Here is a 72,089-nt window from a genome sequence, read left to right on the forward strand (position 1 = left end):
ATATTGATTTATACACTTATTTTGACATTGTGTAATATGGTCCTTCTTACGGGCTTGTTGAGATTGAGAGTTACCGTGTCAACCGTATACATGGTTACCTTGTGAACGGATCCATCACAACTCAATCCATTGTTATCTGATACAGCGTTATGTTGTTGCTTTATCCGTGGTAACCTTGTCAACCGGCCCGTGGCTTCTTTGTCAACCGGACTCCGTTGTTGCTTGTCATCCTCCAATGATTAGCTTATCAACTAATCAGTGGTAACTTCATCAATCGAGCCCCAGAACCACATCGACCGATCCGTGGTTACCATGTCAACCGATCTGTGTTCACCGTTTTGTGTAGCCACACTCAAGAATGTCGCAAGAAGATGACGTCAGCTGATGATGACGTCACAACTGTCTTTCGTAATAAGGTCGCTGGTCTAGTCCTCCCACGTGTCACTTAAAATACTACGATAACAGCGGAAAGATCTGCTAGACGTCTATGTGAAATCGTTAATTCGATTCCGACGAGTGGGTATCTAACTACACACAGTATCTATATTAATGCTGCTGTTCTGCGTGATGCAATTCGATATCTTGTTGAACTAACTACAGTACACGACTGAGCTGGTAGGAATATGAAGTTCAAGGGCTGGCTAGAGTTATGCCCCCTGTTCAGGGCCCGTAACCCTGGTCGTATGTGTTGTAGGGTTGTTGTTGATATATCTGGGTGGGGATGTTGGGCGGCTCTTGCATCAGCAGGCTGTCCTGTCCCCCTTGTTGATAGCCCTATACAATACAATACAATACAATACAATACAATACAATACAATAAGGATTTGGAAATACACAAGGGCACGCATGGACTACTCAAGCAACTTATTTTATAGACTTAAATATGACCAGTATCATACGCAACAGACTATATATAATATGCTGCTAAACTTTGATAAGAATAATCTATTACATTAAAGTGGGGATTGAGTGAGTGAGTTAGTTGGGTTTAACGCCGCTTTTAACACTATTCCAGTTATATCACGGCGTGTCAGCTTAATGTGGGAGGAAAGCCCGAAGTGATGCAGGTTTACCATTTCGGTGAAACCCACGAGCACGGGTATGGTGCTGACTAACCTACAAACATAATCGGGGCGAACCAGGATTCGAACCCACAATCATACGTTTCTGGCGTACCCAAGGGACACAACTCTGCACAGCGAATTGCGGCGCCTTAGACGACTGGGCCACCCGTGCCCCAGTGGGTATTGAATGTAACCGTTGCTTGGAGACAATGTCATATGAATAATACTATACATTGCCGTGGAGCTGTCATATGTTTAGCTTCATTTTAAGTTAAGAATTGATATAAATACTATTACCAATAGTCCTTTGAGTTTTATAGCAGTATAACATATTTCGTTACCTTTAGATAGATAACTAATAGCGACGTGCATGAACGTGTGTGTGGCTGCTTGTACTAGTCCGGACTAATGCTGATTTTATAGTGCTTGCCCGCTGAGATACCATGTCGCGAATACCCAACTCAGACACAGTATACTGACTCCGAGCCAACCAGTCCTTGTCTTAACCAGCGTATGCAGAAAGGCAGGGTAACTGAGCGCAAGGCAGGGTAACAACCAGTGCCCTCTTGTGGCGTCTTTTGGTATGAAGCCGCCAGGGATCCCAACCCCCAACCATCCGCTCTCCGGGCGGACGCTCTACCACTAGACCACGGAGGTTCTCATGTATAAAATATTACCAGAGTGAAAATTGAAAGATCACGAATGGTATATAACAGATTACTTGTGTTATACAACGTATGTAAGATGGTCTGAAAATACCTGAGTAAAAGCTCCGTCGTCAAAGCCACGGTAGTTCCCATTTGCGAAACCTGAAATCAAACGGGAGAGTCTGTGAAATATCCTTTTCCGGAATATTTTACGTCCGCTTCATCAAGTCACAGCTACAATCAACACACTGACTACATGCATATAATCAGGCAAACTACAATAGAAAAAAATCAGCGATGGTTTCTTCTTTCGAAACATTCCATTTAGAAATGCACACGCATAAATGCATCAAATCAATCAAGTACCCGTGGGCTTCAGAAACCCAGGCTTGTCGTAAGAGGCAACGAACGGGAACAGGTGGTCAGGTTGCTTGATGCATGTCATTGCCTCCAAATTTCTAAGATCGAAGCTCATGATGTCATTCACTGGATTGTCTGGTTCCAGACTCGTTTATTTACTGGGGTGCGGCGTTAAACAACAAACAATCAAAAAAACAAAGTTAGTCAACAACCGTTGGTAATGGAGGCGTTGTCATCAACTAACCTCGGGGCACAGTACCTGGGCTCTTCACGGGCAACGTGTTCATGCCGTCGTACGTAGTCGCGCCGTATTCTACAGAAAACAGAACACAGAGCATGAATTGACATCGTACTAAGAAACGACACCTATGTACAGCAAATTACAGTATATATTCATCAATGTTTATCATCATAGTCCACCAGCTGTCGTTGTGATAATTGGGGCAAACGAGGATCTGAGTTGACCAAAGTGTACGTAAAATCTTCATAATAATTCGTTAGAAGCCACATTGCAGTGATGACATCGTGGGCTCATTCGTCACTACTCGACCATTTCCGTAACCTGCAAGGCTGCTCCCGGAATGAGGTGAGGTGAAATGGGGTTTAACGTCGCGTCCATCATTATTGCACTTATATAGCGACGTGCATGCACGTATGTGTGTGTGGCTGCTTGTACTAGTCCGGACTGATGCCGATTTATAGTGCTAGCTCACTGAGATACTATGCCGCAGTTTAACATGAATACCCCACTCAGACACAGTATACTGACTACGAGCCGACCAGTCCTTGTTTTAGCCCCTTAATGCCGAGCGCCAGACAGGGTAACAACAAGTACCATATTTTAACGTCTTTTGGTATGACGCGGCCGGGGATCGAACCCCGGACCTTCCGCTCTCCGGGCGGACGATCTACCACTAGACCACGGAGGCGGTCGCTCCCGGAATGACAGGGGTTGTCAGGAATGACGTGGGCTACCAATACAACGCACACAGTGTCACGTGTTAACAATAGGATGTTCAAGTCATAAATTCGAAACAACAGATCAGGATTAAATTTTAATACGATGATAAAAACGGGAATGAACAAAAGTGCAATTTTCAAATTTGATTTTCCTCGTCGTTATTGTAAAATATCTTTTCCCGGAACTTAATGAAATGAGTTATTTCGTTTACGGCACGTCCGTTTAAAGTGGGAGGAAAGCTAACGTTGCGGACTAGATTATTTACAGACTTATATAGCTGCAATATTGCTGAATGTGGCGTTAAACAGCAAAGACACTGGTCCGTATGGCAGCATATTTTAGACAAACTCGGCATCCCCATCGGGATACTGCTGGGGGAATCGCTGCAGTCCGGAGGATTGACTCCCGGAGAACGGAAGGTCTGGGGTTCGATGCCCGGCCGCATCATACCAAAAGAGTGTTAAACCATGGTATTTGTTACCTTGCCTGGCGCTCGGCATTAAGGGGCTAACACAAGAGCTGGTAGGTTCAGAGTCGCTATACTCTGTCTGATTGGGATATCGAAACTTCAGCATGGTATCTCAGTGGGCTAGCTCTATAAAACCAGCATTAATTCAGACTAGTACAAATAGACACACATACACAGACACACAGATTGTGAGAGAGTGAGAGTGAGTGAGTGAGTATGGTATTACGCCGCTTTTAGCAATATTCCAGCAATATCACGGCCATGGACACCAGATATGGAATTCACACATTGTACCCATGCAGGGAATCAACCCGGGTCTTTGGCGTGACGAGCTCACGCTTACTCACTAGGCTACCCGACCGCCCCAGAGAGAGAGAGAGAGAGAGAGAGAGACACACACACACACACACACACACACACACACACACACACACACACACACACACAGTTACGCCTTATTCACCTAAGGAATAACAAAATGTTGTACCTGTATTCAGGGATTCTTGATCGAGCTTACTGCTGGACAGGTCACGTGCTATACCGGAAGGCACTCCATGTGGTGCAAGATGGGTGTTCTCCTCCAGGATCTGGTGTGTCATCTTGCTGCTGCCCCCGTGGGAGAAGAAGCCCCGGTCCTCAAGGAAGTAGTTGACGCCGAGGTAGACCACCAGAATGACGATGCAGCACACGCCGTATGCCCGGAACGTTATTTCGCTGCCTGAAATTCACAGAGCACGGGTTACCAAACACTTTACACCTGTGCAGCTGATGCAAAATTGACAGCATGCCTGAATGTCTGTTTGTTTGTTTGTTTGTTTGTTTTTTATAACTGCGGGAGTAACGACAGGCGACCGCTTTGTAAAACGGGGCCTGAGTCAATCATTGGCACCATCTGACCCTTATTGAGGGCTCTTTCGGATTTTAATCGAGTCTGGACCAGACAATACAGTGACTGGCATAATAAGCATAGATTCACGCAATTGGGATCGATGACGTGCTTCAACCAAGTTAGCGAGCCTCACTACCCGATCCCGTTAGTCGCCTCTTACGACAAGCATAGTCACCTTTTACGGCAAGCATGGGTTGCTGGAGACCGATTCTACCCCGGATCTTCACGGGTCTGCTCTTTCGGGAAGCAAGAGGTATTTCCCCCTGAATCCGAGTATGGGTATTGCCAGACAAGGATGGTGAGGGGCTGGCTGGCACAAACACCAAGATGGCAAGAAGTGAAGGATCTCCCATTCTAATCATTTGCTAATCTGATTTACCGGTTGTCCGTATTTTTGTTGAGGCTTTTAAGTTCTAATGTCCAGTCCTGGTGGACTCGATCTAGTAGTCCCCAACAGGGCAACCTTTAATTTGATCCAGTTACACTGATTAGTCTGAGTTGAGATAAGTGAAAACGTCCACACCTGAGAATGGTGGGAGATTTTAATAAGCACATAATTCAGAACAACGGCCATAATGACCGACAATTTTGATTGAGGTAACACTACACTTTACTGATCGTTCCAGTATTGAAATGATGCCAGACTAAATCGTCGACATTAGGAATACATGATGTTTTAAAGAGCCAAAATAATGAAAAAATATATAAAGGAACAAGAAAAAATTAAAAGTTTAAGATTATTCAATTCTATGGAAATAACAGTTCAAGATCAAGATCAAGATGTTTTATTGTACAAAAGGTCTCCGGCCCTTATACAAAACAAAGATACAAAGAGATAATATCAGTGAGTACAACCAAGCTATAGAGATGTGCTGCACACAATACATCTGTGCAGCTAATGTAACAGCTGCGAAGTGGGTGAACACAATTTCTTTACGAAGTGACGTCACGATACCATAAAATTCTTGCGCCGATATAGTGCATGGTGAACAAATAGTGCTAACCTACGAAATTCAATTGGTTTTTTTTATTCTTGGAGTTCAACTGAGATTTACATGAATACAGATTTGGTAAAGGCAGGTATTTCTGTAGGGTATATGCTTCCCTTAAATCAGTGTAAACAGTACAAGCTAACAGTATATAAAATTCATCATCTATACACGTTTGACAGAAAGGACACAATCTCATTGGCTTCGGTATAGAACGTTCTCGTTAACCATTATTTCAGACAATCAGAGACGAATTCTTGAATCTGTGATGCGTAGAGATTTGCATGTTATAACATTTAAATACATTAATTTTCAGGTTTAACTGTTGTATTGCACTCTACACGAGTAAGGGTCGCTAGGGTAGCCTAGTGGTTAAAGCGTTGGCTGGTCACGCCGGAGAGACAGTTTGGATTCTCCAAATGGGTACACTGTGTCAAACACAATTCCGCCGTGATATACCTCGGATGTTTTTAGGAGCGGCGTAAAAGCATACATACTCACTCGCTCGACACGAGTGTAGCTTTGTTTGATTAACTCGATTATATACAGACCGCCGTCATATAGCTGGAATATTGCTGAGTGCGGCGTAAAACAACAAACCAAACAAAAACCGAAGAGCCCTCAATAAGGGTCAGATGGTGCCAATGATTGACTCGGGCCCCGTTTTACAAAGCGGTCGCCTGTCGTTACTCCCACTGTGAGTGAATATGTTTTAACGCCGCTTTTACCAACATGTCTGCAATATTCGACAGGGGACTCCTTATTATGATTTCCACATTGTACATGTATTGGAATCCAAGTGACGGGTCAGCGTTTTAACCACTAGGCTAGCTGCGTCAGTGCCCACTTTATATCAAAGTTTTAGCTAGGCGTAGCGCGGTACCCTCAGCTACGGTCGTGTTAAAGAAAGCGGGACTGGCTGATTGTGTGTCGTGTGAATTGGCGTGGGCCGTTGATCCATCGTCTCCCGCTGGTGTCTGAGACACATACTTCATTACCTAGTTGGACTATTGTAGACTGTTGCGTCACTGATGGAGTGGAGTTCTGACACCAGAACGGGGGCATGGGTGGCCCAGTCGTCTGAGGCGCCGCGATTCGCTGTGCAGAGTTGCGTCCCTTAGGCACGCCAGAAACCTATGGTTGTGGGTTCGAATCCCGGTTCGCACCGATTATGTTTCTAGGTTTGTCAGCACGGCCACCATACCCGTGCTCTTGGGTTTCACTGAAGTGGTAAACGTCCGAGACCTGCATCACTTCGGGCTTTCCTCCAACATTAAGCTGACACGCCGTGATGTAACTGGAATACTGTTAAACGCGGCGTTGAAACTAACTCACTCTGACACCAGTACACATGCTGGTTAAGTTACATATTACGTACATATTACTACTGGTAGGCTAATTTGCATCTATCCTTCAGTTGAACGGTATTACCGAAAATACTCCTGTTGTCACTTGATGAGATCAACGTGTTATTAGAGTGAGTGAATGAGTTGGGTTTATCGCCGCTGTGGCGTGTTACTATATAAGAATTGAACGTCAGTTTGGATGGGTTCATTGAAGTGTGAAGTGTGAACGATTCAAAAGAGCTGGTTAAACTGTGTGAACCTCCGAGCTTTTTCCGATACGATAGTGAATCGGGTTTTAGTTTGGGATTGATCAGGGGCCGTCGCTTTGATCTGTGCCGGCGGCCATATCTGAGCAGGGTAGATCTAGTCTACAACATTGTTTTCATTCGCAATTGTCTTGGTGCTAGATTCCTGTTATTTCCGAAAACAAGGCATGGAAGTCAATATCGCTCAATAAATCAATGTCGTTCACCTCAGTAATTTTACAGAAATCATTTTCTTCACTTGCGTTATTAGTATTGATAGATAGCCATTCCATATCCAAATCACCGTAAGGACAATCCATTTTGTTTCATCTAGCAGCTAGACGACATCAAACACCAGAACCAAAGCATTTATTTATAAGTCAGATGAAACGTTACCAGACCAGGCAAAAATACTAAATTAGTTATTTTGCTGATAAATGTAGGGATTGAAAAGAAAATAGGAAAACGAGTTGATCGTTAACACCGATCGAGAATTCGGGGAAACCCCGGAAAGTAGTTCCGGCAAAAGTTCACACAATCAATTTCACACAAAAAATTATTCACACCGTGTGAACTTTTCTGTCCGTTCACAGGTGTGTGAACTCCAAATATCAGATCACGTGACTACCCCTTCAGCCAATCAGCATGAAAGAAACAGTGTAAACATTAAAGTATGAAATTATATAACAATAGACAAACTTCACAAACCCAAGATTTCAAAGAGGTGTATTGTCACTTAATCATATTCTTTTACAGTTCCATTTACACAAATCTAAACTGATATATTTTCAACATTGGTATACATGATTTTGTCTTTAGTGAATCGATGATTGAAACAGAAAATTCGCGGAAGGTCGTTTAATCCCCTGACAGCGAAATACCAAAAGACGTAAAATGTGTCTGGGTGGGGGTATCGTGTTGATGTGCTGCATGGGCTAGGACTACAAAGTAGACACACACAAACGTCCATGCACGAGTGCAATGATCAGGAATGCTACGTTAAGCCTCATTTAGCATCCTCGCCTCACCTGATATACTTTAGGGTCTAAAATATTGTAAATATATTTTATTCAATTACATGTAACTTTGGTGAAAGTTCTTTATTGGCTTTGTACTATGTTTTAGTTGACAATACATAAAAACGTGAGCAGCATCGTTTCCGATGTGATGTACCGTATGTCCTCTATTAAACACCGTGACTCTAATACACACCGAAGAATTCTCCCCAATATTATCTTTACCCTGTATAGTCGAGGATGAGTTGCATTGGACAAAACATTTCAATTATTTTTTTTATAAATGTTTCATAACGCACGTTACTAATTATTGCAACGTCACGATTGTGTCAGCCAAGGCTGAATCAACCGTACCTATAAATATTCGTTCCTCGATGTCATCGCGCCGCGACATCTGCTGTAGTGGATTGTTTTTACACTGTATTCCGATGAATTTATTTTATCAAATGACCTTGCTTGGATTGCTTGTGTAATGTCCGACAACATAGCGCATTAATGGCTGTTACATGTCGCATCGATTTGTTTGTTCACATCAACCAGGTGAACTATTACAGTCACAGCATCTCGCCTCTAGCAACCACCACTATAGCCCCCACCACTACAGTCCCTGCATCTCTCCTTTAGCCCCCACCACTACAGTCCCAGCATCTCTAGCCCCCACCACTACAGTCACTGCATCTCTCCTATAGCCCCCACCACTACAGTCCCTGCATCTCTCCTATTGCCCCCACCACTACAGTCCCAGCATCTCTCCTATAGCCCCCACCACCACAGTCCCTGCATCTCTTCTATAGCCCCCAACACTACAGTCCCTGCATCTCTCCTATAGCCCCCAACACTACAGTCCCAGCATCTCTAGCCCCCACCACTACAGTCCCTGCATCTCTCCTATAGCCCCCACCACTCCGGCCCCAGCATCTCTCCTATAGCCCCCACCACTACAGTCCCTGCATCTCTCCTATAGCCCCCACCACCACAGTCCCTGCATCTCTCCTACAGCCCCCACCACCACAGTCCCTGCATCTCTCCTATAGCCCCCAACACTACAGTCCCAGCATCTCTAGCCCCCACCACTAGGGTCCCTGCATCTCTCTTATAGCCCCCACCACTCGGGCCCCAGCATCTCTCCTATAGCCCCCACCACTACAGTCCCTGCATCTCTAGCCCCCACCACTACAGTCCCTGCATCTCTCCTATAGCCCCCACCACTACAGTCCCTGCATCTCTCCTATAGCCCCCACCACTACAGTCCCAGCATCTCTCCTATAGCCCCCACCACCACAGTCCCTGCATCTCTCCTATAGCCCCCAACACTACAGTCCCTGCATCTCTAGCCCCCACCACAACAGTCCCTGCATCTCTAGCCCCCAACACTACAGTCCCTGCATCTCTCCTATAGCCCCCACCACCACAGTCCCTGCATCTCTCCTACAGCCCCCACCACAAAAGTCCCTGCATCTCTCCTATAACCCCCATCACTACAGTCCCTGCATCTCTCCTATAACCCCACCATTACAGTCCCTGCATCTCTCCTATAGCCCCCATCACTACAGTCCCTGCATCTCTCCTATAGCCCCCACAACAACAGTCCCTGCATCTCTCCTATAGCCCCCATCACTACAGTCCCTGCATCTCTCCTATAGCCCCCACAACAACAGTCCCTGCATCTCTCCTATAGCCCCCACCACTACAGTCCCTGCATCTCTCCTATAGCCCCCACAACAACAGTCCCTGCATCTCTCCTATAGCCCCCACCACTACAGTCCCTGCATCTCTCCTATAACCCCCACCACTACAGTCCCTGCATCTCTCCTATAGCCCCCACAACAACAGTCCCTGCATCTCTCCTATAGCCCCCACCACTACAGTCCCTGCATATCTTCTATAACCCCCACCACCACAGTCCCTGCATCTCTCCTATAGCCCCTACCACCACAGTCCCTGCATCTCTCCTATAGCCCCTACCACTACAGTCCCTGCATCTCTCCTATAGCCCCCACCACAACAGTCCCTGCATATCTCCTATAACCCCCACCACAACAGTCCCTGCATATCTCCTATAGCCCCCACCACTACAGTCCCTGCATATCTCCTATAACCCCCACCACAACAGTCCCTGCATATCTCCTATAGCCCCCACCACTACAGTCCCTGCATATCTCCTATAACCCCCACCACTACAGTCCCTGCATCTCTCCTATAGCCCCCACCACTACAGTCCCTGCATCTCACCTTTAGCCCCCAACACTACAGTCCCTGCATCTCTTCTATAACCCCACCATTACAGTCCCTGCATCTCTCCTATAACCCCCACCACTACAGTCCCTGCATCTCTCCTATAGCCCCAACCACTACAGTCCCTGCATCTCTCCTATAGCCCCAACCACTACAGTCCCTGCATCTCTCCTATAGCCCCCACCACAACAGTCCCTGCACCTCTCCTATAGCCCCCACCACTACAGTCCCTGCATCTCTAACCCCCACCACTACAGTCCCTGCATCTCTCCTATAGCCCCGCAACCCTGACAAGGTTACCGTCGACTTATCGTAGTGATACACGAGGATGTCCCGCAACCCTGAAATGGTTACCGTCGACTTATCGTAGTGATACACGAGGATGTCCCGCAACCCTGACAAGGTTACCGTCGACTTATCGTAGTGATACACGAGGATGTCCCGCAACCCTGACAAGGTTACCGTCGACTTATCGTAGTGATACACGAGGATGTCCCGCAACCCTGACAAGGTTACCGTCGACTTATCGTAGTGATACACGAGGATGTCCCGCAACCCTGACAAGGTTACCGTCGACTTATTGTAGTGATACACGAGAATGTCCCGCAACCCTGACATGGTTACCGTCGACTTATCGTAGTGATACACGAGGATGTCCCGCAACCCTGACAAGGTTACCGTCGACTTATCGTAGTGATACACAAGGATGTCCCGCAACCCTGACAAGGTTACTGTCGACTTATCGTAGTGATACACAAGGATGTCCCGCAACCCTGACAAGGTTACCGTCGACTTATCGTAGTGATACACAAGGATGTCCCGCAACCCTGACAAGGTTACCGTCGACTTACCGTAGTGATACACAAGGATGTCCCGCAACCCTGACAAGGTTACCGTCGACTTATCGTAGTGATACACAAGGATGTCCCGCAACCCTGACATGGTTACCGTCGACTTACCGTAGTGATACACAAGGATGTCCCGCAACCCTGACAAGGTTACCGTCGACTTACCGTAGTGATACACGAGAATGCCGCCGAACACTGCGCCGCATCCGCGCCCAAGTCCGTGGTGCAGGCCCTGTAGGATGCCCTGAGCCGATGCCCTGAGGGACTTGGGAATAGCCTGGGTGATGTAGGAACAGCATGCCGCCCACACCGCCGCGTGCGTCAGACCTGAATACGTACGTAAGATGACGTATGACTATAAGACTCTATAATGTATGGTCTTGTATGTTTAAGTTGATAATGTGGATTTTTGTTACTGACAGTACATTTTGTTTGCGTTTTGTATGGGGGTAAATCCTGGGACAGAGTATTTCTGGAAGAAATTACTTTTATGTTATAAAACCGAAAAGTGAGACTAAGTTACCGCGAAGTCCTTGGAACCATCGAAAATCCTGAACGATCATTATGGAGCTGGTGAGACTATTGTAAGCACCTTGAGGTTGGAAGTTTGCTAATTTAGTTGAGTGGCGTGAAATAAAATGTGAGTTAGAATGATTTTACGACACTTTAGTAATATTGCAGTAATATCAAGGTGGAGGTTAAAACAATTAGAGTGCATCCTTACTGTACGGCAGTGTTCTGTGTGTAAACACTGCAGTCACACCATGATGTCATTTGGTTTGTAGAACGCTTTTCCAAACTCATGTTGGACCTACCTTGGACGAACTCGAACGGAAGCACCCACCAAGGGTTTTTCAGCCATGATATGTACATAAACCTCAAGATGTTGCCAAGGAGACCGGCATACAGCACTCTCACGTGACCTGGAGAGGAAAAGAAAAAAACTTTCATTTCACTTACTGGTGTATTTCGTTCATGTATGTTCTTCAAAATCTATACCTAAACACCCCACATCCACCCTAAAAGTGACAAAACCGTGTCCCATGTGCATAAGAAATATCTGCCAAAGGCAGAGTCGATTGAACGAAAAGGTGACGGTGTCCTGCCCCACTGCTGCGCACGCCACAAACACATGCAAAGGCAAGTCAATTGTTACCTGAAAAAAACGGGAACATACATGTATGGTCACAATAAGGAACTGCATCGGACGTCATTCTTGTCTCTGATGCGTCATTTTGGAAATGCCTCCCACGTTTCCATCATAAAACTTTTTGAAAGCTTCACTGAGGCTTTGAATGTTGCAACCTTGACAACACAGCTTCTGAGTAAGAGTCGTATGACGCTCTTTGCAATGTTGGTAGCAAGAACATGCTCGATTTTACCTCAAACGTTGCTAAATGTAGACAACAAGGGCTGGAGCTGCCGGAATATTGCTTGACATGAATGGGAAGTTGACTATTGAAGTCATCTCTCATGTCATACAGCATTGTGTGTTTTGTCACTCTGAACCTGTATGCATGGAATTAAATATGAAACATGAGGGAGTCTCACTGGTCTCCTTCATTTCTAGTTTACGTGGGTAAATCATTGGAAGGAAATTGGCTATTTGATGGTTTTTGAACGATATCAGGTCATCAATATATTTGAAGCTTCTGAAGTTAACTTCTTGGCAAAATAACTTTTTTTGACTTTGCCCAATCGAGCAGAAATACCTATTCATATGCATAAAGAAACAGATCAGCAAGAAGAAGACCACAATTGGTGCACATGGGGATGCCTACTTCTTTCCTAAATGTCTTAACCCAAATTTCACACAGATGTTATCAATGAGGAAGTCCAGCAATTCACATACCGTATTGTTTTCTCGGAATACTTCAGACGTCATTTGCTTGTTTAAAACACTAACCACAGCCTTGCATAAAAGAAAATATATCACCTCTAAAACTTGCTTGTACATTAGGTTTCAGAGTAGCGGGTGCTACTGGTGGGGCATAATTTCCCTTTCCACAAACACCCGTCGTCTCTAGTGTCAGATTGATTCATATAATTGTCATCGCTATTTTGGACTTTACACCCACTTAGTTCATAGTGGATGTGTTCATTATGTACGGGTGTGCTGCTTTAAAACATCCATGCTGTATGTATTTACACTAATATCGCAGAAAAAACGACAATTAACAGCCAAAAAGTAATGTTAGCAAAAGGGCAGGAAAATGACAACCATGATTCGCTATAACTGTACACCCATGGTACGATCTGTTCATGAAAACAGTTTCATCCTACGTGTGTGAAGGTCAAGGTCAATAAACGGTTGACACGTCACAATGATGCGACGTCTTTCTTCCTGCTGGTATTTCTTGTGAGTACCACAGAATGTTCACAACTAATGTCTTCAGTGAAAGGGACTGAATGTTTCTCTTCTCCGTCCGGTCTACCACAATACATAATATTGTCCATGAATAGACAATGGTTTTAATATACTGTATGCTGTATATTTGCATTTAACGAACTTCGGTTATAACGAACTAAATGAGTGGTCCCATTGAGTTCGTTATAACCGTAGTTTAGTGTAGTCCAAATTGTGGTTTATTCAAGAATCGTTATGTCATCATACATGTATGCCTCTTCCATTCAAAGCTAATTTGGAAAACAGGTTACACAAAATAGATTGCTAGTAAAGTTTTCAATGCCATCAAACTTCCTCTTTCATCATTGAAAATTAATATGTGGCAACTTGAACCCTCCCCTCAACAAAGCAGCACTTCCAGTTTTCGATTATCTTTGCCGGTCATACTGCAGTGTGTGTCAATCAAATCACGCAATCAATCGACAGATCTCGCGAGTCTGACACAATGTTTCCGTTCGACCGGGCACAATGAAGCGCTATTTACCAAATCTTCGCACAAAGACATGAAATACATTTAGTAAGCATGAACCACCTGGCTGTGACAGGCTTCAGTCCCAGAAGCGTGTATCAGGACAGACATAGAGTCACAGTTGGGTCTTTATTGTTCATTTGATCACGTCCGACCAAATCTCTTCCATGCAATGAATAATTGTGCCTGATCAATACACACTGCAGACATGTTCCATTCAACATGGCAGTCAATAGAGCAGTATTACTCCGCTTACAAGGCCGTGATGAGGTCCCACCACGACCACGTGACACAGACATGATTGGTCCGTCTTGATGTAAGTACATATGACAAATTATGGGGTGCAAGATGTGAGGATTTTGTAGCGAAATTGGATTACAGGATACGGGTGATCCTACGGATTTCCTGAATTGATTTGACTGCAGGAGCAAAATTATCTCTCCGATTCAGAAGCCGGGGGATGCATGTCTTCAAGGGCTTGCAAGTGGCCTATTCTTAGCAAGATTAGAGGCGGCAGTTTTTGACAGGGAATAATCCCATGATGCATTTCGGTACCAGAGGGTGCGGATCAGGAGATGGAGAATGATGGGGGTTGGCACTTGGCGCACGTCTCAGTCCTCGTTTTCTGCAGCGTCGTCAGCAGCTACAGATACATCACTGTCGCTATGCCGCACAGCTACATTAAAAACTTTACGCCGCTGTCGACGGTACGGATATTGAATTTTGTTCCGTTTCTGTATAAATGGCACCATGTGGTAAGAGTTAATCAACCACAGCTCAGCGTGTAGGGAAAAACAATTTATATTTTTACTTTGAAACATCTCAACAGGGGCGGAAAGTAAGGGAAGGGAGATTCTAGTTGACAGTTTTCATTATTTACCGGTTCAATTAATATTGTAAGGATCACTCTCATGGAAAGAAAGGCACGATGTCTTTCAAAGTAAGACCAACACGTTGATGATTGATACATCAAAGCCTGATATAATTAACCATAGGAAACCTTCCACATAACACCCTGTAGCCAACATTCGCTGTTCATGTAGAAGTTGTGATAGAAACTGAATTCCTTTTTTTTTGCATAGACAAGGAGACAGTTTCCTTATATAGAAACACACTTATGTGTCGAATTTGTAAAGACAACTACAAATACGTGTTATTTTTAGTGCTTTCTGGAGCTAAAACGAAACAGCAAGAATACAACATACTTTTGAAACTTCTACTTCCCGTCAATCTGTATTTCATGTAAATACTTACTATATCTTCTCTCAACAAAGACGTGTAACACAATGTCAAATGTTGCAATAAAACAAAACCCCACCATCGACATCAGTGGTTTTCGATAAGCCGACAAACGCCATCCAGATCAGTGTCTTCAACACGCCAAAGAACACTAAATCGTCCATCTACATCGGAATTTTCAAACAAGCCAACAAACACCAACCATCGAAGTCAGTATCACCAGACACGCCTACAAGGGACAAGCCGCCATCGAGATGAGTGTCTTCAGACACGCCGACAAACATGCCCCCATGATCAAGGTAAGTATATCCAGACTTACCAGCAGTAGATATCTGGAACGCGTCTTGTCAAGTCATTATAGTGATGTATCCTAGAGTATTCCACCTACTCATGGTTGACGGCTATCCCCATGTGCCACTAGTCGCGGCAGGGTTGATTATTAGCCAATACTTACAACATCGCAACCCCATTGTTAAGTACAGAACCTGTCTAACCCTTACATACTCGTCTGGGCGCCATGCCATCATCAGCTACGAGGGCACGATCACAAATAGTGAGTGATTGAGTGAGTTGGGTTTAACGCCGTTTTTAACATTTTCCAGTTATATCACGGCGTGTCAGTTTAATGTGGGAGAAAAGCCCGAAGTGATGCAGGTCTAAGACGTTTACCACTTCGGTGAAACCCACGACCACGGGTATGGTGCTGACAAACCTAGAAACATAATTGGGGCGAACCGGGATTCGAACCCACAATCATAGGTTTCTGGCGTGCCCAAGGGACGCAACTCTGCACAGCAAATCGCGGCGCCTTAGACGACTGGGCCACCCGTACTCCCCGATCACAAATACTAGTATATACTACTCAAAAAAAGTTAAAGAACACCCGTTTCTGTCATATTACTATGGTTACTCTGTCATGCTTTGAGTGCGTATGTGCGTGTGTGCGTGTATGCGTGCATGCGTGCAGACGACACATTCGACCTCAGCATATGTAATGGTACAATTAATGGATAAGAGGATGTTCTGATCATCTACAATGTGAAAGAAAGTCAAAATTAAAATACATAAGCTCTTACAAAAGCAAATAATGTTTATGCATGCTTCGTTCAAATGGAGCTCTTTTTCACAAACTTATATTCACTAGATCATCCAAGTGATCTTATTTGTGAGTAACCATGGTAACTATGGTATAATAATGATATCCTCTCTGTCAAACGCTACACTGTAAATTTCCTATATGTCACATTAATATCCACTACAAATCTTATCACGTGTCATAATGGTTGTATATGCTAATGACAGTGTACACAGAGGCACTTATAGCATATCTGGCATATCGATAACGTTCCTGTAAACCCAAGGTCAAGGACATTTGAACAAATCAAAGACGCTGCGAAAGTTTACCCAATCAAAATTTCCCAACGACTACTACTATTGATGCTTGAAGCAGTACATACAAAACCTTACTTCCGTTCAGAATTGATCAATGCAGATGCTGTGCGCGTCATCTCAAGAAGTGATCAATTTGAGGCACTGTTGGCGTTTCTCCTTCAGACGGCTTGCAAAAGCTAACAAGACCCTTCCTGACACAAGCCCAAGAATAATTTCAAAAGAACCCCTGCAATCTGACAGAAGACAAATTGATAACCTCCAGCAGAGTTTTCATTTTTCTACTTGTTTTCGATCTGGAGCTGAATGGAAACCTCAGCAGAAAAAAATCCAGATTTAAGGGCATCATGTATGGCGTATATATCAGTGTTATTACATGGACGCTCATACGCGCACAGTTAATATCCCCTTGCTGATGCAGAGACGAGTGTCCGCTGAACATGGAGACACAATATATCACTCGGATTCAGCTGTGTGGAGGTCTGTTGTTCAAAGCGTTACAATAGCATGATGAAGTATCACAATTCTGAAGAGACTAATAAGTTTGGAACATCTACCAAATTCCACGTATCCCCGGGGTACACTGATCCTAGGAGTATATCTACATGAATATGGAACTAATTAAAATTACAACTGTTGGGGCATTAAGGTTATTTAGGCTATCACGAGAAAAAAAATGGAAATATCCTTTGGAAATGAAACGGTTTAAATAGGCCAGACATATTTTGTCAATAATTGAATCATACGTGTTAATAGCCAACCTTGTAAAGAGGATATTTTCCTATTTCAAGAGGGAATAAAGCTGTGTATGGATTTACTACAGGCAACCGACGTATACCTGGCCTCACCTCCTAACGCCACGTAATTGAGCTGATATGTCTAGTGTTGGCAGAGCGTGCAATATCACGGCACCAAGAGATCCCCCAATTACTAGCTGATACCGTTTTAGAGGCCTTTCCGGGAGTGCTTGTGTTACTCTACATCAATAAATCCAATATGGCGGCGGGGCCTTTGGTTGGGCAGACGTGAGGTGAATGAGATTTGACGGATTATGACATTTTAGGGCATTCAAACACGCCGGTAGTGGCCCTTCTCTTCCTTGTACCGATAACTGGGTACGCCATATTGCAAGTCTCCAGTCTTAATGACCAACTTTGAAGTAACAAGGAAAGCCGTTCCATTCACTTTTCTGTGAAAGATTTCTTTTCCAGAATGGAAAGTTTTTGTTGAAAACAGACAGCTAGCTGTATGTGAGTGCCGTTCTATCCAGTCTTGATGTGATATAAAACCAAGACATGCTGATTCAAGTTCTGGTATGACTAGCAAATCAACCAATGAGGCCAGAGTAAGGGTTGGAGATCCCTGTGCTGAGGCTCAATATACCTTGGTCGGTTGACACAAACAGAGTGTAACAAGATGTTATCACCGTGTGGATCATTTGGTTCAAGTTGTTAAACAAAACACAGGAGGGATACGTCTTGAATTCTTGATTTGATTCTTAAATAGTGATCTGACCTTAAGTTGTTTATGAAATATTCCAATTGGTAAACACTGCCCATAGATAGTTATATGGAATATTCTGTGATTGTGTATGGTACACTTAAAACTCGTTTGGCTGTGGGTCCTCGGGGAGGTAGTGGCAGACTTAGAAATTTCTGAAATGGTAACTGTATGGTAAATATGTATTGCAAATATGTGATATATATTGTTACTGGATATTGTTGAATTTAACTTGATGTGTCATCATCAACTATCCCCAAAGAGTCAATGTTGCGATTTGCAGTTGCTGTTTTCACATACCGCCAGTACGTGACGAATATTTAGCTATTCTGAACAGACTAATAGGTTTATACATCTAAATAGTTCCAAGTAGCACCTGCGGTCACTGCTATGGATTTTGAATAGTATACTTATACTACTCAATAACACTTAATCTTTCAGATTAACTATACAAATATGAAAGAATCAGATGGTCCTTAACCCTTTTTCAGACATATCTGTCATCATCAAGGACGACGACTCTGACTTGCAATCAAATTCTTTTTCAGAATATTAAGTTCGTGATTCATATCATATACATAAGCTCACACAAAGGGCAAATAATGTGAAATCAGGTGTTTGCACAGATTTGACAAATTATGTCCTCTTTGAAATATTATGGACGCGACGACCCCGGTGTAAAACGTCACAGTAAGTCTGATTTTACCTTTGATGGCAGTTTACATGATCTTGCTTTTAACAGTCCACTGTTCTGAATCTGAACAGAATTATAGGTAGTTCGGGATCAATGGTGGACAAAGGTACAGTACATCGGTACAAGGCGTAATGGCTTCAGACAGAAGATCAAATCAGCCTCAACAGCCACTGCACCGTACTGAACCCGCGACAGACACCGAGTTCGATTCACTGGGACTGCATTGTTTCTGATCTACACGATAAACTAATACCACAGAGACCCATCGGCGTTTTAGGGTCGACGGAAAAAATTTGAGCATGAAGACCACCAAGACGCATATGTTGGTATGACATATCATACACTGCCGGGTATGCACCCATGTTTGAAGTTGGCTAAGAACAAACAAGAAATGATTATGTCATGGTGATGTATTTGAAACCGTTGTAGTAGTTTTTTAGGCCCTAAGTTTGCAGGTCTTGGTGGCTGTTTTCTGTCAGGTCACGTATTGATAACATTTGTATTTTTTGTCAAATCCACTTTTCAAATGTATGCTTACTTTAAACCGGCAGTGTATTTCGAGTCTCGTATGTTTGTAGGAAATATCATAGTACCAGTATATATAGATTTCAAAAGTCTCCAATGATTTATCGATAATAACCTACTGACATGTCACACTAAACCACCCAAAAGATCTTTGTTATAACTCATGTCTTTTAGGTCATGCAATATCCAAATAACTACAACCTGTAACGTAAACGAGACATAGTGATAAGGTTTCGAATCAGAATAAACGACACAGCATTATATCCGCGTTTGCCATCCTCCACCATCTCCAGACACTAAACACTATATTTCCCTCCACTATCGATACTAGGTCCACAATACGAGGATTTGACGCTGAAGGGGTCAGGAAATCAGCGAGTCGATGCCCAGCAGAGTGACCTGGGCCGCAAGAGTACGGAACCAATTCACAGATTTGTTTGGACGAGCGCCAGATTTGGTGTGAAAGAAGAGACTGTCTGTGGTTTGAAATGGATGATTCCTATTTGTACAATAAATGATGTTGTGTTGCGGGGTATAGACCCTTCATGTGTACACAGTTCAACACGTGCTGATGCAAGGGCGCTATATGAGGTGTTACGTGGTAAACCAGCTCACAAGTAATGATCACACGTAATCTCTCCAGTAACACATGCTAATGCGCCTCATACGGCGGAACTCCATTTGTCCAGAAACTCGCATTTGGGCAGTTACTGTCTGGAACACAGAAATTTGGATACACTATATTCCAAAGGACATTGCACATATCCTTGATTCATTAATCCGGACATATATTAAACCGTACATTTGTTAATGCGTATAATTTATCTGGGATAGGTGCCATTCGGAAGAAAAGATTTCACTGCAGTCGTGTTTGCAAACTGACACCGATAACCACATGCCCATATTCGTACGTGTCCTACAAGAGCGCGTTAATAAATTGGCATTTTACAAGGCGTCTCAGGAAACAACGATTAAAGTGTTATTTTTGGGGTTACACAACCGATGGTGGCATGTTTGTATTGTGCTCCAAAACAAACATAATACTCTATTAATTCAGTCGTGTTCCTTCACTAACCGCAGTTATATTTTTATTACGTCAAGAACTTCCGGTACTTTCCATTACGTTTCTTTACAAAGGGTGATGTAAAGTTAAACGAATATTAACAACTAACAACTAGTTAATTACAGTTATGATTTTCATGAAACTTTCAGATGATATCTGAACACTATATTCGAATGGGTAGAATTAGAGATTTAAACATGAAAGATTGATAACACATGTTTTTGGTCTGTATGTACCAGTCCCAGGTAGCATGACCTTGATAGTTATCACTTCCGGGCATTATTGGAACGTCATTGTAAATAGAAGTAATGTAGTTTTAGTAGTGGGAATTTAACAATCGTTACATTTGAAGCGTAATTAATAAGCAGTATCCTTGAAATATTGTTGTTCGAAAGGAACTCTTTGGAACATTATGCGGTGCAATGCTGAAGGATAAATATTTTAATTCGATTAGAGAAACCGTTATTGGTCATTGCTACAATGTTAGGCCATGTTCCTGGCATTTGGAAATACTCAGTGGTGGCACTAATACCATACCGTCGATATTTCCAAGCATATGTCAAAACACAGCGTCTTGCGGGGCACGATCGTAGCGTGACTCGCGGTAGTTGGGTCACTGCGCATGTGCATGAAATCAATATTTGACTGAATAATGAAGGTAATCACCAGTCATTAGGTAGGCAGCATCGACAGAATAGCTTTTGATTAATGCCCATCTGTCATAGGATTCTACCGTGTTCAATGTGTAAAAGCAAACGATTAAAGTGCTATTTAATGCATTTTTATCGACCAATACTCTCTGTACATAGCGATGTATTATTGATGCTATATTCGTTACAACTGATTTCAAATCAATATATCTGCGTCAGTCCTCACCTGGCGTCCGGAATGAGGTTAGAATTAAATGAATCAGACAGCGTCTTTCTCGTCGGGAACAACCCCGGAGGAATACTGAGATAAGAACAAGTCTATACTAGTCGACCAGCTAATCTAAGATTCTTCATCACAGGACGACGTGATCAATTTCATTTCCCTTACGCCCTATAAATGGAGACGGAAGGAAACTACCCTAAAGTATATGTTTAAATCTAGTAGACCATAGTAGACATGGTATAATTAGCTTTGACATTCCCCGTTTTACAAACAAGATAATATAGTGCGTGGATTTCCCTTAGACTGGACTAGATGTGGACACATATTCGGGTGATGTTTGCTGGGCTTTCAAGAGGCATGGTTACCGAGTTTTTAATGAATGAAATGGAAGAACACTGTTTGTCAGAGAGGGTTCTCTTTCGGTGCCAGTTGATTCATGTAATGATAATAATTCTTTATACTTTTTTTTATTAAAACATGTTTCATTTCCAAGATCCAAGGATTCAAAGAAGATCAACCAAAGTTCAATATAGACCTTGTTTATTCAAAATATAATTTATTATATTAGACATAGTTTACCAATTACCAATTTAGACATCATCATACTGAAGATAATAATATTTGCCAATTGTGACCTCTTTCACTGAATGAGTAAATATTGCTTTAAAACATACCAGCAGTATTGCAGCTATTCGCGGCTCTCTTATCCTGAAGATCAACCTCATTACCAATTTAGACCACTTATTCTGTAGATACTCATATTAACCAATTTAGAAGTCTTATTCTGAATTAAGTAATATTAATCCATTTAGACGTCTTATACTGAAGATAATGATATTAACCAATTTAGACCTCTTTTATTGAGTGAGTAAATATTGCTTTAAACCATACCAGCAGTCTTGCAGCTATTCGCGGCTTTCTTACAATGAAAACCAACTTAATTACCAATTTAGACCTCTTATCCTGAAGACCAACTTAATTACCAATTTAGACCACTCATTCTGAAGATAGTAATAATAATCAATTTAGACCTCTTATTCTGAAGATAGTAATATTAACCAATTTAGATGTCTTCTTCTGAAGATAGTAATCTGAACCAATTTAGAACTCTTATTCTAAAGATAGTAATAATAATCAATTTAGACCTCTTATTCTGAAGATAGTAATATTAACCAATTTAGATGTCTTCTTCTGAAGATAGTAATCTGAACCAATTTAGAACTCTTATTCTGAAGATAGTAATATTAATGATTAAGACCGCTTATTCTGATGCTAGTAATATGAACCAATTGAGACCTCTTACACTAAAGATAAACATAATTACCATTTTAAACTTGGTTCACTTTAGATCGACTTAATTAGGAATTTAGACTTGATTTACCGAAGACCAATTTAATTACCATTTTAGACCTGGTTTCTGGACACTCGAATAATGACTTATTTTGACCTCGTCTATTGATGATCAATATACTCATTAATTTAGTCGTGCTCTGGTGCTTTTAAATGCCTTTGAATATCACTCTATCTCTCAACAAGAAATAGTTGATCACTCCAGTACCAAACGAAGTTGAACATTGACCTATATTCCGGATTTCTAATTTTCTAGTTTTATTGACTGAATATGACGTCATTCAAACGCAATGGCGTCTCACAAAGGCTTGAATCAATAGAGTAGGATTTATACAGCTGAATTTAAAAAAAACATACTATACATCTTAAGTAAGAATCCAACATGATCAATCGAAAACGCCGAGCGTTGAACAAGGTTATTGAACAAATACAAGCATGTTTTATTGCTTGAAGTGTTCTATTGGCTACATATAGAACTGTCTTCTATCCCTTCTGGGTGATTGTCATTATGTGTGAGCCTAGCCATTTGTTTGAGCATCTTCATGGTGGTCTAGCTTTTAATTAAAAGGAGACAAAGGGATCTTGAACAAAAGAAAACACCGAGAAAAAGACAAATACAAATTCGCCTTCTTCCTTTCTGGTAACCAGAACAACATAAACCGAGTGACAAGAAACAGAATACCCTCTTTGTTCTTTATGAAATTGAAACTGTGGATACATTTGATCATGTCTATTTAACCATCACTCATTCCTGCAACGGTTTGTAAAAAGTAATCTTTGGTTGGATAATTGTGTGTAAAAATAAACTGGTTCAATGAGGACCGGAGAAAAAAATGAATTTGCAATCACATGATTCCTACCATTTTTGTAAAGTTGTAAATTTGTGCCGAAAAAAGCAAAAGGGTTGACTTTCAAAGATAAGATGTCTGCATCAGCAGTTATGTATCATGAAATTGTTTTATTAAAAGTTTTAAATGAAACTATTAAAAAAATACAGCTATGTGGAAGTATTCGTCGAGTGCTGACTAAGCGCCAGTACACTTTAATTTTTGACCTAACACCGCTAACGTAAGATATTTTCAATCGAAAATCAGACATGTTTTAATATCAACTGAGAGATGAAGTTTCTTTCACCCATATATACTGAGTATATGGAGTAGTGGAGCATGGTTATTTAATTGTGAGGATGTTTCTTCTTCTTCTGGACATCAATGCATGATACATACATACATACATATATATATAACACCGCTAACTTAAGATATTTTCAATCGAAAATCAGACATGTTTTAATATCAACTGAGAGATATAGTTTCTTTTACCCATCAGTTTATGCATAATATAGTAATATATTTAGTCTTCCAATCCTTCCAATCTTTGAAGTATATTACCCTGCTTCCGTGGAACGTTAGAAGCAAGACAGTGCTTGCCAGAATAAATCATAACTCTTAACTGAATTGTACCATCACGATGAATAAATGTTTCTTTTCAAAAACGCCTCTGGAATATTGATTTTGTGGTAAAAGCCGCATAGCTGAGTTGTATGTCTTCAAACCCCTGACAATATCACTTCCTAACGCACGAAGTCCACACTCAGAGGGCAATAAAACGCATAACGTTGAATTCAGCCTTCCTCCTCTCCATTTTCAGACACATTATGTAGGTATAGCTATAGCTTTAGTATATCAATCACCGATGTGTCAGACATATACACCTATCCAGCGTGGATGGCATTGTCAGAAAATAATGATACAATAACGCACATCCGTGAAGCATCTATCACTTATTTCTTTGGAATGACATTCAGCGAGACAAATACATTGACAATCTCATGAGGCCAGCACCCTACCAAAGTGTGCATGTCAAGACCCACAGTAACGATTCAACATTGCCGACATCGTTCCCAGTAATGGCTAAACCTTGAATATGCAAATGCTTGTCAGATCTGCTGTAAGATCCAGCCATGAAAATGAGATCATTACAATGAGATTTCCGTCCAGCTAGAGCTAGACCTAAGCCCCCAATTCAACACTCGGACATACGGATATACGCCAAATTCCATTACGTTTTTCTCTCCGTCACAAGAAGAAGAAGAAGAAGAAGAAGAAGGTGAAGAAGAAGGAGAAGGAGACGAAGAAATTCAGGGAATTGACACCCTCACACGAGGCATCACGTCAGACAATAGATCCCACCACCCTCGCTCTTCCCTCAATCGCTTATATTTACCAGTCATTATGGGAGGACGGGGTTTGATTAACGTTGGGGCTTTTAATGATAGAATTTTTTGTGCGCTTTTGCACACATTTATTTGTTTGGTGATCCTCTTGTGAAGCATGTCAAGACTCATAATGAAAACAAGGCGTTCCACAGTTTTCTAAAACGAGCCAAGGATGTGGGGCATAATCCATAGTCGGTGGTGGGCGGTACAGAAATGAGTGTCAACCAAGCGAAGTGCCATATCAAATCGGCCGGGACTCAGTTTTTAAAGGAGAGGCTATCTGAACGACCACTACATCGAGTTTATGTGTGCAATCCTGCAGAGTCCTTCGCTTGGATGAAGTCGTCTGGCCTGAAAAGCCTGAGTGAAACAGAAGACTTTCTGTTTGCTCTTCAGGACCAGTCACTTCCCACTCGAAACTGTCCATGTGTGATTTTGCATCAAAATGTATATATGAAATGTAGATTATGTAATGAATGTAATGAAACTGTCAAACACATTGTCAGTGTATGCCCAGCTTTGGCACAAACGCAGTCTCTTAAGCGACATGATAGAGTGGCTCGATCCTTTTATTACTGTCTTCGCATTGCTTGTGATTTTGACACAGAGGTCCATCCATGGTACGACCCAGAATATGTAGAGGGCGTCATAAAAAATGATAAATACAAAAAAAATTCCGTATACAGCCTCAGACGTATTCAGGCAATAAACCTGATCTTGCCCTTTTTGATAAATCCAATGAAATCATTTATATTGTTGAATTTTCTGTCCCTTTAGGCACTAAAGTGATTGACAAGATCCAGGAAACACATGCGTAAAAATGCGGACCTCACTTTCGAAATGTCACGCTTGCATCCCAAGTACCAAGTTGTCCGACTCCCCATTGTTCTCGGTGCCTTAGGTTTTGTACCTCCCAATCCGTTGACTGATATTGGGAGAGTACCCGGGTTTGCTTCCAGGAATACAGCCCTTCTGACAATCTGGGTAATGCAGAAGTCTGCAGTGGGGGGAGTCTTCACATTCTCCGAAAAGTTCTCGGTGGGTTTGACTCGACAGCGCTCCCTGGAAAAAGTTCCTTGACCTGTATTATCATAACTATTATTAATACTATCTACGCATTTTCACTGAACATATCTATGTCTGTATATGTCTACATATGCATATATATCCTCTCGGTATCAGCTGTTGTGTTTTATAAGAAAAAACTTAACTTAACTTGACTTGGAATACAGTGTAACCCGGTGTCGTCACGGCCTAAGGGCATAATGGCTTGTGTGTGTAATATTCAAAATGATTTTTTCTTTTATATATTTAATCAATACATCGTTCATTGAACTCCCCCTTATACTGAATGAAGTTTCTTTAATCTTGTCGAAGAATATTCGCTGATCATCCAAGCCACTGTCCCAATACCGCGTTCTCCTCTCTGTTATTTTCGTAGGACTGGACCAGTAAGAACCGGCACCATTGAGATCAAAAAGCAAATAAGTCCCACAGCGCCCATGGCCAGAGCAAATTAATACATGTTTTCCTTGTACAGAGCTCTAGCACCGATACTCCAATTGTCCCCAATACAGAGCTTAACACCCCCTCAGATCCGCCAAGAGGCGTTTATTGACCAAAATCCAATTTCTTCTCCTTCAGTCGAGTTTATTGGTTGTATTAAGTTTCATTCTTGGGTCCGCTGTACTTGTGAGCACAAATCGACTCAGTTGTCATAACAACAGCAGTTCATACATTGATTGGTCAGGCATTGATCTGAGATCGATGTTGTATGATCCATCCTTTGTCTGGGTGTCCACGCTGCCAAAACAAGGACATGTTTGAATGCTTCCATGTTCACATTCCATTATTGATGTCACGTCAGAACGGATACTGAATCAAGAGACCAGATCGGAAAGGCTTTGAGTTTGGGAATTGCCATTGACCAAATTCAGCAGAAAGCAGAACTGGTTTCGCAGGCCAGCTTGACTGGCTCTCAAGTACCGTGACAACGAGACGCATCCCTTGTTGTAGAGATCCGACACATGTGGATTCGTTTCCCAGGTCCCAAACGATTTATTTTAGCATTAAACAGGTAGTCAATGGTTATATCGTGTTGCGCCACTTTGAGTTTATTACTTCTTCAACTGTCACTGTTACCCTGAAGAAGACACACTGCAATTCCCGTTTCTTGTATCAATAACAACAATTTCAATACCATTTTAACATGGATACCCCACTCAGACACAGTATATTGACTCCGAGCCGACCAGTCCTTCTTTTATTCACATTACACCATGGCGCCTCCAGGCAGAGTAACAACAAGTACCATCTTTAACGTGTTTTCGTATGACCCATCCGGGGATAGAACCACCGACCTTACTCTCTCCGGGCAGACGCTCTATCCACTAGACCACGGAGGCGATCGACAATATCAGAAACAACATGTATTAATATAATAGAGGTTATAATGTGAACATACAGTTCTTGAAAGACATGTATATAGATTGAAAACAATGTGTCTTGAAATTACAAAATCGATCCATGGTATCCGGCAGATTCGCTGACCAAGGGACATAAACTATTTATCTAACCTCACACGACTGGCCACATTGTATAGTTCAGTTCTGTATTCTCATTCTCATGTTTTCAGCATATTAAGTATGTTTGTGTCCTCGAGAGGGTATGAGAGGCATAATTTGCTTGTTAACCGATCCACTTTCCAATTTGTTGAAAATAAATATTTATAATGCAAAACACGTCTTACATATTGTTGGTGTTATGAGCAGTGGAATATAAAAGCATCCCTCCAATCACTCCATTTTCAATTACACGGTGGGTCCTAAACCTAGTTCTTGACAGAATCCAATGTACTGTTTTTCCAAACGCCCTTCCTGAAGTGCTGTTCTGCACAGCTCATGAACTTTTCAACCCGCGGCAATAGCACATCTGAGACACTGATGCCAGCATTAACCGCTTGTTAACAACTATTCAGACACATGCAGCCATTTTAGCTGGGATGCTGGTAAAGTAAGGAAAACTTACACGTAGTGACAAATATTTCTTTCATGCAGTTATGTTGATTAGCATGATTAGAAAACATTTTGAAAAGAATATCATCACGAAATATTGAAATTACATCTGGGATGTAGACACGTCCTACATGTCGAGCAAGACACACTTACCCTTTCGCGAACACCTGGAGTCATTTTTGATTTTGCAGTTATCCATTCCCATAATTTTCCTCACTATTTAGCCTTGTTCGCCCCATGGAACCCGTTCCGGCGGATATTCGAATTTGTATGTTCTCTGGCGTTGACGATTTGAGTTTATACATCTCAAAAGACATGGTTTCCTCTAGGCTTACTAAATGAGTAAGGGCACTTTGATTGAGTCCTACTATTAGATGGATATTGTGAACTGCACTATTACTTTGATTAGAATTATCATTAATCCGTATAATAACATTGTCTGTTACCTGATAAAAGGTAACCTGATACAATCAACACAATATACTTGCATGGTCTTATCACAAAGTACTACATCAAAAAGGCCTTGCTTGGGTATTGTGACTGAACATATGGCTAAAGTAATTCTATATACTTGCATGGTCTTATTACATAGTACTACATCAAAAAGGCCTTGCTTGGGTATTGTGACTGAACATATGGCTAAAGTTATTCTATATACTTGCATGGTCTTATTACATAGTCCTATATGAAACGGGCCTTGTTTGGGTATTGTGACTGAACATATGGCTAAAGTAATTCAATATACTTGCATGGTCTTATTACATAGTAATACATCAAAAAGGCCTTGTTTGGGTATTGTGACTGAATACATGGATACAGTAGTCCTATATACTTGCATGGTCTTATAACATAGTACTACATCAAACGGGCCTTGTTTGTGTATTGTGACTGAACTTATTGATAAAGTAATCATATATACTTGCATGGTCTTATTACAAAGTACACCATGAAACAGGCCTTGTTTTTGTATTGGGACTGCACACATGGTTAAAGTAATCCTATATACTTGCATGGTCTTATTACAAAGTACTACATCAAACGGGCCTTGTTTGTGTATTGTGACTGAACATATGGCTAAAGTAATCATATATACTTGCATGGTCTTATCATGAAGTACTGCATCAAACGGGCCTTGTTTGTATGTTGTGACTGAACACATAGATACAGAAATCCTAACCACAGTGAACAAATTGTTTCCACACAGCAAAGAGGAGAGTAGAAGGCGTCAAATCAGCTTAGTATCAGCACCAAACCCCCTTTTGCAAAAGCAATTAGAAGTGTCAAAACATATTTTGTTGGAGTAGGCGTCCGGCAATAGCAGTTAAGTGACGACGTAACCCCTCGGGTAGAGAAAGAAGATGTCGAAGGTGTACCTACCCCTCAGGTCTAGTCATTACCCCCCCACTTAGCATCTCGCGAGAGCTGCCCGTGGGGTACGACTTACAATTAGGGATGCACGAACTGCGATTTATAGTTGGAATGCTCCCTGAAGGAAGGCGGCATTTAAACTGTTACTGGTTCTTACAAGGAAAGCAGACGTGGCTGGTACCCTAGGCATACCTTTTATAGTTTAAACAAAAAGTAATCAATATTTTCTGGTACTGTGCACTTTCTCGTATGAAAACATTTCGATAATTTGACATTTTGTTGGTAATATCGACAATACTTGTGAACAAGGTCATGTATGGTGACTATTAAAACCACACGATTACATTGTATTTCCTACCACAATCAATGAAGGTTACAGTCACTGCGTATTTTCAACACTTTGACAATGCAGTGCACACACTATCGAATTCGGATTTCAATATTTATTCATATGTCAGAAATGATTCAGTTATGAAAGAGGAACATCCATCATAAACGGCAATCACTACTGAATAAAAGTCAAAGTTTCATATATTTATTCTTTGAAACGATTTAATGGCGCCTACATGTAATTCCTGGCCGTATCCTCCAGTGCTGTACTGTGACCAGGAAAACTGAATGGTACCCCAGTAAACAACCCTATTATCATAGCAGAGGAGATGTCTAGGATCTCGCCCATTCTCATCTCTCATTCTGGCCTCCAATCGATAACGTTGATTGGTTTACACTCGGATCAATACAGCCAGTGAACGCTCACTGTTACTCCATTCTGAGCCCCTACCAAACTGGCCCTCCCGAGGACCAAGGTCGTGTTGAACGAACCCTTTTCATCGCCCGCCTAGATCAAAACAAGATGCGCAGTAATACCAAGTACATTGTATCATTTTATCGTATACAATGAAAATATTACACGACATAACTTCAAATACAGCACCTATGATGAAAAGAGTGTTGCATTTAAACCAATTCCGGCTATGGTTTAAATATTTGAATATGGGGGTTGGGTTAAGATTGTGATGGTTGTCATGGTAACAGATGTGACACGTCCATTACAGGACGAAAAAGAGCATGCCACGCAGTAGACAATGTCAGCTAATGATAACGTGTTTCGCATTTCTTTTATACACGAAGGAAGTGGAATATACACCAGACAGCGATGGAGAACAACGTCGGTTCCATATTTATACAACACCATTACGCCGCTTTTAGCAATATTCCAGCAATATCACAGCGGGGATACCAGAAATAGGCTTCATACATTTTACCCATGTCGGGAATCGAACCCGGGTCTTCGGCGTGACGAGCGAACGCTTTAACCTCCAGGTTACCCGACCGCCCCTCGCCCACGTGGAACTGTGGTATGTACACACAGGATGGCACGAATGTCTTAGTTTTGGTGCGAGACCTAATTTAAAGGTCATGGTAAAAATCTTTGGCGTTCTGTTATCCTATTATTTGTGTGTTTGTTTTTTAACGTCGCACTCAGCAATAATCCAGCTATATAACGGCGGTCTGTAAATAGGTCTGCACAAGATAACCCTGTGATTGACATAAGCATCGATCTACGTTATTGGGATACGATGACATGCAGCAACCAAGTCAGCGAGCCTCAACAGCAAGCCGAAGAATTCCATTTTTCAGGACATCCAGTTTGGTCGACGAGCAATTAATTTGGGGGTATAATCTGAGGCACAATGATTTTTTCAAGGAATTTCTGGAATGAATTATTTCTTTTCAAATGATGGGACCCATATCGCTATCACAGTATATGGTATTCTGTGGTATATGGTACTCTGTGGTATATGGTACTCTCTTCTATATGGTACTCTCTGGTATATGGTATATGGAATGGCGTCATATGAGATTTATAACACCAGACCACGACCTTCGCATTGGTCCGGAACAATCTCTAAACACTAGACCACCACCTTCACATTGGCACGGAACAATCTCTAACACCAGACCACACCACCACCTTCACATTGGCACGGAACAATCTCTTAACACCAGACCATCACCTTCACATTGGCACGGAACACTCTCTTAACACCAGACCATCACCTTCACATTGGACGCAACAATCTCTAACACCAGACCACCACCTTCACATCGGCATGGAACAATCTCTAACACCAGACCACCACCTTCACATTGCGAGGGACAACCTCTAACACCAGACCATCACCTTCACATTGGCACGGAACAACCTCTAATACCAGACCATCACCTTCACATTGGCACCAAACAATCTCTAACACCAGACCACCACCTTCACAATGGCACCAAACAATCTCTAACACCAGACCATCACCTTCACATTGGCACCAAACAATCTCTAACACCAGACCGCCACCTTCACATTGGCACCAAACAATCTCTAACACCAGACCACCACCTTCACATTGGCACCAAACAATCTCTAACACCAGACCACCACCTTCACATTGGCACCAAACAATCTCTAACACCAGACCACCACCTTCACATTGGCACGAAACAATCTCTAACACAAGACCATCACCTTCACATTGGCACCAAACAATCTCTAACACCAGACCATCACCTTCACAATTGCACCAAACAACCTCTAACACCAGACCGCCACCTTCACATTGGCACCAAACAACCTCTAACACCAGACCGCCACCTTCACATTGGCACCAAACAATCTCTAACACCAGACCGCCACCTTCACATTGGCACCAAACAATCTCTAACACCAGACCACCACCTTCACATTGGCACCAAACAACCTCTAACACCAGACCGCCACCTTTACATTGGCACGGAACAATCTCTAACACGAGACCACCACCTTCACATTGGCACGAAACAATCTCTAACACCAGACCACCACCTTCACATTGGCACGGAACAATCTCTAACACCAGACCATCACCTTCACATTGGCACGAAACAATCCCTTATACTAGACCATCGCCTACATATTGCCTCGGGACAATGACATAACACGCAAACATCATTCCAGATCCCACTTGTACAATACAATGTTAGTGCTACGAGAACCGTAAGTTTATGATGGAGTATCTTAGTTAAGATCGTCGTAGCGCTAAGGTCGCTTTGTGCAAGTGTTTGCCGGTGTGTTGGCCCGGAACAGTGGTTTTACACAAGGATGTCACCTACTTACTGTCCCAGAACGTTTCTATGTAACATCAATTGTTGGACGACATCACACGCACACCTCCACCATAATGATGCCGTTACAGTCATCCCCAGAGACCATAATTCCGGCGTACAGCACAGCTGATCGCGGAAGACAAGTCACACTGCATTACTTATTCATCGCCATCTTTAAGCCCTTTGTCAGCTCGGTATTGTATAGGAGGACTATTAGTCTACGACGGATATTCTGAAAGGACTTGATGGCGTAATGCATATTCAAGATTATGAAGTCTCAAATGGTGTTTTTGCTTGACATTCTCATTTTGATCAATGACACGCACCTTAAAGAGCGTGACGTGACAGTCTTAGTTGATCACAATCTTGTATTTCTCGAGGGATCTTTGTTTGTTTGTTTGTTTGTTTGTTTGTACCTTGGGGGTACGATGACATGCAGTCAACCCAGTCACCGAACAGGTCCACCCGATCCATTTGGTCGCCTCTTTCGACCAGCATAGGTTGCACGGTTCCTATTACCACCCCGAAGAAGTAACAAACTGACTAACACGAGATTATCCCCAACGCACAGCTGTCTGGTCATGCTAACGTTATCGAGTTCTAACAATTATATTCACATATACACGCACTCATCGTAGCCACGTGGAGCTGCATTCAGTATAGTGTACCATCGAAAGATTCTTCTTGTTTGCTAAATAGAACGTATATTAATAATCCTAAGTGCCTTCCATGACATGGCTTCCGACATTCAGTAGATAACAAGTAGAGACCTTTCAAAAACTAGCAGTGGCTTGGTAGTCATTTCTAAAAGATACAGGGCTGCATATTTTCGTCATAATTACACGCGTGTTTTAGGACAGGCTTCGGACTATAGATCTGCAGTATGACACAAAAGCCCATCCTGGGTTTGAGAAAGCACATTTGGTCACGGAAACCTATATGCCGCTATGGCGTGGGGTACTGCACACTGACGCATCGATCTCCTGGCCTGTTTTTGCAGCGTTCTGGATTAGGCAATTAACTATTCAATCGATGGAATACAAACTGCGGAAACCATGGATAGAGAAACCCTTCCACATCTTCACCACTCACTTCACTCCGTTAAGTGGAAACACCAGTCCTTGATTTAATCATTATTCATGCTGATACAGACCGATTCAAGGTAAAGGTTATACAATTCATGTCTCTATTTGTAGGATAGGCTAGGGCATAAGAGTGCTGGTACATACGGCGTGCAGTTAAACGACCCAGTTCAGGACGATGGTTAAATCAAGGGAAGGACACGTTGTAACATTACTCGGTAGAGCAGAACTTGCTTACCCTTTTCGCGAAGACCTGGTGTCATCACTTCCTTTTTAGAGATCCATTCATCATTATTTTGTCTTTTACGTCATATTGAATCTATTTTGGCAGATATTAAAGATTGATTCTCTGGCGTTAACATTTTGAATTTACCAAATAATTACTGACACTACATTTGAGATGGTTAGGTGACATGAGTATCGCCGTACCTCGACGGTGAGGATCATTGCTTCTGATTACAACCACTGCTGTGTCTGGCCCAAACTCGATTATTTAGTCAGTCGTGATACGGATGGAATATTGCTTAATGCCGCGTTAATTCTCAAGTTAACTGAAGGATTCCTCACTGAACCCAGTGCCTATTGCTCTCAGGGCTTTAGAGAATGTTGACTGACAGGATTCATCACTGAACCCAGTGCCTATTACTCTCAGTGGTTTAGAGAACGTTAACTGGCAGGATTCCTCACTGAACCCAGTGCCTATTACTCTCAGTGGTTTAGAGAATGTTTAACTGGCAGGATTCCTCACTGAACCCAGTGCCTATTACTCTCAGTGGTTTAGAGAACGTTAACTGGCAGGATTCCTCACTGAACCCAATGCCTATTAATCTCAGGGCTTTAGAGAATGTTGACTGGCAGGATTCATCACTGAACCCAGTGCCTATTACTCTCGGGGCTTTAGAGAATGTTGACTGGCAGGATTCCTCACTGAACCCAGTGCCTATTACTCTCAGTGGTTTAGAGAATGTTGACTGACAGGATTCATCACTGAACCCAGTGCCTATTACTCTCAGTGGTTTAGAGAACGTTAACTGGCAGGATTCCTCACTGAACCCAGTGCCTATTACTCTCAGTGGTTTAGAGAATGTTTAACTGGCAGGATTCCTCACTGAACCCAGTGACTATTACTCTCAGTGGTTTAGAGAATGTTAACTGACAGGATTCCTCACTGAACCCAATGCCTATTAATCTCAGGGCTTTAGAGAATGTTGACTGGCAGGATTCATCACTGAACCCAGTGCCTATTGCTTTCGGTGCTTTAGAGAATGTTGACTGGCAGGATCCCCCACTGAACCCAGTGCCTATTACTTTCGGTGCTTTAGAGAATGTTGACTGACAGGATTCCTCACTGAACCCAGTGCCTATTACTTTCGGTGCTTTAGAGAATGTCGACTGGCAGGATTCCTCACTGAACCCAATGCCTATTACTCTCAGTGGTTTAGAGAATGTTGACTGGCAGGATTCCTCACTGAACCCAATGCCTATTACTCTCAGTGGTTTAGAGAATGTTGACTGGCAGGATTCCTCACTGAACCCAATGCCTATTACTCTCATTGGTATAGAGAATGTTGACTGACAGGATTCCTCACTGAACCCAGTGCCTATTACTTTCGGTGCCTTAGAGAATGTTGACTGGCAGGATTCCTCACTGAACCCAATGCCTATTAATCTCAGTGGTTTAGAGAATGTTGACTGACAGGATTCCTCACTGAACCCAGTGCCTATTACTTTCGGTGCCTTAGAGAATGTTGACTGGCAGGATTCCTCACTGAACCCAATGCCTATTACTCTCAGTGGTTTAGAGAACGTTAACTGACAGGATTCCTCACTGAACCCAATGCCTATTAATCTCAGGGCTTTAGAGAATGTTGACTGGCAGGATTCCTCACTGAACCCAGTGCCTATTACTCTCAGGGCTTTAGAGAATGTTCATTGGCAGGATTCCTCACTGAACCCAATGCCTATTACTCTCAGTACTTTAGAGAATTTTGACTGGCAGGATTTCTCACTGAACCTAGTGCCTATTACTCTCAGTAGTTTAGAGAATGTTGACTGACAGGATTCATCACTGCCTATTACTTTCGGTGCTTTAGAGAATGTTGACTGGCAGGATTCCTCACTGAACCCAATGCCTATTAATCTCAGTGGTTTAGAGAATGTTGACTGACAGGATTCCTCACTGAACCCAGTGCCTATTACTTTCGGTGCCTTAGAGAATGTTGACTGGCAGGATTCCTCACTGAACCCAATGCCTATTAATCTCAGGGCTTTAGAGAATGTTGACTGACAGGATTCATCACTGCCTATTACTTTCGGTGCTTTAGAGAATGTTGACTGGCAGGATTCATCACTGAACCCAGTGCCTATTGCTTTCGGTGCTTTAGAGAATGTTGACTGGCAGGATTTCTCACTGAACCCAGTGCCTATTACTTTCGGTGCTTTAGAGAATGTCGACTGGCAGGATTCCTCACTGAACCCAATGCCTATTACTCTCAGTGGTTTAGAGAATGTTGACTGGCAGGATTCCTCACTGAACCCAATGCCTATTACTCTCAGTGGTTTAGAGAATGTTGACTGACAGGATTCCTCACTGAACCCAGTGCCTATTACTTTCGGTGCTTTAGAGAATGTCGACTGGCAGGATTCCTCACTGAACCCAATGGCTATTACTCTCAGTGGTTTAGAGAATGTTGACTGGCAGGATTCCTCACTGAACCCAATGCCTATTACTCTCAGTGGTTTAGAGAATGTTGACTGGCAGGATTCCTCACTGAACCAGATGCCTATTAATCTCAGGGCTTTAGAGAATGTTGACTGGCAGGATTCCTCACTGAACCCAGTGCCTATTACTCTCAGTGGTTTAGATAATGTTGACTGGCAGGATTACTCACTGACCCCAATGCCTATTACTCTCAGTGGTTTAGAGAATGTTGACTGGCAGGATTCCTCACTGAACCCAGTGCCTATTAATTTCAGTGGTTTAGAGAATGTTGACTCGCAGGATTCCTCACTGAACCCAGTGCCTATTACTCTCAGGGCTTTAGAGAATGTTAACTGGCAGGATTCCTCACTGAACCCAATGCCTATTAATCTCAGGGCTTTAGAGAATGTTGACTGGCAGGATTCCTCACTGAACCCAGTGCCTATTAATCTCAGTGGTGTAGAGAACGTTGACTGGCAGGATTCCTCACTGAACCCAGTGCCTATTACTCTCAGTGGTTTAGAGAATGTTGGCTGGCAGGATTCCTCACTGAACCTAGTGCCTATTACTCTCAGTGGTTTAGAGAATGTTGACTGGCAGGATTCCTCACTGAACCAAGTGTCAGTTGTTCTGAGTGCTTTACCACTGCTTACTGGCAAGCCCCTGTATGAAGAGGGCAGTAGTTCTCCCGACTGTATTACGAGATGCTTACAGTCTGTGACATGCTAGGCCTTACTTTTGTTTGGCTTGGTTTACGGATCCTTAACAATAAATAAATTCAGACGAATAAATCAGATTGACAAAGAGTTTTTCATACCGCCGACGATAAGGATCGCTTTGGCAACAGAACAAGTCCAATAGATTTTACATAACTAAATCATATTTTTCCGACGATGCATCTAAAATAAACTTTAAGATGATAAAAACAAATCTTTGTCGACCTACCAACCAAAATGTTCACTTTGAAATCTATCAATCAAAAAAAAAAAATCTGGCCCTATTTAAGAACTGTGAGCTAGGTACTAGTGTTAACTGACAGCTCGCCAGAAAAGTCTGATCTGAGATGGTCAATTTCATGTCTTCCAACCACTACCACGTACACTGAACATACTAGTAGATTGTTGAGATTTATGTTTATTAACAAGCTGTGTGCTGTATTCACGTCACAACAAGGTATGGATTATTTCAAAAGACGAGATACTTTAAAAGATGCTGAATATATGGTGATAGCGCCGTCACGCACACGACAATAATTAGCCACCATTGATCGGCATCAAACTACTTGGTCAGGCTGTATCTGTTGGAAGCCTCCTTCACAGATGCATTAGGAACGTCAATAGTCCTCAAAAAGCTAGCTCTCGAGAAGAAATTACCAACAAGATAAAATAAAGTTAGAGCCTAATAAGAGTGTCCTTAATTTGCTAAAGTGATTGGTTTAGTTTGTAATTGCTCCTGTCTGTGAAGATTGTCTCAATGTTTAACCTTGTTCTTGATTTAGATTCAGTGCAGTCATCGTATTCATCAGTGCTTGAGGGTATGAATGATTTATATCATGATATGCTTTCAGGAAAGGGTTTGTCGCGTATTTTAACAGGGAGTGTTACAAAAAACATATCACAAATACCACTGCATTAAAACGGTCACAAAGTGTAGATGGCTAACTTCAAAGTGTACAGAATGGTCACTGAAATATGATCATATCTGAAGTGCACTGGCCTTCTTCGGGGCTTTTGGCAACCTAATGTCAGTCATCTCAAAGCTTACATTTGACAGTTCTCATTCTCACAATGAAGATCACAATAATGATATCACCCATTAGGCCATCCTTGAGATCACCCATGATGAGATCGCCGCCGCTTTCCGCCGTCCGATGACACACAATATTCAATGGCTGCTGTGAAGTACGGTGTAGGATCTCGCGAGATTAAAAATGGACCACATAGGTCAGTCTCCAAGTTAGTTACGAGTCGTTCATCCATTGAAATGCAGTTTATCTTATTTGGATTATGTATTGTCATTCGCAGTGCAGTATAGGTTCGTACTAATATAGCACTGTGGTGTAGCCTTTGTCTCTCAACATGGCAACCATGGATCAAAAACTCTTACCTTTTAGTTATAAAATAGTAAATGATAATATGTTTGAAGAAACATGCCATATCTCATATATTCAAATAGGGACGTAGCACATGGCACCTTGTTTTAATGCAGTATTACTTGACATTAACTGTAAACAAAGACAAATTGTGAAATTGCTTAAGAATAAAATACCGTTATACAATATGTCGTGACATCGACATTTACATAACAAGATTGAAATTGTTTTGTGTTGGACATGGCGCTAGCTGCAACTGCAAAAGGCGGTTTTGTATTGAAATATGAGGTTCTATTTAACTTCGTGAAGCGCTATCAAGTTCCAAAGTCACTTTTTTTATAGCGAGGTTAACACCAAATGCATTTCGTAAATGGCGTTACGTGAAACTCCACATCGCGATGTAACAGTTTCAGTTGAAGCTTTGAAAGATCACTGCAGGATACAGCTTAATCGGATTAGGGTCTGGATGCTGCTGGCAGATGTAAATCTGTTCATGTTGAATCATTACCGGTAGTATCCTCCGGGTCAAGGACGGTCTCGTCACAGTACACAAGTTGTAGTGTAACATGCCCTGTATTGTAATTAATCGTCAGATCATACAACTTGTACTATTGAACATCACTTGTATCGTCAGATTATACAACTTGTGCTATTAAACAACATCCCCTCTATCGTCAGATTATACAATTTGTACTATTGCAACAAGTCCCCTCTATCGTCAGATTATACAACTTGTACTATTAAACAACATCCCCTGTATCGTCAGATTATACAACTTGTATTATAGAACATCACTTGTATCGTCAGATTATACAACTTGTACTATTAAACAACATCCCCTCTATCGTCAGACTTTACAACTTGTACTATTGAACAACATTCTCTGTATCGTCAGATTGTAAAACTTGTACTCTTGAACAATGTCCCCTGTGTAGTCAGATTATACAACTTGTACTATTAAACAACATCCCCTCTATCGTCAGATTATAGAGCTGGTACTATTGAACACCACTTGTATCGTCAGATTGTAAAACTTGTACGCTTGAACAAAGTCCCCTGTATCGTCAGATTATACAACTTGTACTATTAAACAACATCCCCTCTATCGTCAGATTATACAACTAGTACTATTGAACAACATCCCATCTATCGTCAGATTATACAACTTGTACTATTAAACAACATCCCCATCTATCGTCAGATTATACAACTTGTACTATTGAACAACATCCCCTCTATCGTCAGATTATACAACTTGTACTATTAAACAACATCTCCATCTATCGTCAGATTATACAACTTGTACTATTAAACAACATCCCCTCTATCGTCAGATTATACAACTCGTACTATTGAACAACATCCCCTCTATCTTCAGATTATACAACTTGTACTATTGCAACAAGTCCCCTCTATCGTCAGATTATACAACTTGTACAATTAAACAACATCCCTTCTATCGTCAGATTATACAACTTGTACTATTGAACAACATCCCTTCTATCGTCAGATTATACAACTTGTACTATTGAACAATGTACCAGGTATTGCCTGCTTCTTGTGAAACAAATTACCGTGGAGATTCGTGGCAAAACACGTCTAATAGATGACGTCGCGGTACTCGTGTCAAAGATAATCTGTCACTATTGATTGTCTTTGTCAATACCTCGGTTGCAAGTTGAATAAGCCTATTTCACAAACCAGGTAATCGAAAATGCTAAAAATCCATAAAAGGATTATAGGAAACTGCTTGTTCATGTTCGTAAGCTAAGAGGGGTTCTATCAACGCGGGTGGGATTGTAATTAGTCGCCGGAAGTTCTCCATGCAGGTCACATCAACAGGTTGTGTGCGTTAATGGCACAAATCATACGAACCGTCTTTGTGCGATACGTTTACTATTCAATAACAGGCCTCAACATAAAGTGTTGCAATTAGACAGATATTCCTATTCAGATCTTCAAATACTGGGTTCGAGTGCATGGCGCATAATAGTCAATTGCTTTTGGGGTTTTTGTGCTTTTTTCTGCAATAATCGCTGTTAGGTTTCATACACAGGTCCACACAATTTTAGTTCGAGTATATCACAATTATTGTATGTGGGTAGGCAATATCAATTACTTGTTATCGTCATGTTAGCTGTGGTGGGTTTATTGATGTATTAACTTTTAATCTGGCTTCTTTCACAAAAACAATTGCTAAAGATGCACCCCAAATTAGGACAACACCGGTAATCGGACCCGGAACATGTTTTGGTTCAGATCAAAATCCTACTCACCGAATGAAGCGATGAACTTGGTACTCATGAAGTAGGCCAGTAGCTCTGATATGTGGTTGATGACAGACGCCAGACCAAACAGGGTGGGGCTGCCCCCCAGATCCTGCAAGTGCCAGAACAGGAAAGTGAAGATGATGCCGATCCCAAAACCCATAAACCAGGCGATGAAGAGAACAGAGATGTACTTGTATGTCCCTAGCATCTTGATGACCGTCATCCATTTACTCATGAAGGGGTCTCCGGAGTAGTCATAGTCCCCGGGTGCAACCGCTCCTGGGGCCTTCAGGGCATCAGTTACCATGTCATGGTCCTTCCCAAGACTTATATGAAGAGGCCTATCTGATCCAGGTTTCTGGTCGCCCTGATATTGTTGTTGCTGCTGTTGTTGCTGCTGCTGCTGCCATTCTTGCTGTTGTTTCTGTTCCTGCTCCTGAACTCTTTGCTTCTCAAGTTCAGCATTGGTATATGCATCATCGTCATCCTCTTCTATAAGTCTCTGTCTGTCAATTTTCTTAATGCCTGTTATTGTTTGTTTAACTTTGTCCTTCACCTTCATAGTAATCTGAGAGAGGACTATTTCACGACCTTGACCTTGGTGATCAAATCTGAGCTGCAAGGCCGTGATGAAGGCACAACTCATGAGCACAGTGAACACTGCAAAACAAACCACGTAGTTCTTCTCAGCATGATGTTGTGTCCCACAGGGATGTTGAGGGAACGTAGTGGAGTGGTCCAGGGCAAGACCCACGAAGAACATAGATAAACCCCATCCAAGCGATCCAAACATTCTTTGTCTTCCGTAGTTCTCCGTGTCATCACCCAAAACAGCTAGAGTAACGGAATCTGCGAATGTTATTGCAGGTGCGCTGAAGAACTCTCCAATTACAACAAGTAGCAGTAGAATAAAGAACACCTCCTGGACCTCGTCTTCTCGATAGACGATAGTGCTGAAGGGCGAGTGCAACAGACCTTTCACGTCAGATTCATTGGCATTGGCGTACTTTGTATGGTCAAGTCGGCGGGGGCTCTCACCTGTCCCCCGTCTGTGACGCATCACCAGAATATTCTCCTTCTCGTCGTGATGACGGGTGTACAGGTTCCTGGCCATGCCAAGTTGTTCCTCAATGTGGAAGGATGTCTCCCGTCTCTCCCGTCCTAGTGGTGTGATGAGGATGTCGTGAGTGCCGTTGTTGTTGATGCACCGTTCAGCAGGTGGAGTCACGAATGCTATGGCCAAGGTAAAGATGATCCAACAAAACAAGGAGAAAAGTAAAAGTTCCTTTGCGCGTTTGTATCTATCCGCAATACCACCCCAGAAAGGCGCGCTGAGAAACTCAATGAAAGGACGGAATCCTATGAGGACACCGCTCTGTGAGGGGTTCATACCAAGCTGCTTGAAATAAATGGCGAGGAGGGGAAACAAGGAGCCAAAGGCTCCGAAGAAGAAGAAATAGAATAGTTTGCATATGAGTAAATCCCGGTTGACCACAGTAAATAAAGTGTCGATGAGGTCCCGTGGCCGTGCAGGGTTCGGTGGGCCGGAGTTGAGACGTTTGGCGGTGTGTTGGTACTCACGGTCTTCCGTGGGCTGGGGGTAGCCCTCAGATGCCGGAGTTTCTTCAGCGTCGAAATCAGTCGCCATCTTGTTGAAGCGATTTGAGTAATGTCCTAAGGGGCTGATCTAGCGATCAACGCCGAATTAATGTAGACTGGTTTAACACGTAATACTAGTACTTTTCGGCATCCTCCTAATCTACCCGCCTTCTTCAAACAATGTCGACAACGGTGTGGCACTGGACAGACCTAATAAGCAGACGACAGCTTCAGTTACTACAGAGTGGTAGTGTGGAGCGTCACAGAGTCATCTTACAACAAGAGCACCTCTGCACCGATGTCTGCTGACTGAAGCTCTGCCTTGCCTAAACTGCAGCACAAGACACGGCCGGGGCGGTATTTACCAATAATCCACTGAGCTATTTCCAGTGATGGTGGTCCGCGACAGAAGCCTGGTACCGACAACCACTCCGCAATTACAGCAGATCGATACAGACTTTGGCGGGAAACTCACGCTCCGTTGGGCAGAAAGACCTCTCTATGTAGATATAGTACATGGTTTGCGCTGTATCGTGTGGATGACACGGGGATCACAGTGGCACACGTTGCAGACTGAGAGGGTGACGAGTTAAAAAAAGAAAAACACAACTTACCAGTGTAATAGATTAATAGGCTTCAACACAATTTGTAGCAACATTGATGGATGTCTTATGAATGTTTGCTGATTGGGGATTACTAACAAGAGGCACTGCCGTGTTATATCCACAAGGGAGATATTGCTGTAGGATGGCGTGTTATAAGGACATGCTGTAGAAGAGGGAGTTGTGATGACTTTAATGCCACTTAAATGGGAATATAGTACAGCAACGCTCATAAACATTTTTTTTTTATTTCAAAATATACGTTTATCATTTTCGTATCCGTCCTAACATGATCCTGGTCTATTTTTATGTCTCACTTTCAATGTAACAATCTTCCAGCTATCACTTTAACTTTAAATCCGATAAACATTGGTATCTCACCACCTTATGTTGTGAAGATTGCATCGTTATGTGTGTTCGTGTATCTCGATGGGAGGAAATACAGATGTTATCTATGGTAGAGTGAGTAGGCACATCGTGAAACTGATCGAGGGACTCAGTGGATCGTACATTGTCAGCATCAGCAACCGTTAGGGGAAGCAGCGATCAAAGACACCCCTGTACATCAAACCAGCAATACCACAGGAGTTGTTAGTGCGTTGACTCTATGAATAATGAACTACATTCAACCCACTTGATGTAAACCACCCTTAACAGTCACGTCAAGTGATATACCTATTTTTAATTAGGGCTGACCATTTGACCGCCTCTGATACCCACCAGCCTGTATGATCACCCTCAACCCACCAGCCTGTATAATCACCCTCAACCCGCCAGCCTGTATAATCACCCTCAACCCACCAGCCTGTATGATCACCCTCAACCCACCAGCCTGTATGATCACTCTAAAAAAAACAGCCTGTATGATCACCCTCAACCCACCAGCCTGTATAATCACCCTCAACCCACCAGCCTGTATGATCACCCTAAAAATAACAGCCTGTATGATCACCCTCAACACACAAGTCTGTAGGATCACCCTCAACCCACCAGCCTGTATGATCACCCTCAACACACCAGTCTGTATGATCACCCTCAACACACAAGCCTGTATGATCACCCTCAAAACACCAGCCTGTGTGATCCCCCTCAAAACACCAGCCTGTGTGATCACCCTCAACACACCAGCCTGTATGATCACCCTCAACACACAAGCCTGTATGATCACCCTCAACACACCAGCATGTATGATCACCCTCAACCCTCCAGCATGTATAATCACCCTCAACCCACCAGCATGTATAATCACCCTCAAAGCACCAGTCTGTATGATCACCCTCAACACACAAGCCTGTATGATCACCCTCAACACACAAGCCTGTATGATCACCCTCAAAACACCAGCCTGTATGATCACCTTCAACCCACCAGTCTGTATGATCACCCTCAACACACAAGCCTGTATGATCAGCCACAACCCACCAGCCTGTATGATCACCCACAACCCAACAGCCTGTATGATCACCCACAACCCAACAGCCTGTGTGATCACCCTCAACCCACCAGCCTGTATGATCACCCTCAACCCACCAGCCTGTATGATCACCCACAACCCACCAGCTTGTATGATCAGCCACAACCCTCCAGCTAATGTGATCACCCTCAACACACCAGCCTGTATGATCACCTACAACCCACCAGCCAGTATGATCACCTACAACCCACCAGCGTATATGGTCACCCTCAACCCACCAGCCTGTATGATCACCTTCAACCCACCAGCGTATATGGTCACCCTCAACCGTCCAGCCTGCATGATCACCCTCTTGAGACCAGTCTATCACAGACCTCCACTGCTAATACCAAGCGGTGTTAGCAACTGCAAGAAGTGAAGTTTTTTGCGCCTTGGGCCTATTGATTGTGTCTCGGCAAGCTTCATCAATAAAGGAGCAACCAGCAGCCCGACCTCACGAGACATGGCAATGACGAAAAGAGCAAATAAGTTCCCGCTCATTTTCACACCGTTGATTGTGTTTATTGCGAAAATGCTTATGTGATAAACGGCTCAACAACGTGGAATATAAAGCTGGAGGGTTTCCAGTGGATATGTTGATGCAGTAGTTGTTATGTCATGGCAACACTAGACATGATGTGAGGACTGACATTTAACCCAGGCGCGTATGTTTAATATTTCACACCGCGCTTTTTTTACGTAAACAGCACATGAATTAGCAAACCCCACTATATCATGTGTTTGAATAAACACGTCAATCAGATCCCAATTATCACAATTTGTTATTCTTGAGATTTCCAAATTGATTTGACGTTGTACCGTTTTTAGAAGATTTTGAATCCATCAATTTGTCCATTACCCTCGGGAATGGTTGGGAGTAATTCTATAAGCCTATTCAAAAATATTTGTACGTGCTGCCAATGTCTGATATGTGGCAGGCATTGGAACAGTTGTGCCCACAACAGACTTCACTAGCTTATGGGGGTGTACGGAGAGTGAGGAAGGGACCAGTCTTCGAAGGCGCCGCAATTTGCTGTGCAGAGCTGATCCGGATCCATGTGCGTGTCAGCAACTTTAATATCATTGGTTCGAATCCCGGTTCGCCCCGATTATTTTTCAGGTTTGTCAGCACCGGATACCTGCTCATGGGTTTCACTTAAGTGGCAAACGTCTAAGAACTTTATCACATGCGGAGCTTACGTGGTTTAACTGAAATACTGTTCAATATTCAGTAGTCAAGGGCGAATGGCGTTAGCGGAGACGTAGCCTAGTGCATTACTCAAGTTATTCATCTCCTTTGTTTCAGGGCCAAATGGTTTGTGGTGGTAAGCTGATGGATAGGAGAATAGATGGGAGATAGATAGGAGATGGATGGAGAATAATGATGGAAGAATAGTGGCTGACAAATAGAAGACAATGGGGGGAGAATAATGTATTATGTTTGACAAATAGTGGGCAATTGCAGAAGAATAATGTATAATGGTTGAATAATAGCGGTCAATGGTGGAAAAATAATGGATAATGGTTGACAAATAGTTGACAATGGTGGGAAAATAATGGATAATGGTTGACAAATAGTGGACAATGGTGGAAAAATAATGGATAATGGTTGACAAATAGTGGACAATGGTGGGAAAATAACGGATAATGGTTGACAAATAGTGGACAATGGTGGGAAAATAACGGATAATGGTTGACAAATAGTGGGCAATAGTGGAAGAATAGTGCTAGTGGTGGAACAATTGTAGAAAGTGATGGAAGAATAGTGGTTAAATGTGGAAGAATAGTGGATAGTGAAGGCAGAATAGTGGATAGGGGTAGAAGATTGTGGATAGTGGTGGAAGAATAGTGGTTTGTGATGGAAGGATAATGGATAGTGGGGGAATATTGTGGATAGTGATGGAGGAATAGTGGTTAGTGGTTGAAGAATAGTGGTCAAAGTGTTTGCTCATCTCGCCAATGTCAATTTAATCAATGCTTGCTCTGTGTGAAGGCCACCCGATGCCAGGAAACTCATGTTATAAGCACAGAGGCTTCTGATTCCCAAATACAGGTTACATATGAAACGTTTCACCTGTTACCATCATGAAATCGGATGCTACGGAAGATTTACCATCGTACAGCCGGGAAAGTTTATACCGAGTTCTCCCTTTGACAGATTGATGGGTCAGACGAATTGTTTCCGTTGATAAGCTGATGAATCAATAAGGCCGTTACACACACACATGCGCCTAATGCAGATAATATGGCTACTTGTACCTAATTAATACACCAAAGTACGTGTTATCTTGGCGGGGTAATTAAGGAAGACACAAAGCACAATGTATATGAAAACATACCTTTTAATATATACACTGCCTGTCGTGGTTTCTTAATGGGAGACGTGAATTAACCTTATCAGTATGCATGGATGTGTTTGCATAGTATTGTAGCTCAGAATTATGCATAAATGTCTACCCTCGCTCTAGTACAACAGATTGGCAGTCTTAGCCTGCTTTCTTCAAGTCCTCCACAACACTTCTTTAGCCGAATACTAGCAGTTGTATCGATGTACCAGTTAGCGATTCCACCTATTAAACAGTCAGCTTCACACAGGGCAATTATGATCTATATTATAAATAGTTTAAACATAAGCACTTACGGTTCTTATATCGGCAATTTAATATTGATCGTATCAAATGTGGATACCAGCGATCCTTTAAGTCAATATGTGGCGGTGTTAAACATACGTTGTAACGTTTTGTATATGTGACCCAAACGTAAATGTTTAACATATGACACATTAACAAATTAATTCTGTCCGTCTGTCGATCGATCTGACTAAAACAACATCTCGACCTAAAGCTTGTTTCCAGTCAAGGTTGAGACCTACCTCCGTTCAAGATGTCAACTTGTACAAATAACAACATGATAGTTTATTAAACAACTTTTTCTAGTAATGGGAATAAAAATAACAAACAGCAGATATTGTTTGGTAAGCGGTATCCATTGCCATGTACCGTATTGACATTTAATAGACCATTACCGATTTTGAGTTATTTTGCAATTCATCTATCTCATTTCGAGGTGAGGTGAGGTGAAATGGGGTTTAACGTCGCGTCCAAGATTATTTCACTTATATAGCGACGTGCATGTACGTGTGAGTGTTTGTGTGGCTGCTTGTACTAGTCCGGACTGATGCCGATTTATAGTGCTAGCTCACTGAGATACCATGCCGCAGTTTAACATGAATACCCCACTCAGACACAGTATACTGACTCCGAGCCGACCAGTCCATGTTTTAGCCCCTGAATGCCGAGCGCCAGACAGGGTTACAAGTACCATCTTTTAACGTCTTTTGGTATGACGCGGCCGGGGATCGAAACCCAGACCTTCCGCTCTCCGGGCGGACGCTCTACCACTAGACTACGGAGGCGGTCGATCTCATTTGGAACCAAACGGACTTTGAATTAGTGACTTGAGAAACTGAGACATCTAGGGTAGCCCCTGTACGTTCTTGTACAGAAGGTGAGACATTCATAAATTATCCTCTCTCTCGAAAATGTACATGACTCCTGTGGTCTCGAAGCCACTGACACAAAGCAATTATGTCCAACATTGAATACAGACATGTTCTTGCTTTAGTGTCGGGATCAGTGTGCTTGCTGCAGCCGAACGAGTCTAGTTTTCCCGCTAACTTGACGTGACAGACGACAGTGCCACGTAAGGCCGACACTGTGTCCTCCTAATTACATATTCTATTACGGAGATCGATAAGTCATCTAAACAAAGCAGCAGGCTCATCCAAACAGCCTTCTCCCTAATTAGTGGGTACACAATCAATGGCTCCGACAGGCTTCTTACATAAGACGAAATCTGCCAGCTCATTAGTAGAGCCCGCTATTTCAATCTCGGTCGTGGTTGGCGATGTCGTCTGTCACGCTGTTATGGTGGAGTTTTTGTAGTTGTGGGTGGATTGATATTAGATATTGGAAACCGCATCAACGGTAGTCATGGAATGGATCTAATAACACGTGCACAGAGCATGTGTGTCGCCGAATGAACAAATACTGAATGTAAATCGTGATTAAGACGTTGATGTAAAACCTTGACTGGAAGACGATTCGACCTTGAACTCTACAATAGTCTCTATTTGCGAAGTAAGACAACTTGTTTTGCATGTTCTGTAAAACGTAGGTCAACGTCCACAAAATAGTTAATATGGAAAGGAGAGGACTCTGTTTCCTGCAATGGTATTTCAAAACGCACTGCATGAACATGCAGTAAATAGTTTGAGTCAAGAGTGAGTGAGTGAGGTTTCAGCAGCATTCCAGTAATATCAAGGAGTGGTGCACCATCACCAGCAAGATTGTACCCATGTGGGGAATAGAACACGTGTACCAGGCTAAACCTTTTCCTGGGAAGAAATATCCGCGAGGAACCAGTGAGCCTCCCTATGTTTTAAAAATGAAGCGAAATACCAATTTAATGCCCTCAAACTAAATCATATTAATTTGACACTGTCGGGTCTCTGCCCATTTTGGAGAAGGTTCAATCGAAATGAACTTTAATCCCCTTGCATCCTTTCTTACATTTTATTCGACAACATACCGGCCCTATCGGACTGTCTCTTGGCCTAAGTTGGGAGGCGGGGAGGTAACATGGGGTTTAACGTCGCGTTCAATATTATTGCACTAATAGTGCGATGTGCATGCACATCCGAACTTATGCCGGCTGTATAGTACCGTATAGCGAGCCAACTCCCTCTCTCTCCATATCTGCGTGAAGGTCTGATGACACCTCCGTGGAAGGTGAATCCCCGAGAAAACTTTTACCCCTCGATCTGAATGTTTGTTGTTTAACGCCGCACTCAGCAATATTTCAGCTATATGAGGGCGGTCTGTAAATAATCGAGTTTGGACCAGACAATCCAGTGATTGACATTGTGAGCAACGATCCACGCAAGTGAGATACGATGACATGCATCAACCAAGTCAGCGAGCCTGACGAGCCTGACGAGCCTGACCACCCGATCCCGTCAGTCGCCTCTTACGGCAAGCATGGGTTGCTGAGGACATATTCTATCCCGGATCTTCACGGGTCCTGAATGAAGGAAGCGTCAGTTCTTGAGCCAATCACAAGTCAGCTTTCCAAAACTTCGAACTGAGGAAAAGAAATCCCCCACCGAAAACATATCTACCCCTAAAAGGACACCCTTTTGTGTGCTCAGAATTGAACGATATATAACTTTTCCACACTATAAGAGCACGACTTTATGTCTTAGAAGCCTCAACATTCATTTGTTGTTTATCTTCCCGAGGCAAGCGTGTCTACTAGTCTGTATCAAAGCCTAGTTCTAACAACAAGCCTTTGATAATAAAGACTAGTGGATACTCTTGACTTGGGAAAATGTTTGTGGTTTAGAAAGTTCAGCTGTCAAGGACTCCTATGGAGGTAGTAGATGTAATTTTGACAGACTGACAGAGGAATACAAAAGAAACAGCATTTAATCCAACATGCGTTCCCCTGGCTGGGTCCAACAGGAAGGAAACACCAGTTATTGATGATGCAAGTGTTTATTTACGATGCATGACAATACAAGTGATTATTTACAAATCATGACAATTCAAGTTTTGTTTTACAATGGATGATGATGTAAAGCAGCTCTCACACTTTGCCGAGGTGGATGCCGAGCTCTTCCGAGCCTAACTCGGATAGGACTCGGGAAGAGACTACACAGATACGAGTATCATACGAGTACGCTACGAATGTGTTACGAGCCCCACAGGAGTCCAGTAGAAGTCCAATAAGAGTCTAATAGGAGATTATTAAGTTGCATAATTCGGAGGGAATTTGTCACATGATTTAACATGGAGGCTCGTATAGCTCGTATTAGACTCGTCAACTCGGCAATAAATTTTGCAGACGATCCTCATACGAGTTCTGTACGAGCACCACCAGGTCGCCACGAGGGTACTACGAGTAGGACAAGTGTGTTACGAGTTTGTCAGGAGTTGGCTGGCGGCCCGAGTGTTTTGAGCAGTTCCAAAACTCTCGTAGATCAGTACAAGGTATCCCGAGTTACCCCGAGTTACCCTGAGTTTAGTACGACCTCGCTACGAGCTCCATACGAGTACCCCCGAGTCAGCTCGGGTCCATACTCGGGACGTAACTCGGCAAAGTGAGAGAGCCCCTAAACTCCGAATGTGTGTCAGTTACAACGCTGAGACTTCAACATACCTCTTCCACAAACAAAACGTCTCATCCCCAAACATTTAAAAACGATGATGTTGTTCTTGCAGTTGATTCTGACCCGGGAATTCACTAGCCATTCTGGCCTTGCAGTTTAACAAGGAAAACTGATGCAACTATAGGTCATTATGCAAAATTATTTAGAAATTATTTCAACCATACCATGGCTTAAGCCTGAAAAATCACGAGACTCTGTGGACTACGGAAGTAGAATTAACGAGCCCCGATACAATTCTTTGGTATCAACAGATTCTGATGGCCTCTCCATTACATAATACAGAAACAGTAACATGCAGAAACTTCAGTATGTTAATGAGATATGAAACAACATACAAAACAGTTTGGTATGTAGAAATACTATCAAAACAGCAACTGATCTTCAGCAATCCATAGTTGTCTGAAGAGGTGACTGACGGGACCGGGTGGTCAGACTCACTGACTTAGTTGATGCATTTAACTGTATTACAATTGCGTAGATCCATGCTCATGATGTCAACCACTGGTCTGTCCGGTCCAGACTTGATTTTCAGATATCATCGTATAGCTGGAATATTGTTGAGTGTGGCGTTTAACAACAAACAAACAAACAAACAAAACTCACCAATACTAGTATATATGTAGTATTCATCATTTAATTGTCCGGGAAACATAATCAAGAAAAGCATAAAGTGTTCACAACTTTCTCAGGCATATACTCATAAATTGGAATCATCTTGTTACCTTATCCTGTAAATAATATTATTCACAGGCCCCCAATCAGTTACATGGTGATGCAAATTTGTCATTAAAATTCAGAAAAGAATGCATCACATTCTACCATGAATTTGAAAACTACTTGAATCAGAGGTATCAAATCACAATAACCACCTCTGATTGAAACAGCTGATTTGATGGACACATCACAGGTGAAGCTAACAAGTATTTACAGAAAAGTGTTTCTTTCTCAGTCATGGTTCGGGGGTATTGAAAACTAATTATATGTTCAATTATAGGTGACAAAATGCAGAGTTGTGGTGACCACAATATTCAAAGTATGTATGACAATAAGTACGTATGACAATAAGTACGTACGACAACAGAAATCAATTGAGAAAGTGTATTTCAAGTTTTGGGGACAACAGAGAGCTTGGTTGTAAGTTACACTTTGAGCATATACAGAACCGTACATGTTAATAGGCTAGTATCAGCTCTTCCTTAATTCCGGTAAAAAACTTTCCCAAAACACTTCACTCAATATCTTTACTAACACGAAAGATTTTTGTTTCATTTTGTCATGGTAGAATGGAGATAAACATCTACAGGTAACCTAGTTCTGCATTGAAAACACAATGTGTTTAGTCTCTATACAATTGGCAGCATTACATAGTATATCTGTAGATGTAGCTCCAAACATCATGTAACCATAGTAACCTACAATCCCTTGGCTCTGCATGGTAATTATTGTCTATCGCCCCTTCTGACCCCAGACAATAAGCTTTGTTATCTTCACCTCACATCTATCTACTGACTGACAACACAAGTAAATTACACTCGGGCACACATGATTCTGATTGTAATTGACAAATGAAAACCTTTAATGAAAGCTAGGCTATCCCTTTTATCAAGCAATTAAACATAACCTAGAATATGCCTGAAAAAAGAGCATCTCTCTGTATTCCCTCCCCATTCTATCTGAACCAACTGTACCTCATCCCAAACTACTGATTCCAACCCCCAAGCATTCTCCTTGTGCCCCACCCCTTGTCCCCTACTCCACCTGATTCCACCCCCTGAGACGCAAGCCACACCCATGTCAGAGCCACTCTCCTGCCCCACCCCTTGTCACATCCCCTTCTCAACCTGATTCCACCCCCCTGAGGCGCGAGCCACACCCGTCCCAGAGCCACTCTCCTGCCCCACCCCTTGTCACATCCCCTTCTCAACCTGATTCCACCCCCCTGAGGCGCGAGCCACACCCGTGTCAGAGCCACTCTCCTGCCCCATCCCTTGTCACATCCCCTTCTCAACCTGATTCCACCCCCGAGGCGCGAGCCCCACCCGTGTCAGAGCCACTCTCCTGCCCCACCCCTTGTCACATCCCCTTCTCAACCTGATTCCACCCCCCTGAGGCGCGAGCCACACCCGTGTCAGAGCCACTCTCCTGCACCACCCCTTGTGTTGTCCCCTGATCCACATCATTCCACCCCCCAGCACCAAGAGCCTCCCCTGTGTCAGAGCCACTCTCCTCTTCCTCCTCTTCATGTTTCTTCAGCTTCTTAATGAGATCTGCAAGAACAAAACCACCACATATCAGTTCCCTCTCACATACCATCAAATACAGACTATTGCTTGTTTCTTGACCTTGCAATCAGCAATATTCCAGCTGTCACTAAATCTGGACCAAACAAACTAGTTATTGATATTACGACCAACGCTCCACTCTGCTGTGGTGCAAAGACAGCAAAAGCGGCACCATTAACAAGTGATGAATGCATGAGTGAGTGAGTGAGCACCATGCCACTTTTAGCAATATTCCACCTGGGGATCAAACTGTCCACCTTCTGCTCTCCAGACAGATGCACTCTCCACTGGACCACAGAGGCAGTCAAATGCATCAGGAAGGGAGAATTAACCAGATCTAGAAATATGAATCCTCTTATGCAGATTACACAACACCACTGATACCTAACACACCGACTCACCTTTAGCAGGGTTGAATACACCATTGGTTTGTTCATTACACACAAAGCATCTTCTAGACTTTTTGAATTGACTCAGTGCACATTTCTCACAGAAATAGTGCTTGCATCTGAAAAACCAAAGGAACATGTATCCTTATGATAGTCTTTGAACAAGGCTATTATCAAATATTGAATTTATATTTCTTATGTTGAAGCCTTCAGACTAATACTTAGAGGCCAGATGTGGTTTAACGTCGCATTCAAGATTACTGCACTTACATAACGTGTGTGTCTGCTTGTACTCATCCAGACTTCTGCAGGTTTTATAGTGCTAGCCCACTGAGATACCACGCCGCAGTTAAACATGGTTACCCAACTCAGGCACAGAATACTGACTTCGCGTTGATCAGTCCTTGTTTTAGACCCTAAATGTCAAGTGCCGGGCAGAGCAACAACAAGTATCATCTTTAACGTCTTTTGATGACATGACTGGGGATCGAACCTCTGACCTTCCACTCTCCGGGCAAACATTCCATCCACTAGACCACGAAGGTGGTTACTAACATTTAGCATGTTCAGAGCACCTCTCTGTGAGGAAACCAACCACACTTGATTTTGAGTCAGGTTAGCTAAACAATGGGGAAGGTAACAGTGTGGCATTTTGAATCATTAACATTTTAAAAATGGCAGATTGCATTTTGCATACCTGACTTTTCTATTCTTTCAGGAAATACACTCAAACGATCAATGGTTGAATTTCTTCAATCAACTCCACATCCATAATCCTGATAATAGGACTAAGGTTCCTGATCATGTGCAATAATCAGATCCTCAAGGATATCCTCAAGGAACCATGCCAAATGTCCCCAACCTGAAACCACTATATTCACTCATGCCTTGGACCCTCAATAATTATAACTCAGTCTCCATGGCTCATAACAGTGAGTGAGTGAGTTTGGTTTAACTCATAACAGACCCTGTAGACCTTGACAAATGGAACTTCACTCTGGCTAGACTAAGACACAGACAAATCATCATGATGGCGACAACTGGCTGAGCTAATAAATGCTCCGAAATTGGTCGATAGAGAAAAAACAATTAGACAAGGCCAATATGCAGCCTGTTAATCAAACAAGCTGGGCTGACATTGAGAGATAATATACCTGTAGCTGATGTATCATGGCTAGACAGTAACATACTGGCCCGCGGGATTAAATGATAAATGGATCTACAACTGTATACCACAGAATACTACATGGCTACATTCAAAGTTGATGTGACAAAGCAGTTACGAGGCCTCATTTCTCAGTTGTCGTCTAGTGGTTGGAGGAGCCATTTCTAGAATCAATACAAGTGCATCAATATGTCTGGGGTTTTGTGTTGTGTAACAGCCATGATAGCCAAGTATATTGGAGTATTCAACTCACTAAGTATTCTTATTTACTTTCAGGGTGTCACGAGTCATCGATGTATCATTATTTACACCTGGCGATACACGATACGCCAACCCAAGTATCAATTCATGTTTGGATTGTGTCACTTTTCAAAAAGTAATTATAAGTTTTGATATAAACCAGCCTGATAATAAGTTACTTGGCCAACATTACCCTACTGGCTATCAAGAAACATCAATGCTAAATGCCTGCATGAAAGTATTAGTGAGTGAGTGAGTTGGGTTTTACGCCGCTTTTAACAGTATTCCAATTATATCGCAGCATGTCAGCTTAATTATGTTAATGTGGGAGGAAAGCCCGAAGTGATGCAGTTCTCAGACATTTACCACTTCGGTGAAACCCAAGAGCACGGGTATGGTGCTGACAAACCTAGAAACATAATCGGGGCGAACCGGGATTCTAACCCACAATCATAGGTTTCTGGCGTGCCCAAGGGACGCAACTCTGCACAGCAAATCACGGCGCCTAAGACGACCGGGCCACCTGTGCCCCCGAGTTCATTACAGTATGGGGATGAAGATTTTCTAGTGTTTGCCATGAACCATGAAGCTGTTTTGATAACACTGTAGGCAAAGTGCACTGTAGGCAATATGACACCATTTGCTGGAGCATGAGGTGGGCATATTGTGATACAACTACTAACTCAGGGATTTATCCTGGATTCCTGGAACATGGGATCAAAATTGTTATATTGTACCAAACAGGACTGTTTAATGTTATTGGTATTGCAATCTGTTTCATCACCAGGTTTTCATCTGTGTGAGACAATATTGACACCGATGTATGGCTGCTGGGGATGTGGAGAAGGCAGTTTGTTCACTACCCTGTAAGACTACTGATGCACTCACTTGGTTATTATTGGGTTCTTGAAAGAATCTCGACATATGAAGCATTTGAAGGGGAGATCATCTTCATCACTGCTGATCTCGTAGTTTCGTTCATCTGGAATGACAGACCAAGTACAATTAGTTTGTGAACATATACAGGGCCAGAATAAACATCAACAACAACACAACAAAAACACATAGGTGAGCCGAGACCCATGATGTTTCACTACTGTCTGATCTATATGTTCAACATGAACAGACATACAGTGATAGAAAACACGAGTAACAATCTACGTCTGGCCCCGGGATCATGAAAGTGGTCTTAAATTTTGCTAAGCACGAATTTTGTCTTAAGTTTTTAAGATTTTGCTTGGCTAAGATTTTGGTCTAAGACTGGATCTTGAAACAGTCTTAGCAAAATCTTAGCTAAGTCTAAATTTAACTGTAAATATTAAACTGCTTAAAAAAAAAACACTGCTAAGTTTTGTCCAAGAACTTATTCTGCGTTGAAAAACAGGAATATTTTTCGCCTTTTAGCGTTCACTGATAAAAGTACTGTTCGACCTTTAGCAGCTTTACCGAAACTGTGAGCGAACAATATACTGCCTAATATTTGAACGACATAAATAGACATCAAATGGAGTTATATCCATATGTTTAACAACATAAATTCAGTGTGAAAAATAGCCTGCCGTAAATGACGAAATCTGATTTAACTCTGACGTCAAATGGCGACAGAGAGGTCACACACCTTCAAAGAAAAGGGGGCATAACTCAGCTATGCTTAGCACTAGTTTATTGTAACTAAGGTCTCACCATGCTCACGGTGAGAATGAATTTTGGGTAAGGACAAAATATTTTCGTGGTGTTTTGTTGACGAGGAACCAAACTATTCCAACACAAATATCGATATTGAAACTGTATACGTTTAGGCATTAAAAAAACCCATAAGAAATGATGAAATTGTACTTCATAAAAAATAAGTGATAATGGATGGCTCAATCTCATCCATAAATTAGTCCTTAAATTCCAACATTCTCCTGATTGTGCAAGTGTTATTTGACCAATGTTGCACCATTATTAATGGAGCACTAATCGTATCATCAATTGTAATGAATTATTTTTTAAAATGACACCATTCTACTTGACGTCATGGCTGTTTTTATGTTTTTGACAACGTCAGAGAAAGACGACACTGGTATTTTGATTAATATATATCTCCCCTAATTTTCGTTCATGGTATGGAAAAAGTCTATGTGTAAAACGGAATTTGACGCTTTTTCAAAACAAAATAACAAGGCTGCTTTTTCCATGTAAATAATGTCTTGAATAGATAAACAGTTCGATAGAGTACAATGTATCTAAATTGGACAAGACATACACCTGTTTGGCATCAATTTTACATAATCAAGTACTCAAAAAAATATTTCAAAACAAACAAAATTATATTCAATATTGGACTTGTATTTGTTCATTTCAGTTTCAGTTATAAAATATGAAACGGCTATTCATGGACACTGTTTATATGAATTTATAAGATTGACTATTACACTCCCAAGAAATACGTACATGCTGCAGTTACAATTACATTTCATTATGTAACACTTGTCCAAATTAAAGAAATATTGTATACGACACTATAAACTTATCAATTTAAGATGTAAACATTGCACAAACAAATAGGAGATTATCAAAGGTTCAAATATGTTGTGGTCTATATCTTCGTATGATATCATATTGAACATTGATTAATATCCAAAGTGAAATTAAATATGTGAAAAAATTTTTCAAAAGATATGCAAGATCTACATCATGAAACAGTAAACAGCAGGATACACTGGTCGTGTGTACTTTCATTCAAGGACTTCACTTCAAAGAAATTACCAAATATGTACCATAATGTTGAAGTATGACATCACTACCGGTGACCGAATTTTAAAAAATGGCATGTTGACTGTCAACAGTGCACGGGATTTTGCGAGGATACTTTCGTTGATTCAGGGTTCGTATCTACATAAATGTGACATGTAAGTAATCAGAAACATTCTGACAATCTGTGTACTGTTATTTGTTGTCATATTTTCCATTGAAACCAACGGAAATGGTCAGAATTTCAGATGAATACTGTTGTCGTTGTGTGTGATTTTGCGTCAGTCATAGTCTCGCACAGAATGGAAACTTCGACAATTTCTGATGATATCAAATCATTGCAATGTATCTATTTTTAATTCCCTAATTTTTCCTACGATTCTCTTCCCATGTATATTCTGAAAATGCTGAGCCAATATATTCAACAAATAGACGAATGGCTTTGTTTACATTTCCAACAAGTGCAGATTTTTCAGCGTCCGTTTTCACACCTCATTTATTTTGCTTAATTCATCTAGACAATTTGTATTGGTGACAAACACTATTTGGCATTTGATTCTAAAATGTATGAGAATTCAATGATGGAGATATGGCTGACACAAAACGACTGAGACACTAAAAGGTGAAAAGCCCCAGTGGAAACAAACTGATCATGAAGGAATATCAAAACTTGAATAATAGGTGGGAGACTGTGGGAGCGTTGAGTGGGGTGTGCCAGTTCAACACTGACTAAACCAACGATGAAAACAACGGTAGAATGACGAAATCTATATCTTTCAAAGAGCTCTTCGTCGCTGTACTTATGAAGAGGGTTGAATCGGTCTCGTTGAATTGCTATTTTTTGCTTTTTAGCCCCAAGGCGATGCATGAGGCGTACAACCTCCACCATCTTCCTTGCAACAAATTTTGTCTTAAGTCTACTCAGGAGCAGTCTTAAGACTGAAGATCAAATTTTGTCTTAGACTTAAGATATTCTCATCGATTGAGCTTCATGATCCCCAATTTAAGACAAAATTTGGTCTTAAGTTAGTTTCATGATCCTTGGGCTTGATGTACATGATCTACATGAACAGCTATACAGTGATAGAAAACACGAGTAACGATCTACGTCTGATCTGCATGATCTACATAAACAGACATACAGTGACAGAAAACACGATAAACGATCTACGTCTGATCTGCATGATCTACATAAACAGACACACAGTGATAGAAAACACGAGTATTAATCTACGTCTGATGCACATGATCTACATAAACAGACATACAGTGATAAAAAACATGAGTAACGATCTACGTCTGATCTGCATGACCTACATGAACAGACATACAGTGATAGAAAACATGAGTAACGATCTACGTCTGATCAGCCAAGTCACAAAGAGTAACCTGATCCCCCATCCCAGTTCTTACAGGACAGTTTGTTCTGCATCCCAACACAATCGGTGTTGCATAACAATATATAAGATAGCTACGCGATACATCACAAAGAACAAAGAAGAACAAAGCGTGGTGGTGTATTTCACGATAGAACATTGTTCTCTCTTGATGTCATTTCAGGAGATTCAAACATGTGCTTGCAACTTCATGACGTCATAAATTGGACAATGTTAATATTGAGAGGGAAGTGTATATAAAGTTGTTGCCCATAGAGGTAGCTGGACAGTGCAGATGAACTCAATGGCCGAATAATCGCACCCAAAAGTGGGAGAGATATGCCAATCAGTATTGGCAGAAAAGGTGCAGATAATCAACTTGAAAAATGGGCGAATACAAAAGTTCACCCCCCTGTACATAAAATGGTGTTGTCCGACATTGACAAGATCGGATTCTTTTTAGGGAGTCAACATTATTTAGATATGGGGAAATGTTTTTAAAGCTTGTACATTTTATTGACATCCTTAAAAAGGCTGTACAAAATGTTGATATCTCATATAAGAAATATACGACTCGTGGTCGTTGCTTATCATACAATAAATTTTTAATTTGAAGTTTACACGATATACGGCTTTTCCATTGGACGAGAGGCCGGTCACATGACCACAAAATTGACGTTCATAAGTGTATGAACGACACAATTTGACATTCATACGTTTTTCACGAGATAGTGTTCTTGAAATGACGTAAAAACTGACAGACTACTTCCACATTCCTGGTGAAACTCCTGGGAATTCCCTAGCACGAATACATACATAAGCGTTCTTTCTGACTATTTAGAACCTTTAATCTTGGTCTCAGCGTTTCAGTTTGCATTGAGAAAAGTCAGAGAGATTGACTGCATGATTGTTCACAAACATCCTCGCTACGGCCCATCCTAATGAGCAAAAGAAGAAATGCACATCCAAACTATCGTAGTATCGACTCGATCTGTGTCTAGGCTGACAGTGACCGTCTCCAGCAATCTATGAATTTACCTTGGCGTCTGTTTGACGCATCTTTAATCACCTTTCAATGATCGGTCAGTTGATCAATGATGACTAACACATGTAGCCGCCACAGGTTCATTAACAACTTCGGAAATCTCTCCCGTCACATTTATAGTGTCAGCCATTTTGACGTCTTGTACTTGATATAAATTTATTACGACGCGCTGTCACTGTGACTGACTTACTGAGGTAGTTCTTTACAGACCTTTCTCATCTAATGGTAATATTATTTGAACACATGTGTTGTGTAAGATGTTTCTGAAGAGCAAGTTATGCGCTCATGAGGAACTATTTTATTCTATATATAGCTGGTTGTTGTATGGCTGTAAGTGTAAACATGAAGTCACACGTATTAAATAAAATTGTGTTTAGATCTTGGCCTACATCCTTTGTGATTAAAAAATTATAAGAATTGACCTTCACTTTGTGTGAGTTCATTGGAGTATGAACCTTCATTGAGTGCAGGCCAAACATTGTATGAACGTCGGAGCGTGCGACGACGTTCATACAATGTTTGGCCCGCACTCTATGAAGGTTCATACTCCAATGAACTCACACAAAGTGAAGTTTAATTCTTAAATAAAACACTGCAGGGAGAATAACCAAACCCTGCAGTGTTTTTTTACAGAATAAACAACTCCCACCTGTCATTTATTTCTTAAATCACAGCCATGTCTCTTTTAAAATGTTGCGAGGAATTGAAAATAGATAAGTAACAAAAAAAACCATTACTGATATGATTTGTTTGCTTTCTCACCACAGGGTACATATTAGAACTTTGTTCAGATTTTGGTGAGTAATATGGAAGTTAATGTTAACTCTAGAAAAGAGAGTCCTATAAAGCCTTAAGAAGAGACAGAGGGGCTATGTGTCGTGAGAAAATCTGTTTTTCAAATTCAGTCTCACTAAGTATCTTAGATAAGCGGGCAATGTTTCATTCATGTAACATCAGTAGTTTCTGAGAAAATGTTCCCCATAGCAGACACTATGCACTAAACAAAACTAAATAACATGGATCAAGGGCCATAACTGTGTATCCATAAAATCTAAAAACAATATGACAATAGCAAGGGAAGCAACTCTGGAAAAACATTATTTACAGCACCAATTTTATAAATCAGTCTTAAAAAGTATCTCTTTGATAAGTATGCAAACTTTCATTTATATAACTTCAGTAGTTTCTGAGAAAACCTGTCCCCATTTCACGCAGTATGCACTGAGTGGAAAAGCACAGAGCAAGGGTCACATAAAAAATGATTAACGACACTAATTTTAAAACTCATTTAAGATCATGACCTGTTATATTAGTGTGTAAAACACAATTTCTCAAAGTTAAATACTGTTTTCGACGTAATAAGCGACCCAAGGAGCTCTCAAAATTAGAAGTAGGGGGCTCTTATTAGAATATTATTTTGGTGGAAAAAACAGAGTTGAAAGATAAATTTCGTGGTTTATGCTGATGGCCTGAACTGTTTATATACGACAGATATATTTTTCCAGAATTTAATTGCCCATAATTAAGGGTGCATATAACACACGAGTGCGTATTATACACGAATAAATAAGTCTTGTGTACATTGATCAATCAGAAGGGGTGCTAATTGGGATTGTTCACTTGCCAATATATCAGCAAATATCGCCATGGGCGCTTATTAGAGCGGGGCGCTTATTACGTCGAATACGGTAGTTTTTGAGAAAGTTTGTCCCAACTGAGAAGCCAACGGCACCACCCTAACCACAAGGCCAGCCCATCACTCCAGGAATATTCTTCAAATAGGAAGGCAAAGTAAAATACAGGACTCAATAGGCACCAACAGATGTTGAACTCACCATCTTTGTTGGCCTTTTGTTCGTCTCGCTCCAGCTGCCATCCATGTTTGTAATCACCACGATCGTGCAGGAACTTGCAGCTGTCTGCAACATACAACATCAGTGTCAGCAGGCACTCAATCCAGATTAACAAACATTTTAACAGTCTTTTTACCCTCAGTATGATCATGATGATACTCTCTCAAAAGTAACAATAAGATAAGCCAATAATGAATAATGAAATGACTATAATTTCCAAGTCAGAAGATACGCAGCCATAATGACACGTTCTTGTGAATCAATTAAAGTAAACTTTGTTCTGAAATTCCAATTTGCATATGTATATTTTATGACATGAAAGCTGTTTAACCTTACCTCCAAATCCACAAAAGCCAGTTTCCTTGAAGTCTTTACAGATGTCAGGCTGGTAGTCCCATCTCACAGTCGCCCTCAGGTGGGCCGGAGCTCGGATTGGACCTTTCCTGAAACAGCATATATAGACTTTCTTCAGGGTAGAATGTACCTTGCCTGTCCCTATCGCTCTTTAACACAAGGAATTATATATTCATTTGCAATCGATCAAATATAAGTGTGTAAGACAGAGATGAATTATATTTTGAAGAGGACTAAGGTTTTTCATCTTTTTTTTCATATAATGTTAAGATACGATGGGTAGATCATGTAGTTATCAAGGGCTGAGACTGGCAAAGTCCATGTCTACACTTTGTTCAAATTACACTGTTACACAGTGCAAATGGACGAAAATCTATTCATGAATGACAAATGGAAAACAAAAGCAGTCATTTTTCAAACATAATCAATTCTTACTGGCAGTGTTAGTAATGAAAACCCCATGGAGATTCTGGATTAGAATTGGTCCCTAGCAGCATATACTGGTCATAGTACCCATACAAAGCTACCTCATGGATTGGGTGGTCAGACTCGCTGACTTGGTCCCTAGCAGCCTATGTTGGTCGTAGTACCCATACAAAGCTACTTCATGGATTGGGTGGTCAGACTCGGTGAATTGGTCCCTAGCAGCCTATGTTGGTCATAGTCCCATTCAAAGCTACTTAATGGATTGGGTGGTCAGACTCGCTGACTTGGTCCCTAGCAGCCTATGTTGGTCGTAGTACCCATACAAAGCTACTTCATGGATTGGGTGGTCAGACTCGGTGAATTGGTCCCTAGCAGCCTATGTTGGTCATAGTCCCATTCAAAGCTACTTAATGGATTGGGTGGTCAGACTCGGTGAATTGGTCCCTAGCAGCCTATGTTGGTCATAGTACCCATACAAAGCTACTTAATGGATTGGGTGGTCAGACTCGCTGACTTGGTCCCTAGCAGCCTATGTTGGTCGTAGTACCCATACAAAACTACTTCATGGATTGGGTGGTCAGACTCAGTGATTTGGTTGGCAAGCAAAACGAAGATGTCAAAGACTCCACAATTCACTGCACAGAGTTGCATCCATGATCATGGATTTGAATCCTAAATTCAGAACTGATAACAATCTTGGTTCGTCCTCATCTTGCCCATCTTCATGGGTTTCACCAAAACTGTAAAACGATCATAACGTTACGACTATCCAGTGTTAAAGTATGGGAGTTACGATCACCTTCGCGCTAAGATGGCTTTGTGGAACGGGGTCCTGGACTTTCTTCCCCCCAAAAAGTGACACACCATTGCTTAAGAAATACTGTCAGTGACGTTAACACTCACCCACATGCTGATGACAACCAACATGCAGACAGTCCTACCTGACACTTCCACTGGAAGCATTCCCTGCCGCTGTGTCTTTCTTCTCGTAGTACACGGCGTAGTTGTTCATACCCCGGTAAACCTTGTCATCTTCTTTACCCTTCAGCTCTTTGTTGATGATCTGAGCTCTCTCGAAGATGGCTTGTGCATCCTGCTCCAGAGCAGTGTCTATCTCCACAATGGCCGTCGCTCCCATGTCACCTGGCCCTTCTCGCTTCTAGTAAAGAAGATTCATAATGCACTTAGCATGGACCTACATCAGGAATCGCTAGCTATTAGTAGACTCAGGGCTTTTTTTAATTCTAGAGTTATGGAGCCTTAGAAAATCTATGCTACTGGAACATTATAGTTCACAGAGTTGTCTCCCTTTAACGAGACAAGTGTTGCTCAATAAACAGTGATGTTGAATAGATAGTTGTTTGTTTTTAGCGGATGTCTAAGTTTGTATTTTTGCTAACCAAAATGTCTTATTGTTGATATAAATGCGAGGTTTATTAATGCGAGCAAAGACCACTTGCATCTTTCGCATTTAATTCACGCTCGCGTTAATTTCATGATTTACAGTAATTGTTAGCTGCATGTTTGGAATTGTAAAATCACATTTCTACTGAGAAAACAAACTTGCCATGTATTAATAACAGTCAGTTCAATGAATTACTTATTGCTTCACTGGTTGTTGGCCATCAACCATTTTCATGTGTACTATTTAAACAATATCTGAGCAGGAATATTTGAATTTGATAAATGTTCTGATTCCAAATCCAGATGGACCAGATTTTGGATTACAAACACAGTGCTACAGATGATGTTCCATGTTTCTAGAAGTGGGAACTTTCCCTACCCCTGTTCGACTTGACTTGTATGCCAGGGACAGCCTCGTCTCGTCCTCTGAGCTTTCACTGCTGTAGTTGGCATCATTCGTCACCTTCACTCTCTTTGTCTAAATAAACACAAAAGGATAAACAGGATAGCATAGTTGGGGGTGGTTGTACAGACGTCTCCACAATTGGAGGAGCATTCACTACAGATTACAGTGAAGAAATATATTGTGAACTAACATACATCATTGATTGATTGATTGTTTGTTGTTTAACGCAGCACTCAGTAATATTCCAGGCTTATGATGGCAGTCTGTAAATAATCAAGTCTGGACCAGACAATCCAGTGATTGACATTATGAGCATCAATCCACACAATTGGGATCGATGACATGCATCAAACACGTTGGCGAGTCTGACCACCCGATCCTGTTAGTCGCCTCTTACGACAAGCATAGTCCCATGGGTTTTGAAGACCTATTCTACCCCAGAACTTCAAGGGTCCTAACATACATCAAATCAAACTGTCAAAAGTGAAAATATGCAGAAAGTGTGTGAGTGAGTGAGTTGTGTTTAACGCCGCTTTTAACAGTATTCCAGTTATATCACGGCGTGTCAGCTTAATGTGGGAGGAAAGCCGACGAGCACGGTCATGGTGCTGACAAACCCAGAAACATAATCGGGGACAACCAGAATTCGAACCCACAATCATAGGTTTCTGGCGTGCCCAAGGGACGCAACTCTGCACAGCAAATTGCGGCGCCTTAGACGAATGGGACACCCATGCCCCCAAAAACATGCTTAAAAGGTCAAAACTTATGTGAACTCAATTCTTATGTTGTTTTCCTGGTACTGTGCCTTCTATTCTAAACAGGACAGTATTTTTTTCGAAATCATTTAAATGCCTCCATGATTACATCAGTTTGGTCAAAACCACATTCCATATATTAAATATACAGTCAACCCTGCTTACAAAGCTCTTGGGGCATGAAACATATATTAAGTTATCTAGGGTTTTGAATAAAGTTGGTTTGAGAAACTTGAAAACTTAGTAATTTATGTTTATTCAGTCACTGTATGTAAAACATTATCAGTTTCTTCTATCAAGTGTCTAAGTAAGAAAACATACCACTTTACGGAAAACAACTTTTGGTTTATTGCCAATAGCAACGTGTTGATGTAGATTCTTACACTGTTATGCTTACAATGTCAAGCTGGATGAAAATGCAAAAATGGAATATGTTCTAGATTCATTTCTTATGTTATTTCTTGCACTTATACTTATCTCATTTACAAAATGGATCTTATCTTGAACCTTAACTACAGTGACCTGATTCATTAGCGAGGTAATGGTTTGATTGGTATATATCTTCATCTTTGGATGTCATATCCCAATGAATTATTAAATTAGCTGAAAACAAAACTTTTCGACATTTTACAGACATACAAAGTGTTACACGATAATTATCTATACAAGGTACAAATGAGTACTGCTAGATGTGACAAATGCTTTGAGTGCAGCATTGAAATTTATGTACGCCTAGAAACCTAGTGCTGCATCTGTACCTGCTGACCTATATTTTATCAGCTGATTATGACTGCAATCACACTGTATTAAATTTATTTATAAACTAGATATGGGACATTTGTGAGACATGTTGTTGTGTTAGTGAAGACTATTGCTTTGACTTAATTGGAAAAAATTACAACGATCAGGATGATAATTACATATTTTCAAAACATACTGACACGTTGACATGCTGAGGTCAAATGATGACAAAAAAACGATTCGGCAAGGACCAAGAACATGATAAAGTTATATCATTCTCACAGCTGCTCTCAGATCAACATACCGACTGAACCAGAGGGTTTCTGTTTCCCTGTCTCTTTTGTCGTTTCACAGCCACATTTCCACCATCACTGTCACTCTCTGAAACAAACAGTAATGGAGATAAAACATAAATAATGTCACATGCCTTCAACAGTACATATCTGCGAATCAAGGTTATCTATTTGTAAGAACTTTGTTGAGTAAACATTTGTACTAAAATTTGCATCTGATTATTGCTGATCGAGGAAGTATCTATGCCAACAATGATCCCAGCAGCCTATATTCTTCTATGTCACTACTGGTGGCTGCAAAAACTGGTACAAGCCTTGGAAAACATGATGGTAGCCCCCTCTTAAACAAACTAGTGTTTGTTTAAGATTTTGAATCTTTATTCAAAGTTCCCTTTCAATAATATAGGCTATATATTTGAAGGTAAGCAATTTAGTAAGTGATAAATTAGATACATTTTTAAAACATGTTATGATTTTTTGCCAATCAGGGATGCACACTGGCAGACTTTTAGTACGGAACCAGACCATAGCAACCAGTAGTGACATGTAGAAAAAACTGATATCAAAGGAATTACGTCTTAGGATATTTTCATATGTTTGAAAAGTTGGTGGTACTGTATTCTAAAGGTAGGCCATAGGAAGAACAGATGAGTTGATATGATAATGGCGGCTAGGCCTATACTCATGACACTTGAGAGATATTATTCTAGTTTGGGAAAAATCTCCCAAGCTAATAACTCTAAGATTGAATTAGCTGACCGGATGAATTATTCCCTAAATAGTAACGTATCAACTGCGGAGGCCGGTCTAGATTAATTAAGGGACAACTGTCAACGATGATCAGTTTAATCCGGAACAAATAATGTCAATGTAAATGTATTGTGGAATTAATTCCTAGTAAATGCTGTTCCATGGACATGTGTAGGTTTCCTGGAGAATAATAGTACAAAGAAAAAATTTCAAAGTTTTCACAACAGAAACGGATACTCTTTAACACTACCAGTGCTCTAGTCTATGACATGAGAAATCCAGATCAGAAATCTCAACAATGAGGTCGCGTTCTTGTTACAGGCCGTGTTTGTGTGGCATCCATACAAATGGGAAAAAGGGAAAATAACCTTCACTACTTGATGCTTGCTTTCTTCTTGATACTTGTTTATTAACCCGCTTTTTAAAGCCAAATTTGCTAACTTCTTTCTTGTCGGGTTCATTCACAGGTCCACTGTCAGCCATGATGATTCTAACGTATTGCCTACGATGAAAGCAAACCTTTCATTGGTTAATGTTCTAATCTAAACCGGAAATACAATATTCTACCAATCAACAGCTACATTACAAATGAAAACATCGAAACATGTGTTTACAACTCTCCACGACGTTGTTTTTGTAAGGAGCAATGTTTACTGTCCGCTCTGACATCGCTGTAGGGAGTTAATGTGAAGAATAATCGCGGTTTTTGTTCACAATATCTTTGAAACATACTAACGTTTTTGTCCATAATGAGCAAATCTGTTGATTTTAATTGTGGTGTTGTACTACCAGCAAGTGGAACTGGTGAGCGAATGGGCATTTGTACACCGAAACAGTTTTGTGATGTTTTAGGGAAACCTTTGATCGTCTTCACGATTTCAACATTTCACAGGTGACTGAGTGATACAGAGTCAGATAGCCTTGATTATACATTCAGTGGGTTATTTGCACTTGAAAACATATTCATATTAAAGTCTGCTTTAATCCAAAGATCGTCTATGTAATTTTATTTTCAATTCAACGAGAGCTTTTATTTAAATCAAGTACAAAGCGATGTTAAACCCAGAGAGCAGCTAACTCATTTACTCACTACCTGCTCATTAGACGAATCATGCTTAAATTCAGCCATATTAGTGAAACTAATGGAAGCTGTCATGCAAGTGATACGTTACTTGTCAACCAGTGTCAGTCATTCAATGATGTATTTTTAATTCACTGGGAACAATATCACAATATATTTCCAAGTGTGCCCCACAAGGGCACTTAGATTGGAATCCTAGCTAAATCCATGATGTAGGACAGTTATTGTTTTTTCCATGTCTATAACCCTTATGTTAAGAATGATAGATGTAGTGTCGTTAGATTCCATAACTACAGCAACATACTCCAACAACACGTGTATTTTGAAAAATTGATGTTGTCCGGAGCATGATTTAATTGTCTCATCAGGGTTTGTAATGTGTATTTTCCATGAAGTATAAGCATGAATTCTTTGTTTACAACTGATGACTTGTAGAGTATACAGAGTTAGAAACAGTTTTAGTCCACTAGTCCTTAAAATGATTCGTCACGATATGGCTGAAATATTGCCGATGTGACGTAAAGCATTAACTCACTCACTCACTTAAAATGATAAGATATAGCAAGACCCTTAAAAAGCGCTAATTTCTTCTGGTCCTTATGATACCTTAACTATTGGGCACTTTGGCAAGGACTATAGGACTAGTACCAATTTCTAACACTGGTATATGTGTGAAAGGTTTCCATGGATCAAGTTCATCATTGTGACAGTGTCGGAGAGCTGCAAGGACACCATGCTCCAGCTGGTAACAGACTACAACCTACACAAGGTCACTGTTGTTGCTGGGTCGACAACAAGGCACAGATCTATCTACAATGGCATCAAAGCAGTTCCAAGTGGTACATCCGAATGAATAATAATATCCAGTATTAATAATGATTTAGCAATAATAGAAAACATGTAACACAATGATATAACCATTAGTTAATAGGATGAACATTCACACATACATATATGATTTATTTGCAATAACAAGAGTGTGTGAAACGGATTTGTGCAGAAATTGCAATATTATAGGTGTAACCATGGTAACAATGTGGCATGATGTGGTTTGTAAGCAGGGAGAAACACAGCAATTGAAAGCATAGGCCAAAATTTTATGCTGCCGGGGCATGTTTCAAATTACAGTAAATTTAATCTCAGTCAAGTATCTGTGGTTTGTGCTTTTAAACAAAACAACATGCAAGGTTTGCTTCATGTTCTACACAGGATTGCAGATTGATCTTTTAGTTATTTTTTTCTTTCAAGGAATCTGTCCTATTGTCTCCTGAACATGCTGAATGTCTGTCATACATGTGAATAATCTCTCTGTATATATATGTGTGTCAATTCATTGCTTGTGTTTCTCATGTTTACATTGGCACCCTACTGAAAACATCACGCAACTAGTCACCATTTAGCTTAAATTTCCAGTAAGGTAGAATTATGCAGTGTTACCTCCCTTAGCAGTTCAAGGATCCTCTGGTTGTTGGTTATGATGTCAGATCACCCCTACTTTGTTCCTTGATCTATGGTCATGATCTACCTCACTTTGGGCTTCTCACCAAACAAATGGAGAGAAACCTACCAGGTGTTTTAGATGATGTTCTCTTGACTGTCATAATTGATAAGATACTTTTCAATAACCATTTAGTCTTGTTTGATTTCAAATATTCAGAAGAATTGACAATGAAAAAAATACTGTCAGTAGCTTCATCTACCACTGATTGATACTTTTTTTGCAATTAAAAAAATCTATGTGTAGTACTACACATAGATTTTTTTAATTACAAAAAATTCCAAAATTCCCAATCGGACATGTCCGGTGCATATGACCGTTTCCGGACCCGTTTCCGGACCCGTTTCCGGACCTCTGCATTACTGCATGCTATGGAGTGCTGTAGAAGCACATGGTATTGTTTCCATTACAGCAGCGCCACACATACTGTGTGTGAACTGTGTCAGGCGTGACATCATCAGTGTATGACGCCATTGTCAGTAAATGATTGGATGTTTTCGTTGTGATTTGCCCCAAATACATGACACTCTGGTTGTCATTTTAAGACATAACGGTACCCATGATAACTCACTGATACATGTGGACTGTTTCAGTATGCAGTGCACCTGATGTTGTCTTGATTCATGATGCAGTGAGAATATTTGGTGAAGAAGATCTCATCCGAGACATTGCCTTGGCTGCTAACAAACATGGGGTAATGATCTTTGCTTTTCTTGTTAATCCTGACCATGTTTATGTGGTGTGGTAGCCTAGTTGTAACAGTGTTTACTCATCACGCCAGAGTTCTATTCACCCACAGGTACCATGTGTGAAACCAAGTACTGCCGTCCCCCCACATCTTGTGCCGTCTTGCAGGAATATTGCAGCAAGCCGTGTAAAAAACATACTAACTCAGTTACCCACTCAAACATGTTGAGTATTCACATCATCATCAGACCCGTGAAGATTCCGGGGTAGAATAGGTCTTCAGCAACCCATGCTTGCCGTAAAAGGTGACTATGCTTGTCGTAAAAGGCGACTAACGGGATCGGGTGGTCAGGCTCGCTGACTTGGTTCATGCATGAATCGATCCCAATTGTGTGGATCGATGCGCATGATATTAATCACTGGATTGTCTGGTCCAGACTCGATTATTTACAGACCGCCATCATATAGCTGGAATATTGCTGAGTGCTGCGTTAACCAACAAACCAACCAACCAACCAACATCATCATCACCATGTGACAAGATGCTGTGTAAAACCGAATGATTGTTTTCATGTGAATCTCTTTGTCATGCATGCATCATGCGTGAAAGTATTTGCTACTAAGTTATTAAGCTGTCACTAAGACATTGTTATTCTACCAGGCATCAGGAGTGACCCGTCCCCTCGTATCCACAGTGATTGCGTCCGATTCTGAAGGGATGTTGACAGAGTCCCTGGACAGAAATCAGTACGCTGCGAGTGAGATGCCACAGGGCTTTAAGTACCACGTCATCAAACAGGCCTATGAGAAGGTAATCATAATGCAGATGAGCATAGTGTTTCAGAATTACCTCGTTAACAGGCCAATGAGAAGGTAATTCTAAAACAGACAGCGACAAGGATTTACACATGAGGGAACCACACTCAAAGGATTGTCATTTGAGGAATCGATAATCACACATGGTATAATTTACTTTCATTATGTAAGGTGGAAATGTTCTAATGCCAGGCCAATTTAATGACTTGTTTTACTGATTTTTATGCCAAAAAATGCCTGAAGGCAGTAAGGAAAAAAGAATGTTTTCAACATAAAAAATATCACTGGATGGTAGATTGGTCCAGGCAAACATTCACCATCCTTCCCCTTTTGTTATTGGGGAACTAACGAAACAAGTTCAAGCAGACCTAAACTGTCCACAGACTGTGACCCAGTGTTTTGGTCAATTTGACCAGTGTCAGTTATCCCTTGACCGGTCAAAGCCACATCAGACTTTGCTTCGGCCATCGGGGCAAGGGTTAGGGACCGACATCACTTCAAAAAGGGGTCTCTCTTTTGCAACAGACAACTTTAGAGCTATTCAAATGTAATCAGTGCATTTTTTGTCTCATTTCTGCTGGTGCATATATCCCAGTCTCATTTTATGAAGAGCAGAAAAATGTCTTACTTTCTACTTGCCATCAAAAGTTCTGCTCTGATGAAAGACGGGTTGTCTGTGAATCATTCCCTTACTTGTGCTCATTCCACCAGGTTGTAGTCAGCCCAGCTAATAGTTTCAGTATATGTGCTGAGAAGTGTATGTAGCACATCTGACTAATATCAAAAAGCATAGATTTGAAGGTTTACGTTTTATTGACAGAGTACTGACTTTGATTTTGACTACGGTACTGAGTGTCTTGTGCTGGCCAAGAAGTATGCCGGGGTGAACGCGTGTATCGTGCCAGGCAAGCCTTATTTATGGAAGGTAAGCATGTTCACATGCAGGTGTCGACTCAGTGTTGACAGGAGGTCAATGTACAAGTAAAGCCTCAGTGTTACATGAATAACACAAGAATACAGGACATTATGTCAGAGCTCCAGATAAGCTTTTGGTGTTGTGGGTATTTTACCCATGCATTTTAAAATCATTGGGTATCAGTAATTCTATCTGGGTATTCAAATTTCTGTTACCCACTAGTTTTTTCAAATGTGGGTATTTAAGTTAAATATTTAAAAACACTTCATCTAGTCCCTGCAAACCGTTGTCGTGTGGGTTAGAGAGCTTTATAGGACTCAAAAATACCACGATACTTCCACAAGAAAGTGTGATGGCAAATGATCATGATGTAACTATCATCGTGGTGTTTGGCAAGGTTGACAGAATGTCCGTATATAATTTCAAAATAAGTTTGATTTGCTAATCGAATACGCAGGGTTACTTCACAATATTTTGATGATACACACTAGTTTTATTTTTGTAGCGTATCTGTAATGTTCGTTGCGTA

At 41.5% G+C, this 72,089-nt stretch overlaps 3 protein-coding genes across 4 annotated transcripts in view; 1 reads left to right on the forward strand and 2 right to left on the reverse strand.

Moving 5' to 3' along the window:
- Positions 1–232: 232 nt before the first annotated feature.
- LOC139465844 (major facilitator superfamily domain-containing protein 6-like) lies at positions 233–42,381 on the reverse strand. 2 transcript variants are annotated; one of them, XM_071247786.1, is made up of 7 exons: positions 40,468–42,381; positions 11,885–11,992; positions 11,235–11,396; positions 3,989–4,219; positions 2,331–2,384; positions 1,824–1,873; positions 233–774 (listed from the first exon to the last, which is right to left on the reverse strand). In XM_071247786.1, the coding sequence occupies exons 1-7, from the start codon at positions 42,107–42,109 to the stop codon at positions 661–663; spliced, it is 2,361 nt and encodes a 786-aa protein (XP_071103887.1). In that variant the 5' UTR covers positions 42,110–42,381; the 3' UTR covers positions 233–660. The 2 variants fall into 2 exon arrangements, with proteins under 2 accessions (XP_071103887.1, XP_071103886.1); XM_071247785.1 differs by having other exon boundaries at positions 2,316–2,384.
- Positions 42,382–52,417: 10,036 nt separating this feature from the next.
- Positions 52,418–67,045, reverse strand: LOC139465349 (E3 ubiquitin-protein ligase RNF113A-like). The gene is made up of 9 exons (XM_071247053.1): positions 66,931–67,045; positions 65,824–65,900; positions 63,994–64,092; positions 63,152–63,369; positions 61,767–61,873; positions 61,413–61,496; positions 55,309–55,402; positions 53,028–53,134; positions 52,418–52,611 (listed from the first exon to the last, which is right to left on the reverse strand). The coding sequence occupies exons 1-9, from the start codon at positions 67,043–67,045 to the stop codon at positions 52,418–52,420; spliced, it is 1,095 nt and encodes a 364-aa protein (XP_071103154.1).
- Positions 67,046–67,311: 266 nt separating this feature from the next.
- The window catches only part of LOC139465350 (D-ribitol-5-phosphate cytidylyltransferase-like), an 8,520-nt gene continuing 3,742 nt past the window's right edge, over positions 67,312–72,089 (forward strand). The window contains exons 1-5 of the mRNA XM_071247054.1: positions 67,312–67,454; positions 68,322–68,482; positions 69,735–69,835; positions 70,490–70,639; positions 71,465–71,569. Coding sequence (XP_071103155.1) covers positions 67,312–67,454; positions 68,322–68,482; positions 69,735–69,835; positions 70,490–70,639; positions 71,465–71,569 — 660 coding nt within the window. The remainder of the gene's footprint in view (positions 67,455–68,321; positions 68,483–69,734; positions 69,836–70,489; positions 70,640–71,464; positions 71,570–72,089) is intronic.

The sequence above is a fragment of the Haliotis cracherodii genome, unplaced genomic scaffold (assembly GCF_022045235.1).
Source record: "Haliotis cracherodii isolate W230 unplaced genomic scaffold, xgHalCrac1.p SCAF_18, whole genome shotgun sequence".
NCBI classification, from domain to species: Eukaryota; Metazoa; Mollusca; class Gastropoda; order Lepetellida; family Haliotidae; genus Haliotis; species Haliotis cracherodii.

Bases quoted from the DNA above. Each gene is read 5' to 3' on its own strand.
- LOC139465844 (XM_071247785.1), bottom strand. From the start codon at position 42,109: ATGGCGACTGATTTCGACGCTGAAGAAACTCCGGCATCTGAGGGCTAC. The intron at 11,993-40,467 runs GTGAGTAGGATT...TTTCCTCTCCAG, and splicing joins CAAGTTCATCGCTTCATTCG to GTCACGTGAGAGTGCTGTAT. The intron at 775-1,823 runs GTATTTTCAGAC...TGTATTGTATAG, and splicing joins ACGACGGAGCTTTTACTCAG to GGCTATCAACAAGGGGGACA.
- LOC139465349 (XM_071247053.1), bottom strand. From the start codon at position 67,045: ATGGCTGACAGTGGACCTGTGAATGAACCCGACAAGAAAGAAGTTAGC. The intron at 64,093-65,823 runs GTATGTTGATCT...GTGTTTATTTAG, and splicing joins GAAACCCTCTGGTTCAGTCG to ACAAAGAGAGTGAAGGTGAC. The intron at 53,135-55,308 runs GTGAGTGCATCA...TTGGTTTTTCAG, and splicing joins AAGAACCCAATAATAACCAA to ATGCAAGCACTATTTCTGTG.